The sequence below is a fragment of the Lactuca saligna genome, chromosome 4 (assembly GCF_052625555.1).
Source record: "Lactuca saligna cultivar CGN05327 chromosome 4, ASM5262555v1, whole genome shotgun sequence".
Taxonomy (NCBI): domain Eukaryota; kingdom Viridiplantae; phylum Streptophyta; class Magnoliopsida; order Asterales; family Asteraceae; genus Lactuca; species Lactuca saligna.
Window position 1 is genome coordinate 24,595,715 of NC_136420.1, and position 72,089 is coordinate 24,667,803.

A 72,089-nucleotide genomic window follows, 5' to 3' on the forward strand; every position below is an offset into this window, starting at 1 on the left:
TTATAACATCTCCAACCTAACACCAAATCTCATTTGGTTGCACCTCTTTAGTGTAAAAGAAGAATATAATATTTGAAATTGGTCACACAATTAACTTGAATATTGTAACAAAAAATATATAACACAATTTGTAACAATTCAATAAATATAAAGAATCTTTTTGAAAATCTACAAACAAAAAGAGGGAGGGAGGGAGGGAGGGAGTATATATTTTGTGATATATAAATAAAAAGAATATTTATGATGTAAAGAAATTTAATTGTTGCACAATCCTTTTATGATTTTTGGAAAGAAATTAGGCTCAATACCACATCTGTGAACTTGGGCTGTTGGTTGTTTGGGCCCTAAGTTGCAACTTGGTCTAGCGGCCCATGATTTGGGGTGTGCTTGTATTTTTATCCCTGAATAAAAATTCTTGTTCCAAACCACTACCTGCGCTTATTAGGGTTGATCGGTGTATAATTTCTTATTTAATAACAGAAAATATTTAAAGTTTTAGATCAATCTGCAAGACTGCAACACTCCTTTCAAAAAACATACATCTGATCCAAACAATTATGTAAAATTCACTTCTTGAATCAACAACTAAAACATAAAATCTTCGGAAACATTAAACCTAAAATATAAGACCGCTAAAAGAGAATATCTAGATGCAACATATTATTAGATAAGCTTTTTTAAAAAGTGATTATTGTAATAATCGACATTATAATCCAGTTATATAAGGGGGAGTTTGAGAAAATCGATTTTAGAACAAGGACTAATGTCATAAAAGTCTTAAGTTTTTAACACCTAATTGAAAAAAGCCTATTATTATTATTATTATTATTATTATTATTACAACAACTTTCTCACAGAATTATCATTCTACTCCATTTAACGGGTTTCATGATCAACTTTGATTTTTTTTTTTTTTTTTTTTTTTTGCAAAATTAGTCATAAATTTGACTTTAAAATTCAAATTTAGTCCTTGCAATTTGTAAAAAATTACACACATGATTTACTAACTTTATTTTTCGTTTTTTAAAATTATTATTATTATCATTATTATTATTATTATGATTATATATATATATATATATATATATATATATATATATATATATATATATATATACACTTTATTTATTTATTTTTTATTTATTATAATATATTCAGACATTTTACATCTTTTGTATTTTTTTTAGTTTTTTTCATATTTGCTTTGGTAATATATATATATATATATATATATATATATATATATATATATATATATATATATATATATATATATATATATATATGAAAAATTGTCAATAAAAAGTTAAGAATAGAAAAAATGAAAACAAACACGAAAAAAATTAGAAAACTAAAAATTATATATATATATATATATATATATATATATATATATATATATATATATATATATATATATATATATATATATATATATATATAATTTTTAGTTTTTTAATTTTTTTCGTATTTGTTTTCATTTTTTCATATTCTTAACTTTTTATTGACATTTTTCAAAAATTGTAAAATGTATTAATATATTATAGTATATTATAAATTTGGTAATTTATAGTTTTTGAAAGCTTTTTATTTTTATTCAAGTAAATAAAAAAATATATAAATTTATATTTGTAATTTTGGTCCAACATATTTTATTTTATTTTTTGTTCTTTAATGATAGTATATTTACGAAAAGACAAGAAATTGTTTATTGAGAATTAATGTTTCAATGTTTGATATAACTTCCGAATTAAATAATATTTATATATGCGATATCAATAGTTAATATTCAAGATAACATTTTCTAATTTTATAATAGATTAAAAGAAAGAACAAAATTAATAATAGACAGTCTCTATAAAAATACTTTTTATAATATTTTAAATACATTTAAGTTTATTTACATGAATCAAAATAAATAAAAACATTAGAAAAACCACAAATAACTAAACCTAAAAAAAATAGAAAACAAAATGTAAAAAAGTAAAAAAAAAAAAAAATCAAATTGTTGAAAAATAAAGTTAAAAGAAATTAAAATAAGTTAAGTATGAGTAAATTACATGAATGGTCCCTATGGTTTATGGTAAATTATGCGTTTGGTCCCTAACTTATTTTGTTAACTCGAAAGATCCTTAATGTTTGTTTTTGTTACACGCTTGGTCCCTTTCTTACCTAAAAAGATTATTTTGCTATTGATTTTTAAATATATTTAAATAAACACACCCTCAACCCCATCCCCCTCACCTTACCTTACCTACCCTATCATTTTTCCCTATTGAAATAATAGTCTTTTTAGGTAAGGCAGAGACCAAACGCGTAATAAAAACAAATAGTATGGACCAAGCGCATGAGAAAAACAAACAGTAAGGACCTTCCAAGTTAAAAAAAAAATTAGTTATCAAACGTGCAAATTACCTTAAACCATATGGACCATTCATGTAATTTACTCGTTAAGTATATATATAAAAAACGAATATATATATATATATATATATATATATATATATATATATATATATATATATATATATATATATATATATATATATATATATATATATATATATATAATAAGTACATATATTGCCATGTGGCTTCTCCTTAGCCCCTTTCCACCTTATTTTCCCGCCCAGTCTATCAAAGTGATATTTCGAAATTATCCTTCTAGCCTTTTATGTTCTTCAATTTCATATTTCAATAAATCACGAAAAATCAGTAAACGATCTTCTAAATCTTCAATCAACCTCAAATCTCGGTCATTTGGTTCGTTCTTATTTGGATTTCAAAATCCCTCATTCACTCCCTTCGGTTGCAAAATCAATAGAATCACTTTGTAAAATCATCCTCACATTTAAATCACAAGATTCTCAAATCTGGAGGTACAAGCTTCTTAGAATCCCCCCAAACGCTATCTTTGTGTCTGTGTTTAATGATGTGTCTCTGTGTTTTCTGTATCATCCTCACATTCCAACTTATTGCAATTTTGTATAAGCTTATTTTTTGATTGTTTAAAACCCTAGGTTTGTGTATTCCGATTCAGAAAGACATGGGATCAGAGGAATATGTTGTTGGGAGATATTTTTGTTGTCTCCATCGTCTCCTTTAGGCTTTAGTGCTCTAGGGTTTATGTGTTTCAGCCAATTGATTTCAAAATGCTTTTTTATATCAAGATATAGTTGGTCTTTATTTTAACTTTTTAATTTGACAATATCATCGAATTTTTACAAGGATAAAATGAGGGAACATGATCCTAACCAACTAAGGAAGATGGGTAACCCTCCATGACACTTCACAATGGATTCATTGCTACAGATATACTATTGAAGATTTAAGTTCTGTTTGTAGGGGTGCTAAAGTGTTGTTCTACTTTAATTCATCCCCCACTGCACGTTCTTTACATTCTCCATATCTATTGTCCTCATCAGGAAGAAGACATCATTCATGTACACCTAAGGAAGAAATTGAGCAGTTGCATACTAGGTGTTTGGTGAAATGACTAAGTGAAGTTATCCTTCATTTTTACCCATGTCTCCAAAATAATTAAATCATGGGTCAAACCTATCTCTATAGATTAGAAATCCAATCTTGCCAAGGTAAATTTTACAATTTATGTATATTTTTATTTTATTAAAGCGGTATGCGGTGAGGATGGATTAGTGAGTTAGTTTTTGTAAGAAAGAAAGCCATCACTTGGGTTGGTTAAACTAAGATTTTGTAGATCAAATCAAAATGCAACAACTTAAATTTTACATGAGCGAGGTGGATTTCGATTTCTACTTATGTTTGGATTTCTCTGTTGTAGTTTGCGTGCGTGTTTATAAGTTTTACTTGCCCGAGGTAATTTTTGACTTGCATGTTTTATGTCTTTGTTTGTATTTTTAATAATTTAACTAAAACTAAATTTAATTTCGATACTGTATTTGGAATATTATGTTTTCATCCATAATTTTTGAACTCGAGATCTACATTTAAAGCAACAAAAGAACAACATGAAGACCAAAATTTTGGTTCGTTTGCTGAAACGTCCATAGTGCATTTTCTGGAATAACATATTCCATTGTGTAACGTCCCAAATTTCAAGTCCAAAAATTTCATTTTAATTAACGGATTATAAAAACATTCATGTAAGAATATATCATTTCTTAAATCAATATATCATGTCTGAAACCTAAATCATAAAATAGTAACATGTCAGAGTACAATCCTAGAATATCTCAAGTGCGGAAAACCAATGCGTGTGTGTATGATGTGCTGCTACCGCGCCAGCTCCTTCCCCTTCGCTGAAGAGGTACCTAAAACCAAAACTATAAACTATTAGCACAAAGTCTAGTGAGTTCCCTCAACATACCACATACCATACAATCACATAGCATACATACTGCCGGGCAATTCCGGGGTGACCGACCTACCCGGTACGACCATTCTGGGGTGCCGACCTACCCATGTCAAGCCCTTCTGGGGTGCTGACCTACTCTTCGGTCCTAACAACCGAACCTCGAGGACTATTTCACCCCTACTACTAATATCACATATATCATAACATATACATACTGTCAAACATATTTGGGGTGTCTGACCTACCCTTCGGTCCTAACGACCGAATTGGGGGACTATTCCCCTCATACTACCACTATCACATATAAAATATCATGCTAGCATCTGAACATATCATCACATACTGTCAGACATATCTGGGATGCCTGACATACCCTTCGGTCCTAACAACCGAACTCTACTACTATCACATATAACATATCATGCCAGCATATAACATATCAGGTAGTAGCAAACCTAGATGATATCACAAAGACAATCATCTAACGTACAGCTCCTACTGGTGGGCCGGCATTGTTGCCGTAGACCCACCACTACTAGAAGGTAACTCACCTCGAACGAGTAGCCGCTAATAATGTGCGCGGGAAATCTTTGTCTACTACTGCTCCGGAAATCCTCCGACTATAATCCCCACAAAACAATTATTCAAAGTCTGATATCTATTCGTAGGGTAAAATTAGAATTTTAACCCAGACCAAGTCCAAGCGTAAGTCCAAGTCAAATTCAAAGTCAACTTCTAGTTGACCTGACTCGCCGAGTTGGGCCGCCAACTTGTCGAGTCCCTATCCTTTCATCAGGCCTTCTTCACGCCTCAACTCGTCGAGTTTGGCAACGACTCGGCGAGTTCTCCTCCTAAAATAACTCTGAATGAGCCTTCATCCGATTCGCCAAGTTGTATGAACAACTTGTTGAGTTCATTACCATCCTATAAACAAGTCATGCCCTTGACTCGCTGAGTTGTATGAACAACTCGTCGAGTTCATCTTCAAACGTTGGGAGATTGCCTTGGACTCGCCGAGTCGGCTCATGTACTCGCCGAGTCCTATGAAATCCAAGACTATGGCTTATCCCAATACATTTGGGTCACTCCTCTGGACCCTCTAAAACCTTTCTGATGCTCAACTGGGTCTCTTTGAACCATAACAGAAAAGGGGAGGCTAACCTCGGACTCGCCAAGTCTCAAGAACGACTCGCCGATTCGATACTGTCCAAGTCTATTCCTTCGATTTCCAGTGTACAACTCTTGTCCAAATGATAGATCTAGGTCCCTAAACTCGATCTAGCACTTAAAGTTACGAACTTTACGTGCATGCATGGGACTTTGAGCCTAAAAGGCTCTAAAAGAGACTCTTAAGTTGCATGGGGGCTTCCATGGGTGCAAAAGCAACCTTTTTCTGCCTTGTAACTCCTTCATGGACCTAGATCCGAAGCCTCAACCCCCAACCATGCTTGCAACCATGGTTGGTTACCAAGAATGGCTTATAAAAGCCCTAAATCTCTTCAAAAAGGGGATCTAGCAAATGAACAAGCAAGGTATCAACTTTATACTTTCTAGGGACTGCAAATGATGCACAAACTTGAACTCCCATGGTCTTCTCTTGATCCCTCTAGGCCCTTCCTTCTTTCCTGTGATCAAAATCACCAAAAATCACCACAAATGCCTTTAGATCTTCACACACACAATTAGGGTTTGCTATGGGGGGTTTCTGGAAGCAATAGGGATGAGGGGTGGCTGGATGAGGTGCTTAAATAGGGTGCAAACCCTTAGATTAGGGTTTTGTCCAGTCATAGTCTACTCGTCGAGTCTGGAGGCCGACTCGACGAGTCCGTCATTAAATCCCGTGTCAAATCCGCTTTTACTCGACGAGTTGGGCATTCAACTCGCCGAGTCCCAGGCAAAAATGCAAAATACTTAAATAAAATACATACCAGGAACCAGGTGCTACAGATTGTTATATTATCATTTGTAGTTACTTAATGTGGTTATTCTTTTCATTTATTCTTTTGAGGAATTTATTAACTCAAATAGATTTTGAAGTGGGAATAAATATCATTTTGCAGCCTATAGTAAAATTAAAACACCTCTTGAATGGTTGAAATGGTGGTTTTTTATTCGATACTAAATTAATTTCCATTATTTTTGTTTTATGCTTGCTTATGTTTGGCTCCAAGATGTGTTTTAATTAAGTAGAATATAAAACTAAATTAAGACCATAGGAACTGATATGATGCAGATGCTCTTAGTTTGTAACATTTTCGTAGAAATCTTAAAAATGAAAATTTCATTTTAGATATTATAAGTAGCCTTTTTCCCCGTTTCTTTTTTAGGGACCTATTGTGAGAGTTAGTTTATTAAAATTTAGTCCTAAATATTACTTATTTCACTCCTTAATTAACTCGGCGTATATGTTTTTTTTTATTTTAGATCTTTCCATATCTTTGTAACAAAAACGTGGATATGAGAGGTGCGACTTTTCTTGCTCTTGGAGCAATTATGGGCTGCTGATAGAATTGTATAATCTTGATGATGAAATTTTGAAGATGGTTGGGGACCAGACAAATTAGCATGGAATAAGTTTGATAACAAGCTTTATTTGTCTTTATAATTTAAAATTGGATTTTGGGATTAGGACAGATACAACTTTCAATTTAGTTTATAAGTTTTCTAATTCTCCAAAAACAAGGTTAACCGTTTTCTATTTATAATTTTTTTTTGTTAAAGCTCTCCATCAATGTGATTGTGGAAAGTATGAGAAAAATTAAAAATTGAAGGCTACAAGGAATTTTTTTTTTTTTTTGCTAAGAATTGATTTACTGGAGCAACTTTATAACAAGAATAAAAACAAGTTGATGGTAAAAGTACATCGAAATATGTATTTTCATTTTTTGTTTATTATTGGTCTAACTTTCTTTGACTTCATGTTCTAAATGTTTATTAGATTAGCCTTCTTTGAAAGAAAGAACAATTCATTATATTTTATTTTTTATTACATTATTGCACTTTTATTGTTTTTCTGTCAATCTATGTTGATATTAAAAATGTTAAAAAATTGTTTCTAAATAGTAGTTCGTCCAGATGCAAAAAAAATAAAATAATAAGATAGAAAGTATAGATAAATCTACATGTTTATTTGAGTAAACACCAAACGAAATTTTATTTATCAGACAACCCATCCACCGACAGAATATTATTTCAACTTACAAAATGTAAATTGGATATTAACAATAATATATATATTTATTTCAATGCAAAATTATAGACTTACAAAACTTATACCTTGTAAATTAATATTTTTTTTTTTTGTAAATATTTAATAAGAAAATTTGGTTTTGAATTTTTAATATATTTTTTTTTCCTTTTTAAACTGTGGTTTCCACGGGTTTGAACCTTATATATATATATATATATATATATATATATATATATATATATATATATATATATGGGAACGTTTAATCGAGAACATTTGAGAACAAATTTAAACCACACAACTTTTTAATTAAAATTATAAAATAATATTCATAAAAATCAAATAATAGATACAGACAATTAAAAAACCTACTAACCAAAACCGCTCACCACCCACCACCCTGACTTACCACCCCTCCGCCACTCATCACCACCACCCGCCACCATCACCAACAACCACACCCACCACCCACCACCCACAACCATGCACTACCATTCATCACTACCGACCACCACCACTCATCACCACCACCCACCCCCATCATTTCCCGCTACCACCACCCCTACCCATCACCCACTAAAACCACCACCTGCGACCAACATCACCACCTACCTCCACCACCCATCACCACCATCCCTACCCACCTCAATCATCCATCACCATCACCACCACCTCTACACACCACCCACCAAAACCACTACCCGCTACTACTATCACCCGTCACCACCATTACCACCCACCACCTACAACCACCCAACCACCACCACTCGCCACCACTACCCAACCAACACCACCCACCAACAGCTCTACCACTTATCACCAGTACCGGTCACCACCACCAACCACTACACCCACCACCATGCACCATCACTAATCAGTACCGACCACCACCACCCACATCCTTTGCTGCCTACTACCGCCGCCCCCACCCATCACCCACCAAAACCATCATCCCCACCAGCATCACCGACTACCTCCAACATCCATCACCACCACCCTCACCCACCTCAATCACCCATCACCACCACCCGCCACCACAACCAACCACCACTATCTACCACCACCACCCACCACCACCATTTGTCACCACCACCTCCACCCACCACCCGTCATAACCATCACCCGCCACGATTATCACCACCTACCACCTACCACCACCCAACCACCACCATCACGATCACCACCACCCAACCAACACCACTCACCACCTCTACCTACCACCCACCACCACCTCCACCACCCGCCACCACAACTATCCACCACACCCACCACTACTATGCATCACCACTCATCACTACCGATCACCACAACCTACCTCCACTACTGGCTGCTACCATCACCCACCAAAACCATCACCCGCCACCACTATCACCACCTATCTCCACTACCCATCACCACCAATGCCACCCACCTTAATCAACCAACACCACCACCAACCACTACCCTCCACCATCACCCACCACCACAACCACCTATCACCACCCACTACCATCACCCATCACTGGTATCTGTCACTACTACTTCCACCCACCAAAACCAAAACCACCACCTGCCACCTCCATCATTACCACCCGCCATCACCCACCTGTCAACATCACAACCACCGACCCATCTACCATCCACTATAATCCCCATCACCACTAATACCACCCCCACCTCGATGGTTGTTCTCGTGTATATAATTAAATATGATTATATGTATTTAATCGCATGTGATTTATATAGACAAGATTTGTTTTTCCAAATAAAATCACTTGTGATTAGATACTATAATCACATGTGATTAAATGTATTTAATCACATATGATTAAAACGGACAAAAACAATTATTGAATTGTGAACCTAAAAATGAATATTGTTCACATAAAAATCATATGAGATTGGATATATGTGACAACTCAAAGTTTATTTCGTTATATTACCCCGTTTCCGTTAACGGAATATTCCATTTTATAAAAGTTCCGTTAGTTTGAGGTCGGCAAATAAATAAATGTTTTGTTTAGTTATTTATACCTTATGTCGTTATCGTCGTGATAGAATAAATAAAGACAAGTAACTTACATTTCCATTTGATTGGAAAAAGTTAATTTTTATTACGACCATTTAACCCGGTTAAAAAGTTTAAACCTCGTTAAACACTAGTATCGGGTAGTCGTATACCGGGTGCAACACTTAGGACATATATTTAGGGAGTTGAACACTCCATAGAACCCTTTTACCACCTTAAACCCATATCCTCTCTCTACTCTCTCTCATCAAGCTCGATTTCGCCTCAAATCTGCGAGTTTCCGCCTCCAAAACGTAAGATCTTCTACCCTAACTTGTTCTAAACATCATTGGTTGAGGCTTTAACCCAAAAATTAAACATATAGGCTGTTAAAGAGGAGTTTACCGCCTAAGAACCTCCTTAGGCCGTAAACCCCTAAAATAAGGCCAAAATGTCCCAAATTTGTCCCTTTGAGCTTAGAAACTAATTGGGGATTTAACCTAGGAGTGTTTAATCCATAAAACAACAATTTTTGAAATGAGGTTAACCCGGCCTCCTTCGCCCCATTTACTCCCAGAGGACCCCCATAGCAAACCCTAACCGTTGTTGAAGCAAACTAGAGCTTTTGAAGTGAGTTTGGTGTTCTTGTGATCCAAGGAAGGAAGAGAAGCTTGAAGGAGCAAGAAGGGACTAAAGGGGATCCGAATTTGTGCATCATTTGCAGCTCATTCAAGGTAAAAAGTTTGTACCTTGTTCTTCCAAATGCTAGATCCCATTTTGTGTAGTTTTAGGGCTTTATGAGCCATTTTAGCTAGCCAACCATGAGTGCAAGCATGGTTGGGGATGAGGGTACGGATATAGGACCCTTGAGGGGTCACAAAGTAGAAAGAGGGTGCTCTTCCACCCAAGAAAGGCTCCATGCAACTCAAGGGCTTGTTTTAGGACCTTTTGAGCTTAAAGTCCCATGCAAGCACAAAAAGGTTGTAACTTTGCGTGCTAGAATGGTCCTAGGAGCATAGATTTATCATGTGATCAAGAGTTGTACATTAGAAATCGAAGATCTAATGAGAATATGCGACAGACTCGGTGAGTCTATCCTTGGACTCGGCGAGTACAAGATTGAGTCCCAAATCAATTGAGGGTCAAAAGGACCCAGTTGAGAGTGGAGAGGTTTTAGGGAGTCCCGGGGAGTGACACAATATTCTGGAATAAGCCATTGTTCGGGACATTCATGGGACTCGACGAGTGCATGAGCAGACTCAGCGATTCCAAGGCAATCTTCATATGGATGAAGATGAACTCGACGAGTTGTTCATACAACTCGGCGAGTCAAGGACAGAACCTGTTTATCAGTTGAAGATGAACTCGATGAGTTGTTCATACAACTCGGCGAGTCGGATGAAGATTCAGTCGATGTTCATTTGGAAGGAAAACTCATCGAGTCATCACCTAACTCGATGAGTAGAGATGGGTATAAGGACAAATGGAAGGATAGGGACTCTGTGAGTTGGCGAGCCAACTCGGCGAGTCAGGTCAACTGGTAGTTGACTTTGACTTTGACTTGGTAGGGGGTAAGGTGGTCATTTTACCCCAAGGACAGTTAGCAGTGTTTGATTGAGTGTTTTATGGGAATTACAACCGGAGGATTTCCGGAGCAGCAATAGCAGATAGTTAGTTCCCGCGTAAATCAACAGCTACTTCGAGGTGAGTTACCTTCCAGTAGCAGTGGGTCTACAACCACAATGACAGCCCATCAGTAGGAGTTGTATGATTAGATGATTGTCTATGTGATATTCATCTAGTTTTGCTACTACCGATATGTTTATGTGCTAGTATGATATGATGCTATGTGCTAGTGATAGTAGGGGAGATAGTCCCAGAGTACCGGTCGATAGGGCCGAAGGGGTAGTCATGCCTAGCCATGCTAGATAGATTATGTGATATGTGTTATGTGGTAGTAGTAGGGGTGAAATAGTCCCCAGTATCCGGTCGAGAGGACCGAAGGGGAGACCAGCACCCAGATATGCTAGTCAATATCCGGTCGACATGACCGAAGGGGAGGCCAACACCCAGATATGTTAGCCAGTATCCGGTCGAGAGGACCGAAGGGGTAGGCCGAGCACCCTGATATGCCTGACAATATATGTATGTTGTGTGATTGTATGATATGTGGTACGATGGGGGAACTCACTAAGGTTCGTGCTTACAATTTTCAGTTTTGGTTTCAGGTACCTCTTCATCGAAGGGGAAGGAGCTGGCGTGGTAGCGGCACATCATACACACACACACACACTGCTTTCCGCTTTATGAACTTGCTCTGGGATATGTATTATGATATTTGGTTGTTTTTATATTTTGGTTTCAGACACGATGTATGTTATGAAACGACTTGATCAAACAATGTTTTATTTACAAATGTTTTTTAAAGTATTGATATAAAAACGAAATTTTTGGACGTGAAATTTGGGTCGTTACACCGAGATCCACAGATATGCGCTTGCATCTCACCTAAACCTTAATTTCATGACAACCCCTTACTAGACCGAGATATAAAGGTTCCCAACCATTGCTGAGACCACCAGTCTCGCACCAGGTTCCCAAGAGTCCAAATAACAAGGCTACCCAACCTATAAACCCCTATGGTCACACACTGACCACCCACTTAATCATGCGAATCAAGATCCAAAACCTTGACCCAACGGTCTCCACCAACTCCTACCTGAATTGCTATAATCATACGGACCTCACCCAAGGATCCCACCCAACTATACCATAGAGCAGCCTCCCCTACGGGTCCCACCCATCTAGAGCTACACAGGCCCGTATCCGCCTCGGACCCTAATGGTCCTCAACCCATAATAGAAAAATACTCCTTGAAAATCATGACCGGCATGCCCACGACACAAACTGATTCCCTCTTGGTGCTCATGACCACCTCCAACGATTGTCTATCTAGGACGGGTGAATGCTATGATCCCATCGTAGTCTTACAACACTCCTAACCACCCAGGGCCATAGGGGTGTTCGCGATACGGTTCGAAACCGTGAAACCGGCCAAATCAGTCAATGGTTTGGCTTATGTTTTCTAATTTTTCTAACCGTAATGAACGGTTTGGCTTATGGTTTCTAATTTTTTAAACCGTATAAAAACCGGACCGGACCATAGGGTTTGTAATATATATTAATTAATGTTTTTTATATATATGTAATTATTATACTTATATTAATTTTTATATATAAATAATAAAATCTAAAACCGATAACTCATTTAATTACACAACTTAATTAGTTTGTTACTTTGTTTTGTGAACTGCAAAGCCCAAGTGTAAAGTCTTCGATTGGAGTCTATCCATTTTCAAAAGGTTTTGTTTTTGAAATTTTTTGAAAAATTGGACCGTGCCTTACACTGTGTGGTCAGCAGGTAAAAGAGTCAAAAGGTGTAAATGGAGTTTACAGCCAGAATCTCACTCACTTTTCCTGATTCCGGCCGTAAACACCCCTCTATTCTCTCTCAACCTCGAAATTTTTTTGTCTGATTTTGTGAAATTGCTCCGTTCATCGCGTAGGTAAGAGGATTCCGACCAAGGATATGCATTTGTTCCATGAAATCAATGAGTTTTGAGGCCAAAATCGACAAAAAACTAATTGTTGGAGTTTACGGCCCAAGCTTACGGCTAGGAGTTTACGGCGGTAAACTTAGTTTACTGCCAACAGCTTACGGCCATGGGTTATGGCCGCAAACTCAAGTTTGATCGTAAACCCTATGTTGACTGCAAAATTGTTCTTAATAAAAAAGTATTTATTATTTTGGGCTAAGTTTAAAATTAATATCATAAAAAAAATTATACTGTTCATTGCTCAAATGTCTTTCATTTCTTATTTGGTATGTTTTAGTGCAGATCAAATGACAGCTCTAAAGTTTGCAGACATACACAATCTGGCGATAGTACTGACATATCCTCCGGTAGCACATGGTGAATTTAATTCGATGATTCATGGACTAAGGGAATGTTGCCTGGCCTCCACCATCACAATGAACACAGTTGTTTATTAGAAGATTATCAGAGAGTTCTAGTAGACTGCCAAGACATCAAGAGATGATGATGGAGCACTGACAGTATATGCAGTCGTGCAAGGATGCAAAATTGTGATCGATGAGATGTTTGTGAGAAAGACATTGCTGATCAACGACCTTCCGAGCTTTCCCACGGAGATTGGTATTGAAGATGCTCAGAAGATATTAAAGTAAATGGGGTATGAAGGTGATTCTCCTCCTACTATGAAGAAGCTTCTGCCGCCTTATTGGATATTTCTAGCCCACGTCTTCGTGAGCTGCATCTCCGACAGAAGGTACGATGCAGATGAAATATCCCTGCGAAACACTGGCGCTATTGTTTCTCTTGCTGCGGGGACTGGCTTCAACTTTTCTAGGTTTATCCTGGATGAGTTTGTGGTTAACATTAATGCCACCACTCGGGATACCTTCCAAATGTACCCTCGGTTCGTTCAGCTCTTCATCAATAAACAATTTCCTAACTTGGTAAAGGAGGGAGAAACGCTCGATATGAAGTCCTTGGGCCCTCACACTATTGGTCTCATTGAACAAAACCGCAAAGGGAAGGTGATCTTTCAAAGACTGTATCTATTGGTTAAATTCGGACGATTCGCTGAGCCGAATGAAGCAACCGAGTCCCATGGATCTTTAGATAAGATATCGTCGGAGCACACTTCATCAGAAAAGGTGATCTCGGAAGGAGATGTGATCACCATATCAGATCAAGAAGGGGAAGAGACTGTTGCTCCTTCTGTATCAGTAGCTGAGGAGCATGACCTACAAACAATCCAAGTTGAAGGAGATTATAATGAAGGGTATTCCAAGAATACTGTCGAGCCTAATCAATATGAAGACCTTGATCTCACAGGTTTTGATAGAGATGAGATTCCAACTAATTTTGGAACTAATGATGACTTTCTGTCGAATGTCAACCTCAACTAGTTGCTTGATAATCTCAGTGATGTTGCTCACACGACAACGGAGAGAAGGGATACATAAGACGCTCTCGAATCAACACCCATAACTTCAAAACAAGTGGTTGTTTCTACAACTCCAATGGTGACAGTGTAAGTGATTCCTCCCCTTGACGTTGTCTCACCTACTATTGAACCACTTCAGGGTGATGATACAACAAACCAGACCTTGCAGCCTCCATGTCACACCCCCAAACCAGAATGGCGGAAACATTCGGGGGTGGGTGACTTCACGTAGTACCACAACAATTGAATATTGTAAAGAAAGTAACACAACCATCATATATATATATATATATATATATATATATATATATATATATATATATATATATATATATATATATATATATAACAAAAACTTACATTGTTGCGTAATACATGTTTCAAAAGAATATTACAAATATGATGATTTAAAATGTTTTAATAATAGACGCTTTAGCGTTCCTTCTCCAAAAGCTAGTGGTTACCTGTATTACTGATTCCCTGAGAAATACAAGTAGTTTTGAAAAAGTGTCAACAATAAAGTTAGTGAGTTCATAAGTGTTTTTGTACTGAAAGATGTATGTCTTTTAGAAGAAAATAGGTGAATGTGGTTTCCAGAAAATCCAATATTTTCTATATATAGTTTGAAAAAGTCCCAAAAGTTGGAGGGCTTTAGTATCTTTCGTGCTCAAATGATGAAGGTAAATTTATACTCAAAATAATGTAAATAATGAATGCATTCATGATTCTCATAAATCAAACTTATTTTTAATACTTCCGTGTGAGTTTTATAACCATGCTATTGACCCAGACTGCCTGTAACAACGTTCTTCAGGCGTTATGATATTTGTCACCCCAGACCTGCCGATCTAACTGTAGTTAACAGTTTAGGTGTGGGATAGTCAATCCCGTATAGATCTATACATAAGTATCACGCTCTCCCTCCAAGAGATTATGGTTTATAATACAGGACTTGAAATGCATACTTGAGAGTACGTTGAAGTTGAATATCTCACAACACTTAGTATAAATAGATTTACGAAAAACAAAGTCTATATTTCATTGCGGATGAAAGTATTTCATCTTTCACAATGTTTACGTAAGAATGTAATGAATAACCCGCAAACTATACCCATTATAGTTTTTCCGAAAGTGTGTTCCATTTGGTGATAATAACTCGATGAAATACTAACTTTTCGTGCGAAGTAAAATGTTGATATCGAAGCATTTTAATAATATAGATGTTGTATTTAAATCTATATAAAGCGATATGTTTTCTCGTATTGCACTTGTATCCCCCCCCCCCCAAAAAAAAAAAAAAAAAAACATGAAAAAGACATGAAAAAGTAGGGGTATGATCTAACTTGTTTGGTTTGAAAAGAGTGAGACTAGAGTCGAGCAGAACATCGACTGCGGAAAGCTGTGTCTTCGGATTCTTCGGGGATCTCGGTAGCGTAAAACCTTCATCGGGGCTCGGGTATGGAATCGAGGGTGTCGGGATAGTCTCTTGAGCTTAAGAGAGTGTAAGAGTGAGAGGAGAGTTGAGAAATGTGTGCCAAAACTCGGGGCTTATGCACTCTATTTTTAGTGCTGAAACACCCCGTATGTTGGGCGTACTCTAGGGGTACGATGGGTGTACTCCGGAGTCGTCATCGCTTACGACTCGAGCCTAGCTTGCCTATTAGCCGATGGGACGCGAAACTGCGTCTGAGTACGCTGGGCGTACACTAAATTACATTGGGCGTAATTTGTATTTCCAACTTCTAAATTCCGTAACTTTCGCGTACGAGCTCCATTTTTCGCGTTCTTTATATCCACGCATAGGTGAGACTATGCTCTACAACTTTCATTTAGACTCCGTCGGCTAGTTTTGAATTTATTTTTAATAGTATATTTTTAGTAGGCCGGGACTGCTAAAGTCCGTTAAAATCCATAACTTCTTTATCCGACGTCCATTTTCGTTTGTCTTTTTACAATTGTACTCCTATTGTGGAGACCTTCAACTCTCGTTTAGGTTGCGTTGGCTAAAAATCGTTCGATCTTTAATTCGAGTTTTTAGCTGTCTACCGCTGTTACGAAACTTATAAAATTCGTAACTTCTTCATACGAAGTCCAATGTGGGTGTTCTTTTTATGCATGTTCACGGTTTAACGTAATCTACGACTTTCGTTTAGATACCTAATGCTAAAATGCACTTTATTGAAATTTCACTTTTTACGTTTAGCAATGTTTTACCGGGTGTGTCGTGGATTTTCGAGTGGTCATAACTCTTTTGTTATAACTCGGATTTGAATGTTCTTTATGTTTTTGGAAACCTTGGCACGATATCTAACATTTGATGCATCCTAATTTAGATTTTATAACACTTTATTTTTGAAGTTAATTTCATTGATTCCAAATAGTTCGTTGTATTTGACTTTTGAGTGTTACATTGATTTGAAAAATATGGGGTTGTCACACTCCATCTAAAAGAAGAAGACATGATCCTAGTTTTGGGCCTTTGGATTTTGACTTGTCTCATGATGTGCTGATTACACCAACTACTACACCTGCTTTCGTATCAACCGAACCATTTCATGGAGGTCCTAACACCAATTTTGAAGCCGGTGGCTCCTCTGCTCCACCGGGATTCTCTCCTCCTAGGACAGATCTTGATGATGTATTTGTGCTATTAGCTATGCATCATGCTCAGTATGAAAATGTAGATCCTTCTTCATGTGGCAAAGGGATTTCTTTCGAAGGAGGTCGTCAAGGAGCAAACAAACCGTCAATTGATGAGCTTCAAAAGAAGATCAATATCCTGGATTTGAAGAACACCGAACTTGATATTCAAGTCAATGACTTGTTGAATGAGAATGCTAAATTGAAGTCTCAAGTATCTGATCTTCAGGATGATAGAGCAATAAAGACAAAGCAGATTTCTGATCTTTAAGACCATTTTAGTCTCCTGACCTCCAGCTATTTTGAGTTGAAGAAAAAGCTTGAAAGTGATCTTCGTGAAAAATACCAAACATCTGCAGATGAGTATAGGATCAATCTACATGCTCAAGCTTTTCCTGTTACCATGCCAACTGCTCAGACTTCGCGGGTTGTTAATCGTTTCGAAGAGGAGCACGTTCATGCTCCCCATGTTGAGGCAATCATGTGTGATAGACAAGATGAAGCTACTGAGAAAGGAAAACTCTTGTTCAAGAGGAGTTCTGACAAGAATGTACCTGTGGATCAAGCAAAAATCATTGTTACGGGTCTTGGTGCTGTTCACTTTAGAGATACGTATGGTGATAGATATGGGATTATTTCTTGGGGATTTCATGATGCTCTTAGTATGTGGATTGTTCAAAGAAAGAGTGGCAACACTGAGCTCTACAAGGACAGTCATGATTTCAATTCATGGACTAGGGTGGATTTATCAGAGCTGTCACGATCTCCTTTTTCAAATTCCTCGGATAATCCACAAGGAACTCATTTCAAACATTTTCTAGAAGACCAGGTGAAAAAGGGTTTTCCCTCAATGAAGACTGTTGAGTCTGTTATCAAGCATTACCCTGATGTCATCAATCCCAAAACTGGTCATCCTCTTCAAGTGGTGATGTGGCCTGCAACCAATCAGGTCAAACAAATCCATGTGCTTCAAAGTTACCCAGATGGATCTCTAAGCTCCATGGAGTATTGGGTTTTCGACGAGACTACAGCGTCTATTGTTATCAAGCTTAAAAATGAGTGCATTCGTCTGTATGATCGAAGGGATTTGTTCCAGTTCGGGAGGTGGGACATTCATCACCTGAGTGCTTTTCAAATAGTAGTTGCCGAGGAACTTTTTGAACAGGCAGCAAAAGAGTAAACGTCTATGGTTGCCGAGATTATCAATAAGCGCATGTGGTGGGACAGGTAGATGTGATGGTGGTCAACAAAGATTAACTTCAAGCTAGCACCAAACCAAAGGGGAGACTGAAGAGTCCAATCAATGGTTTGGTCTAGGCTTTCATTTGTAATAGGTTCTTTTGAGTCAATATGCATGTTTACTAGTTTTTGTGTAGTTTACAGTCATGTGATGAGTTTACGGCCGTAAACCCAAGGCCGGCCCAAGTCCACTATATATAGATGCTAGCTTGGTCATTTGATGGTTGTTGATGCCACAGAGTTTACAGTAGATATTCACAAGTTGTACAAGACGTCCTTTTATTAATAGAAGCATGTGCAAGTTTGTTCTGATTTCTGTTTCTATTTCTTTCTTGTTGTTATTCATTGTTTTGGTTGTTTGATCACTGGTAAGATCCGTTTCAAAACCTTACAACATTATATGCTAAAACTCTTTCCATTCCATATTAAGCATCTTTGTTAATTAATTAAATAAATAAAATGTAGTAAAAGTCTAAACTCTAAACAAAACTTATTTTATTAATTAATTTTTTCTTATAAAATTTTGATTTATTATTATTATTTTTAATTATCAATATTTTTTTTTTCTTAGCCATCGTTTCCATGTAACTTAATGTGTAATAATAACAAAAAATGTAACTATCCCTATACTCTACATTAAATAACATTTTGTATCTGGGTAACTACATATGTAAAAAAAAAAAAAATAGAAATTACATCTGTAACCGTCTAAAACAAATTTATAAAAATAGTCCATACGTAATATTAAAATTACAAAATTAGTGCCTATGTCCCTATACTCTACATTAAATAACATTTTGTATTATTTTAATCATAAAAAACCATCACCACTATTTATTATACATATATAATTGAATTAAAAATATTTTGTATTTTCCTCTAATTGTATTTTTTTTTTCTTTTTGCTTTTTTTAGTATTGAAATCATAATATAACATTTTTCAAGTATTGTGTTTATTAGTCAAGCATGAAAACGAGTTGGGTAACATAAAATAGTAGAAAGTAGCAGATGTCATAATCAGCCTAAATATACATCTAGATAAGTTTAATATAGACAGTGCTTCGACAATTCTTCTATGTTAACCATCACAATTAACCTATCACTTGAACTGTCTTTGCATTTAGTTGTACAAATATTTATCAATGTTTTATAATGAATACTAAATTTATTCAACGCACTATATGTATGGAGGATCTTAAACATTAACTATTTTTTACCTTTGTAACCTCTAAACCAATAGTTGTAAGTTGAAATGGTGAAATCAAGTTTTTTTCAGAGATGAGAAGTAGATGCACGAAAAAAAATGGAGGCATAAAGGAGAAATCGAAAATACCAGGTGAAATTGTAGATGCAGGAAAACTCATAAGCCGTTTTGCTTGATTGAGAAGATGAAGTCGATAGATGAATGAGAAATTACGTTTCCTCTTATTTGTTGAATAGCTGAAGAAATAGGGCAACGTAGAAGCATCCTTTTCATACCTTAGTGCAATTAGACCTAGGGCTTGAAAACCTGAGGAGTCTTAGTAGATGGAGTAGGGTGGAGGGGAGGTGGACCAGTGAGCCTGAGGATTCGATACTGATGTAACGATGGTGATAGATAACTTTTCGTTCTTATGTGATGAGTATGAGAGTGATTAATAGACAAGTGTCTAGTACCCGATGTCGTAGCCTGAGGAGTTGCAGCACCAGTACGATGGAGGAGTCTTAGTTGCCGAACGACGCTGTAATCGAGAGTGAAGCAACTGGGTTGTAAGGTATCCGATCAAAAAAGCCCTAGTTTTACCTATAACAATCATGGTGTCTTCCTTCTTTTAAAGCCACTCTCGCTGTCTTCTTCCTTCCCTTAAGCCACCATCTCGAACCTGAGAGAGAGAGAGATAGATAGATAGAGAGAGAGAGAGAGAGAGAGAGATGGAGAGAGATCTTTGAAAAAAGCCCTAGTCTTGATTTTGTGCTTTGGGACTCATAGACGCGCTTCTCCCTTCTCCTTTCATCAAATCGGTCCCGCACCAGAGGTGCTTCCCCTTTCTCGATTGATTGCCATCATCGAGCCACCATGGCTTCTTGCGTTCCCATCTTCCTTGCTCGATAGATAAACCACAACCACCGGACCAAAACTCCCACTACCTTCATCATTCTAATTCCCCTTTTTCGATTTATCTATAGGGAATAAGAAATAAACGATAATCAAGATTTGCATTCTTAATATTGAGACTTGAGAGTATAATACTGAATTAGGGCTTTTTTCTGACAATTTCAACATCGAGTGGGAGATATGGTGGTTCCAGTGGGTAGAAGTAAATGAGCGTTGATCGATGTCAACGAACGGGGAAGAATCGAAGGCGGCGGTTGGAGTGCAAGGGAAAGAATCAAGTAACACTCGATGTAGGGAGGCGGAGGAAGGCCGAAGAAGATTTTTGTGGTCAAAGAACACACCCAGAGCTAAAGAGGGGAAACAAGGAAGGAAGCGGGTTTTCTAATTTTTTTTTATTTCCTTTTTCCCACTGCTAGTTCCTGAAGAGTGCATTTGTAGAATTATAAAGCGACATTTCTAGACGACACACCTTTAACATAAGCACCTTTCGTGGGTTTTTTTTTTTTTTTTTTTTTTTTTTTTTTTTTTTTGTGAGACACTAATTCTAGGGCACGCAAGAATGCACGTCCAAAATTCTTTAAATTTCTAAAGATCTGACATTATTTTTAGGGCACACATTTTTGCGTATCATTAATCAGTGCATGTCGTAAAAAGCATATCATTAAAGGTCTGTTAGTGTGAGGTTACAAAGGTAAAAATAGCTAATACATGTGATCCTTCGTACATAAAGTTAAAAATAAAAATATTATCAATCCTTAGGCAGTGTACATTTCAAACGGTTTCTTTTTAAACCAAAAGAAAAAAATTGAATTGGTTTGTTGAGAATCCATTAGGTTAAACCGAACCTCCGTAACAGGTTTTAATAAATATATGAAATCGGTTTTTTTCCCAATTTTCTACTATAATCGAACCAAAGCTAAACTGGTTTTTTTAACCAACAAAACCAATTCTTTTAATACAAATTCATTTAAAAAAAACTAAAAAACCTAAACACTTGTAATTGAAACCAGTCTAGACAAAATAGTTTTTTTAAAAAATGATTTCATCCTCATAATACCAGGATTCTATTTCATCATTTCTTACTATGTTTATGCTCTTAGCTTAATAAAGATTCTATTTTAGGGGATCCAATATGGTGTACAAGAAAATGAATAAGAAGCAAGAACGTGACCTAGGGTTTTGTAATCGATTGTTTTTTTTGGTGATCGATGCTTAGGGTACATGTGAGAAAGGGGATGGGGTTATCTGTTCATAACCCACTCTAATAAGTTAAAGTTGGTTTGTTTTGATAAAACAAATAGGCCTAAAACGAAAAAGAAAAAAAAAACAAAATATAAGATTTTTTATGGAACAAACTCAATTTATCTGTTGGTAACCGGATCGGATGCTGAAATAATATATATATATATATATATATATATATATATATATATATATATATATATATATATATATATATATATATATATATATATATATATATATATATGGTGATCTTTTGGAAAGAAAAAAAAATTAGGTCTAAAAAAAATTTGTAAGGTTTTTTATGAAAAAATTTAAAATGTATTTGTGTAATTTATGATGGTGTTTATATTGATTTTTGAACTACAAAAATAATTTTGAAAAAAATACTTATTGACTTTGAATTAGTTTTTTTGAAAAAAGTTTTGGATTAGTTATTATGGTGGAAAAACAAATAAATTTAAAAATGTTTCACTTAAGATCTTCTTTTTGTAGCTATTACAATTAAAAAAAGCTAAATAAGATTTCAAAAAGTCAAACTTTTACATAATTTTCATAAAAAAAAACTAATAAAAAACTATTTTAAAAAGTAATTTTGAGTTTACCAAAAAAAAAATTTAACTTATTGATTTAAAAAAAAAAAAAAAAACAATAAATATATATTTTGAAAAACAATCCCAAATATCCCTGTAAATCTAATTTAAATATTAAAAAAAAAAAAAAAAAAAAAAAAAAACAAAGCCATCGACCGGCCCCTTTCCCAACACAGTGAAGGTCATCTCCATGCCCTAGCACAATCGCCGGTGATTTCATTTCCGATTTTATCAGCTTAGAGTGACTTCATGTTACAAGTTTGAGGGTCTCTTTTGTCAATTATAATTAGTATAAGGATTACATAGTAAAATAACATAACACTCATGTGAGTTCGTTACGTAGTGGTGATTACATGTGTGCTCCTCCATGATATGATTCATATATATGTATAGCCTCTGATGGCAATATGATTTATGAAACCTAAATATGAAAACCCTCTTCTCCTCTGTTCTCTTTTGATTCATCAGTTAGCTAATCGATTCACAGGACTATTCTCTATTTAGTCCCAAGGGTTGATTGCAACTCACCATTGGCTGATTATCTAATCAGATCGCATAACTTCAGTGATATCCGTTCCGATTTCAGTTTTACTAGTTCCGAATTCAACAGCTTAGAGTGATTTCATTCCGATTTCAACATACTGGAGTGAACACGTTCGAAAAACGATCAGAAAAAACCAACAAATCAAGGCAAGTCTACTCGCTTTTCATCGTTTTCGGATTTACTGGATAAACTTCTGTCGGCCATTCTCCTACCAAATCAAGCCAACATTGTTTTGGGTTCGATTCAATTACAGAAACGAACGCAATGTGACAAACAATCACATTGTTTTGGGTTCGATTCTTATTATAATATTCAGTGGAATACATATGATTAATAAATCGACTCAAACCACAAACAATCACACTCGTAAATATTAAAGATGGCAAATCGACTTCACTAGTCTTTTCCTTTCGTTTTTCCTCCTCCTGTCTTGATTTTCCACTTTCTGCACCTCTTGTGTTAGATATGTATTAAATTAAGAAAGAAAATCTATTTGGTTTTGCAGCCTTAGACAAAGAGTCATCAAGAGAAGACATGAAAGGTAAAGGTAAAAGTAAAGGCAAGAGTCGGGATAGAATCAGCACTCTTCCTCAAGACACAATTGAAAAAATTCTTACTCATATGCCAATCCGAGATGCAGTGAGGACAAGCATCCTGTCAAGAAAATGGAGGTATTATTGGACAAGCATGCCGAAACTTGTATTTGATGTCAATGTGAATCGGGATGCTATGGTTACATCATCTATGGTTGTATTATCTGGTGACGAAGAAGTCGATATATATAAGTTTGTCAATGCCATCTTCCACATTTTGTTGCTACGCAGGGCTCCAATATTGGAATTCAGTTTCCTTCTTGTTATAGAAACTGAAATCTATAGTGAGATTGATCAGATAATACTTCACCTTTCAAAGGACAATAATATCAAGAAGTTCGTCTTCAAGATTTTGGGAATTGACAACTACTTGATACCCCGTTCCTTCTTTTCATTGCAAGGATTAGAGCACCTAGATCTCTCGTATTGTAGTTTTCAGTTTCCATTAATGAATAAGGGATTTAGTAGGTTGAAGAGCTTACGCTTTTGTGAGGTTGATATCACTCACACGATGCTTTTTCGATTCCTTACCAATTGCCCCCTCCTTGAGGAATTTACTTGGGTAAGTAATTGAAGTGCATCAATGCGTATAACTACTTATTATGAATTAAGTTTTTTCAATTAAATAACATACCTTATTATTTAAATGCAGGCTAGAGACTATAGAAACACAGTGCTTACCGAGTGTGATTTGGTTAAGCTTTTTAAGTGTTTACCTTTAGTTCAGGTTCTGAAAATCCACAAGTTGTATATCAAGGTAAAACCCAACCTATTGTTTTGTCCCATGCAAAAAAAAAAAAAAAAATCGTGTTTTAAACTTTTAATCTTAGTTTTAGTATTTGGTTAAAGGACTTGGGTGCAGGTAGTTATAGTATGCCACATAAGCTCCCCATTTCACTACCCCACTTGAGAATACTTGTTCTTGGTGTGTGTTTCCTTGAGCTTTCGCCTGTTCTATGTGTGATCAACAGCTCTCCAAATGTGGAGAAGATCAAAGTGGAGGTAAATATCAACAACTACATACTATCACACATGGTTTTAAACGATATTTATGATTCTACTTACAATTTTAACATGTTTTTCTGATTAGATGTGTTGGGACCATTATCGGCAGTGTAGTCTACAAACTTTCAATAACTTGCCTGATATTCAAGAAGACTACTCGGGCCTCAATTTGGATCATCTTAAAGAGCTGGAGATAACAAACTTCCATAACCATGGTCTTGAGATGGAGTTTGTGAAGCTCATCATGGGTAAGTCACCTGTGCTAAAGAAAGCACGAATAAAGCTTAATTCTCATGTTTCTGTTGATGAAGAAGTAAAGATGCTTCGAGGTTTGCTGCACATGCCATTACCACGTGCATCACCAGCTGTGAGCTTCACCATTGAACGCCGTAAATATTGATTAACTGTAGATGCAAAAAAAGCTTAAGTGATGTTAGGTTAATTGTGTTGGTTAAAATAGGATTGTCAAAGCAGAGTTCTTCTGAGTTACTGTCCAAGTGTCTATTAAACTTATTTATATGTTTTTTTTAGGTTGATTATGAGAAGTGAGAACTGCTACCTTTTACTCTTTTATATTCTCCAACTCATCTATCCATGTATTTTGATGATTTACCATTAAACACAAGACTTGTACAATGTAAATGTTATATTATGTTTTCAATTCTAAAAGATGCAAAAAAGAAAAATTCAATTAGAGGAAAACACAAAATACTTTTAATACTTTGCTGCTTTACCATTAAATACAAGACTTGTAATATGTAAATGTTATATGATGTTTTCAATTCTAAAAAATGCAAAAAAGAAAAATACAATTAGAGGAAAACACAAAATATTTTTAATATTTTGATGCTTTACCATTAAACACGAGACTTGTACGATGTAAATGTTATATGATGTTTTCAATTCTAAAAAATGCAAAAAAGAAAAATACAATTAGAAGAAAACACAAAATACTTTTAACCATGCTTAATATTTTCTTCTAGCGATCCCTATAGATAGGCTTGGCCAGCATATATCTCCCATTGAGTATCGTAGTATCCTCAAATATCAACTCACGATTCTTATATTTTCCAGCTGACGATATATGTCTGGTGTGTCGCAAGACATGTTTGGACTCTTTTAGAAAGCATCAAGTTCACTATAAAGAACTCCTCGGGTTCAAATACAGGCACGATATGGTTAAGGATGTTTTGTTTGATATATTTAAGCGTGTCGGAGTTTCCGCTAAGAAAAAGACACTTGTTAATTTCTTGACTGACCCGACAGAAGGAATGTCAACCCACAGACCGACTAACATTTTGATTTTTGGATGGGTCGGTGGGAGAAACGTATGTGTGGATGTTACAGGGATATCCCTTTTCGTGGACTTAAGGGCTGTGAGTTTCATGACGGGACAAACTGCTTTAAAAGTGTAGAACATGTGTTCATACCATTTGCATTTGATACATTTGGTTTCCTCGTGCCGGATGCAGTAGAACTTCTTAATAGAGTACAACGGATCACACATAGTAATGTTATATCTCCTAGATCTTCGGATGTAGTCTTTAAATAAATTAGTTTTACCATACAAAAAGGCTTGGCGTTGCAGTTTGTTGTCCGTTTGTTATCTCATTCATTTTACGGTGATAGTTAAATGAACAATGAATGTTATAACTTCCATGCAATATTATTTATATATGTATAATAAATATTGGCGATGGCCTGTGTGTTGCGGTGATCTTAAATTTTTTGTGAATAAACTAAAACACCATATTATTTAATGCAAAGTATAATGACATAAGGACCATTTTTGTAATTTTAATATTACATATGGACTATTTTTTTACACTATTACACATGGACAATTTCTATAGTTTTATTATTACATAGAGACAACCTTTTTATAATTTTTACATTTTTTGTTATTATTATATAAGGCTACTTTCTACATATTTACCCCTTCTAATTGCTGTATTCTTTCATGAGTTTTTATGTGAATAAGACGTACATACATATAATTACATTCTTATTTAATTTTGTCTTAGTTTTGCAAAATATAAAAGACACATAATTACATTCTTATTTAATTTTGTCTTAGTTTTGCAAAATATAAAAGACACAGAGAGCCACAAACTTTTTTATTATTTTATTATTTTATAAGGACTATTTTTGCAATGTTTTCTCAAGTTAATTATACAGGAACCATTTCCATAATTATTGTATCCTCTTATGTATTATGTAACATATCATTTTGTGGTAAATTTAAATAAAATTATATAGATGTATCATTTTATATTTTTTTTTCATTTTGTTAAATTTCATATAATACTTAAATATAATAATAAATGTATCTCCAATTCATTAATACAACTTTTCTAATAATTTCTAAATTTTTAAACTGAATCTAATTTATTATTATTATTATTATTATTATTATTATTATTATTATTAATCAAAGCTAATTACAATTACAATTCTTAATCCAAAAATAAACACACACTAACTAATACACACACAGCCATACCGTGGCGGCAGGCGGTGGCGCTTGGCAGCAGCCACCACCTCACGGTGGTGGCGGTGAGGTTTTCCGGCCGAAAATCATACTTCCAACATAACGCCACCATCACCCGTCTAAAACACAGTAAACATACATACACATCCACCCATATACGGCGACTAAGGGGGTGGCAGAACGAAAATGGCGGCGACAACCACCATGGTTGGCTGCCATGGTGGTTCGCCTCACCTCCAGCCTACATGCTTGACAAGTCTCTAGCAGCACACACGAACAAATGTGACACGCGATCACAACTCCCATCCATAGTCTAGGCGGAAAACGGAGCTGGAACAAGAAAAACGGCGACCGAGGGCCACCCAATAGTAACAACGTTCCCGACGTCGTGTTCACAGAAAAGAACGGATGTGAGATGATGTGAGTGGCGGTTGGGTCTTACCGACAACTTCTCATTCATTCACGCCCAGTAAAATGACGAACACAGCTCCAATAGTCGATCTTCACCGGTTATCCAGGTTGTTCATGGCGTCTCTGGCAGGGCTGTTATGGCACCCATTGGCGAGGCAGCAGCGACGGTCTTGAAGCTTTTCACGATGGCGGCTGTAGATGCTACACATGATGGTGGCGGCTGGTGGTTTAGTAACTTAGGGTTAGGGTTCTTTGTCTGCACCCATTTGACGAGAGGATGAAGGGATCGGATAAACCCCGTAAATCCAAACTAAACTACAATGCCGGAAATACACTTTTGGTCCCTACTCCCCATATAATTTTCAGCATCAATCCAAAATTTAACTTTTAACCCTAACCCCATAAATTCCTTTCATAATAGATCCTTATATTACCAATAAGCCCCCTAAGCCTTCAAATATTTTCAATTTAATTCGTTTATTACCAAACGGACGCTGGCTTCTGAAATCCTTTTCAATTAAGTCCATGACTTGCACTCTTTAACCCGTGACTTCTAAAATTCTAACAATTAACCCTCGAGACCAACACCTTGCTATAATATTACAGATTTTGGGGCTTCTATCCGTTTATTTATTTATTTAATAAACAGGGTGTTACAACTCTCCCTCACTTAAATTAGATTTCGTCCTCGAAATCATTCTTTACCATTCCTTGAATGCCTAACCACTCTAGTAACATGGTCACCATCCTGAGTACACCTTAGGCTTCCCAGGGTAGCCGTGACCAATCTTCTTAAAGCCCTTAAATCCTCAGGTGAACGAATACCTCGCAAAAAGATTACATGTACTCTTTCCGAAATTTGCTGTCTCTAGATGATATGAATCCCTAACAGACCACTCATACTAATTCATTATAGATGAACCTCGCGGTGGGTGACTTAGCATTACTTGGCAATCTATTACGCTTACCATACCTAAGATCCTCAATTGCCATTACCGTTCGAGACCCAAAACTGCTGAAACATTGATCTGCCTGAAAACACTAAACTGCCTGAAACACTGACTGCCTGAAAGACTGAGCTGCCTGAAACACTGAACTGCCTGAACATTGTACTGCTTGAATCATTGTACTGCCTGAAACATTGTACTGCCTGAAACACTGAACTGTCTAAACACTGAAGTGCCTGAAACACTTAGCTGCCTGAAACAGCATGCTGCTACATGGCTGCTTTCCAACATCTATCGATACCTTCCTGGTCTCAATTCATTTCTCAGTCGTCTGAAATGCTGAGTTCCAGCCTGACTGCAGAGCCAAAGGACTCCCTATTTAGTTGCCTCGCATGACTTCTGAACAAAATCCTTCTCTGGAGCTAGTTGCCACTAGTTATCATGTCACTGAGGCTCTAACAACCTCCTGATCCAACCGATCGGGTCCATATGTCGAATCTTGATGTCACCAAACTCAAGGCTAAAAGTGATTGCTACATGACCATTGGTAGCCTTATGTCATAAACGACCTTAAGCAGTCCACTGTTTCCTTGCTCTCATAGTTGTAGTGGTGCTTCTATAGTCTTATTACCGGCTTAACCAGATCTAATCCATCCAGATAATTCTGAAATCCAATCCATGGATTTCCATATCCTTACTGCTACACCCGAACTAGTGAGTACTACTATTCCTTCCGCATCCTAACAACGTGTTCATGCTATCTACCAACCAAGTGAATGCTATGGCTTCACCCGTAGACTCACAACACTCTATCACTATCTGGTTACTAGTGAATGCTACGGCTACACCCACAGACTTACCACACTCTCTCACACTATCTGACTGCTAGTGAATGCTACAGCTACACCCGCAGACTTACAATAGACACTATCTGACTGCTAGTGAATGCTACGGCTACAACCGCAAACTTACAACACTTCTCACAATATCTCATTCGTTGATTGCTAAACTGAACACATCCGACATCGAGCATATACGCAGACTAACATCCAAAACTGAACCCATGTCCTGTCTGGGATCCCCAAACTGATTCCCTAAGGTTTGCTAGCAACATTCCGAGAACGCGATCTCCTTACTGGCAAGTTTTTCCAAACTTCCATCTCACACTATTCTCAAACCATACAACTGCCTAGGCTGTCTTCCTTCCTGAAAAGGATGCGAAACTTATCTTAGTATCTAAATTGCTCCTGCTTTTGAATCCTTGGGCGATTCTCCCCCACTTTGATTCTGCTAATGCCTTACAGCACACAAAGCTAGAAGAATTCTCAATCCTTTTTACCCTTCTATGCCCAATCTGTTGAAAACCACACTTACCGTTGCTAATGATTCAATACTAGCCAATCCAAAAGATCACACTACCTCCAAGAACCCGAATAAATTTTCGGTAATAACCCGCTAGACCCCCGGAAACTCCGAATCTCAATTGGAGACCTCGGAATCTTCCACTGCATCACGACCTCTATCTTGGCCAAATTGACTAGAATACCCTTTTGATTGACAATGTGCCCAAGAAATTGCACCTCACACAACTAGAACTCACATTTGGAGTAGCTTGCAAAAAGTCTATCCCTCCTCAAAGTCTCTAGCTCCTTCCTTAGGTACTTCTTGTGCTACTTCTCAGTCTTGGAAAAAAAACCAAGATGATGGTGTCCTCTCCCAATCCCGCGATTTGGGAATTGATCTTTCGCTATCCGCTGATAATTCTCGGTATGCAATTAGCATATGCCATTTCTTGAAAGTATAGTTCAAATGCAACCGAGGATAACCCAGAGTTACACTTGCTCACACCCCTGGAACGTAAAGACTTTATCATGCAGTTTCCCGCATGTGCTGTACTGAATCTAACTCTACTGGTCTCTCAAAAGCTAATCCAAAATCTAGGGTCTCCTCCCGAGACCCTTCAATATAAGCAACTGATCTAATTCCCTCTTACTAATGTGCTCCAAGTCCATATCTCATTCTCAAGCTCTAGTAGTCATATCATTTAGGGTCTTGCACCCTGAGATACTCACGATCTCCCTGCTACCATTCTATAGTATGTTTTGATAACTTACCTTCTTCATTTCCTTATCTACTGTGTACTGTGGTACCATATAAGCTCTTTCCCGAGACTTGGTAGTGAGCTCTACCACAGTCTCAGTCGTCAAGTGGAGATCTAACAACTCTTGCGCCTCAATCTCCTGGGCACACTCTGCCCAGAATCTGGTCTAAAAGTTATTCCATGACATAGCATCAATTGCACCATCACTCAACCTTGTACCAACCTCTTCCTATCAATCTCGTGCTCTGTCCCTCAGGAGACAGGAAGTAAGTCAGATCTTGTCTCCTTTGAGACAATGTCTGGTACGAAAAGTGTTGGCGACATCTGCCAACCATCTGCTGCTAACAATGGGGTCCCTAACCCCCCTAACAATCTGAAGCTTCATAAACTCTGAATTCCCGAAACATCAACGTACGGTTCCTTATCATGACTGCTATCTTAGTGCAAAATGTACTCATCCTCTCATCACAATCTCTATAATGCCCTACTTGATCATACTGAAGAACACAAGAATCTGGTCAATGATACTTCGCATAATTCTCAGATGGAATGAACTCCCTCATCTGATCATCAATCTACCCGGCTCCAGAGTCCAAGCCAGATCCCTCGTCGATGCCAGAACTACCATCTGGTCTACCACGTAGCGTCACTATACTCGGTAATATACCACCACTAACATCACAATGCTCATCAAAACTCGAGGGATCTCACACACTACAAATTTCTTGGATTCATCTCAACCTTCCTTGATTCGAGTACGGATCCTCTGCTTTCAGTAGTACGGGCCCATACTACCTTCCACATCTATCTGTACTTTCCTCAAGTACTGCCTCGACTCCACCAATTCACTTCCACATCTATCATCACCACCAATTTGTTTTTTAGTTTTCTTCTTAGGTGTTGAACACTTCTTTTGTCCTTCTCTTCTAATCTGAGGTTGTACTAGTTCGTTTCCTTCATTGTTTTCATCTTCAATATCAATAAGCAATGGATTGGATTCTTCATTAGTGAATTTGTTGAATGCCATCTTTAGTAATATCCTCTCGCTTTTCTTTCTACCTAATAGTAGAATTAAAATACCTTAATCATTTATAACTCAGAATTGAATCATTAACAACTTAAATAATCATAAATTATACATACTAAACACAAACATAATTAAACACATACCCAAAAAACAGAGGAATGTTTACAATAATCATCAATAAACAAACAATGTAATTAACTTACTCACATAAAACAATTGGGACTCCTACACAATTATTCTTTACATACAAAATCATGTACATGATCAAAACCACATACATACTCAATAAAGTACCCATTCACAAATGAATATGTATTTAACAATATACAAAACAGACAACCAACAACAAGGATTAATACTAGAAAAAGTACTTATGTCTTAAAAACAATCGGATTTTACAAGTAATCATTAGTAATAAATGACATTTATACCCTTTGTTATTATTTTTCTACTAAACACCATTCACAATCGAATACTAACATCAATTACTCCTCTTGTCCCCAAAATCAGTGGAATGTTTACAATAATCATCAACAAACAAATAGTGTAATTAACTTACTCACATAAAACAGTTGAGACTCCTACAACATTATTCTTTACATACAAAATCATGTACAGGATCAAAACTACATACATACTCAATAAAGTACCCATTCACAATTGAATATGACTTTAACAATATACAAAACATACAACCAAAAACAAGGATTAATACTAGAAAAGTACTTCTGTCGCACAAACAATCGGATTTTACAAGTAATCGTTAGTAATGAATGACATTTATACCCTTCGTTATTATTTTTCAACTAAAAAACATTCACAATCGAATACTAACATCAATTACTCCTCTTGTGCTACTTATAATGTAAAAAGAAAAAAAGCCCTAATTTTTGGGTTTACGTAACCTTACTTCAGTTCAAAGTAGTCGACTACGATTACACATGTATATGCATCTTAGAACTATCAAACACAATCATAAACTATTGATTTTTAAGCACATTTAATATCAGAATACCGTAAATTCGAAACTCATCTATAATTACCATTTTCATTTAAACAATCAAATACACCAACGTGTTATTTGTAAAACACAACATTTAAATCAACAATCATCAAAGATGAAGAATCACTACAGTTCATAATCGATGATATAAAGAAAAAACGAAAAACCCAACTTCTAGGGTTTTAAGAATCGTTAAATGTACACATTAACAAAAACTAAACACACTAATACACCCGTTTTCCAGTCAATCGATATTCAATAAAGATTAGCAAGCTTACTTCTTCCACTTCGATTGATCAACGACGACATTCCTCCACCTTCAACGACTCACAGAGTTCTGAATGCAAAACACCTCTTCACGGATGAACAATATTAATCGCCTTTCGTATAATTGTTTAGCTGTGACACTATTTTTCATTCAAGATATGATCGAATCACCCAAAAGATTAGAAGTTAACTGTGATTACTAAAACATAGGAACAGTTTCTTTTAATTTTCAAACTTACCTGATATATTCAAATTGGATGACATCATAAAATTACTTGAATACCCTTTTATATTTTTTTTTAATTAAAAAAACAATTAAATTCATTTATTATTTTCTTTAAATTAATGATCAATGAGATCCTTAGATTATAAATATTTAATGTACCAGATTTGTTCTCGCATTTTCAACCTTTTAGACGTTCTCATTTGATCCTTTCCCTATATATATATATATATATATATATATATATATATATATATATATATATATATATATATATATATATATATATATATATATATATATATATATAGAGAGAGAGAGAGAGAGAGAGAGAGAGAGAGAGTCAAGATCAAATAAGAAGGAAACTTTTGGTAGGAATGTAAGAAATTTTTTTTCTACATATTGTTTTCGCAAACAAACAAAATGAATCATTAGATGATTCATTTGAAACATGATTCACAAGAAAAAATTTTCAAAAAAACATCTCGATGATTCATTTATATAATGATTTTGTTGTTATTCACTAATATTGTCATAAAAGTGGATTTTTTTTTAATTTATTTAAAAATGAATCATATAGATGTTTTTTTGAGAATTTTTTCTTGTGAAGTATCTTACAAATGAATCATTTAGTGATTCATTTTTTTTGTTCGTCAAAAAAATATGTAGAAAAAAAACTTCTTACCTTCCTACCAAATTTTTTTTACCGGATCTATATCATATATATATATATATATATATATATATATATATATCTATATATATAATTATATATATATATATATATATATATATATATATATATATATATATATATATATATATATAATCATGTGATTCAAAATAATCAATATATTATATCAATTTAGTATACAAATTATTATATCAAATTTAACAACACCGTTATTATTATATTTTAAAAAAATCAAATATCTATAAAAAACTTTAACTATATAGGTGTTTCAGCGTATTACATAGTCAACTAAAATATAAATTTCAGTTTCACTTAAAAAATCAAATAATATTTTTGTAAATAGTTAAAAGTGACAAATTGTAGTGATAAATGCAAAAATCAAATTGTAATCTCAATTTAACTAAAATATTTCTTAAAGATATTTCTATAAGCGTTAAAATATTCCAAATAAGTAGCTTAAAATAACTTATAATAACAATAATTAAAAATAAATCTATATAAATGATTATATTATTACTTTTAAAATAAAAAAAAATAATATTTGATGTTTTAAATAATTATAATGATAAAAATTAAAACATTAAACAAATAAATTTAAAAAAAATAATAATTAAATGTATTGATGTTTTTGCGCAATGCGCGGACATTCACCTAGTATTTTATAAGACACGCAAAACCGGAAGCCGTAATGGCAAAACAAGGAATTGACACGTGCTTTTATGTTATGCCATATTTGTAAATTTAAGATCAAAATTGAAATAACTTTGTGTTTACTTATTCAAAGCAACACAGGTATTATATATACTGAATATCAAACTCGTCAAAATCATGACATGCAACTATATACCCAAAGCGACGTGATCAAAGAAAACTTCAAACAAGTTGCATTTCCATATTCCCAGTCAGTGTCTTAAAATAAAATTAACAGATACACAAGTATAAAAGGGATTATAATCACAGGTCGTGCAAAAGCTTTTGATTTTGAGGTAAGATGCTAAAAGAAAATTTGCAAATAAATGTACCTGTGGTACTGTTCTTTTGATCTTCTTCGAGAACAGACCAAGAGGATTTGCAATAAGAATGAAAGGGTTTCTGGTATTGCATTTGCACTTAAATTTCAGTCTTCTATTTTTTAAGATTGTCATTGTATGTGCATCATTACAAAAAACAGTTTGATAAACATATATATATGTAAATTATTTAACATGTATTTTCCTTTGTGACTCTATCTATATTTTGTATTTTAATCATGATGTAGCATATACATTTTATAACACTTGTGCTTATTGGTCTCAAGCATCGAAATAGATGATTAGGATGAATTTAGGAATATAAGACTAGAAAGTAGCACTTGTCATAATACTCATAATCAAACCCAAAGAGACATCTAAACAGGTTCAAAATTGACAAAAAGGGTGCTTTAACAAATTATACTTTAACTAAATATTACAATTAAACTGGCATCACTAAAACTTAATTTACCTTCGGACTTTATTTTTTAGGGCGTTCGATAATGAACTTTGCTGCCGGTGATGCACGTGGTATTGGCAGAAATATCAAATCTCGAAGCATCTTATTTTCTTCATGCACAGTAACCAATCTATTGAGCTCTATTCGTGCTTTTTGAAGCAGAGGGGACTTAGCCATGATGAGTTTCACAATCTCCATCTCTAGAGTATAGTTATGGAAACTTATTATCTCCAGTTCTTTAAGATGAGCCAAGTTGAGATCCGAATACTCTTGAGGATCAAGCACAGTGTATTGCCTATCAGGACGAATCATCTAATCAGCAAAACATGTCAAAATTGTCAATAAAATTAATATCTATTACCCACATGTGATAACATGTAGTTTATATTTACCTTCAATTTAATGTACTCCAAATTTGGGGAGCTGTTGATCACACAGAGAATGGAGGAGCGCTCATCTTGGTTATGAAAACACACATGATCAAGAATAAGTATCCTCAAGTACACTAGTGACGTGGGGAGCTTCTGTGACATACCACCTGCAGCGAAGTGCTTTAACCAGATTCCAAAACAACGATTAAAACAAATTAAATATTCATTGCATGAGATAAAACTAACAATTTAAGTATTACCTTCATATAAACCCTCGAGAAGTTCACAGCCTGAATTAAAGGTAAACACTTGAACAACTCAACAAATGTAAACTTGTTTCCTCCTGTAAAGTCTGCTTGATGATTTCCAATCTGCATGGATCAAAAATAATTGTAAGAAGGTATTTAGTTGACGAAGCTACATATATAAGTAGTTATATGGACCTTACCAAGGTAATTTCCACAAGTAATGGGCAAGCAGTAAGAAATTGCTGAAGCATCTTGGCAGTGATGTTAACATAATAGAATCCTAGGCACTTCAACATACTAAATCCATTAAACATTAATGGAATCTCAATTTTACAATATAAAAGCTCTAGGCATTCTAATCCTTGCAATGAAAAGAATGAACACGGTAGCTTGTAAAATTTAAAACTTCTAAAAATGAAATTCTTGATATTCTTGCTCCATGAAAGATGAAGTATTATCTGGTCGATCTCATCAGCAATTTCTGCATTACTGATATACATACAGAGTTCCGATATCGGACCCTTGTGTAGTAACAAAACATGGAAGATGGCAATGACAAGCTTATATTTTTCGATTTCTTCTTCCATATTAGATGATAGTTTAACCATGTTGTCATCGAATACAAGATTCGGCATGCCTGTCCAGCAATACCTCCATTTCTTTGACAGAATGCTTGTCCTCAATGCATCTCGAATTGTCCTCAATAAAAAAGGGATGAAATGACATCCGGTGAACAAAACTTCTAACCAGAAGTGATAAAGAAACCATGTAGATGAAAAAAAAAATCAACTGCGAGTATGACTTCGCTATATCGATACTTAAAAAACCCCTCAAGTAATATTAAACATGAAAAATGGAAGCATATAAAAACTAGATTCAAGCTTCAAATGAACCGAATTTAAGCAAGTTGTACGATCAAAAAAATCATTAAAACAATATTTAATTTGTTTAGCTCCAAGGTTCCGGTGGGTGGGAGTTGAAGAGACCGCCGATGACAAGAAGCAATGGAAGTGAAGAGACGGTTTATGCCCTCCGTTTGACGATACAGTACTACAAAGGTCTCTCTCTCTCTCTCTCTCTCTCTCTCTCTCTCTCTCTCTCTCTCTCTCTCTCTCTCTCTCTCTCTCTCTCTCTCTCTCTCTCTCTCTCTCTCTCTCTCTCTCTCTCTCTCTCTCTCTCTCTCTCTCTCTCTCTCTCTCTCTCTCTCTCTCTCTCTCTCTCTCTCTCTCTCTATATATATATATATATATATATATATATATATATATATATATATATATATATATATATATATATATATATATAAAGTGTCGTTTACCTTTGCTAGGTACAAATATTGTTTTTTCAAAATTTAGTTTCTAGAGGCTTAGTGTTTTTGCACAAATACTCTACATCTAAATAATTATCGATAAGAGTCGTTGTTTTAAAATTTTCCTTAATTTTTATAATTTAACTTATTTCTTTTAGTTTGTTTAAGATTAATTTTTTTTAATTGGATGACATCTATTTTTTTAATAATTGTTTTAGGACTTAAATATTTTTGTTTTGGCATATGTTTTTATAAAGAAAAAAAACATTTTACAAATTGACATCCTACTTCTTGGTGGTAATTTTGAAAGAAGAGTTCTTTAGAGCAACACAAGGGTATCAACCCTAGTAATTAAATAAGCCATAATTAAAAAAAATTGAATAAGTTTCTACACATCGATATTTAATTTTCTTTTTAAACAAATATCTAACTAGGGGTGACAATTGATGACACGACACGACAAAAATACACGACACGAAACGAAATTGAAATTCGAATTCGAATTCGTGTTCGCGTCGTGTTCATGTCAGGTGCAAAAACACGACGTCGTGTCGTATCGTGTTCGTGTTCAAAATTTTACACGAAATTGACACGATTTAAGATTTTTTGTCATGTTTTTCGTGTTTGTCGTGTTTTTCGTGTTATGTATGAATAAATATTAATTAAATACATTAACTGTTATTTCATGTTATCCTTGTCATGTTGTGTCGTGTTTGTCATTTTTTAATCGGTTCGTTTTCGTGTTTGTTCAAAAAAACCCGAGATCGTGTTGTGTCGTATTCGTGTTACATAAAACATTGTCGTGTCGTGTCGTGTCAGACAAAAACACGACACGATGACTCGATTTGCCACCCCTATATCTAACAGGTTTAAAGATTGTTTCCGGTAATAAAAATTATGCAATTGATATATGTATTTTAATTATAGTTTTTAAGCTAACATTATCTATTCTTATATATAATTATTTTATTTCTAATTTGTTCATATGTTCTATTTTATTATCTTTTTACTTTTAATTTTTATAAGTGTAGTTAAAAGAAATTATATAACCTCAACTCAAATTTTAAAGAATAATTACAAAACAAAGAATGATAGATTCACCTTAAATAATTACAAACCACATTAAAATCATGTTCAATATAAAAATTCATATGATAAATAGTTACTTATGAATTTGAATTAAAATTATTTTTTATAGTGTTAGAAATCTTTTAACATGATATCACTTTAATATTTGAGATGTTAAAATACATTTTTAATAAGTAATTATAATTCCAACTAAAATCATGACACAAATAACAATTATTCTACTATACAAAACAGACATCTAGATAATAATTAAATCTAATTATCTTATTAATAAAGTTTTACTGAAAAAAAAAGTATATGATAACAGTCAACCAAATTTCACAACAATTTGCAAATATATGATAATACTAAATACAAAATTTATAACACATATGTTATCACCCATTAGACTAAAACATATATGTAAATTTCAGGATTTTCATTAAAATACACAATGGTTATTTTTATTGTGTCCCATAATATTTGCATGTCATTTATACTGACTGACCTGCAACAATGTATTAATAATAATGTTTAAATTTCTTATTTTCTTCATAAGATTTAAAAAAAAAAAATCAAGAGCCCTTTGTTTACAATCTGATCTTTTCACAAAATCACTAATAGACTCTAAATCCTCTACTTGAGCCACCTCAACAATTCACCTACAAATCAAAGAGTAATTTAGACATTTCATTTATAGTCAAACAACTTAACCATTACCTTGTCATTTTTAGCAGAAACCAATCCAAGAGAATCATTGAACTAATTCATCATGTATTTTGTTTTACAAGTTCCCAAAGCTCCAAATCATTATAAGTTTCATGAAGATACATCTCACTAATCACCTTTTAATGTATATCCCAAAGAGATGTAAACTTCTTATAAAAGAATATTCCAATTCTTTGCTATTGTATCTATTACCCATGTTTTATAGCCTACATATAAAATATTTACCACTATAAAAACCAAAATATTATAAAAGCATGATTACAAATCAAATAAAAATTACATATTTCCCTATGATTCTATTTATGTCCATCTTCTAAAAAATAAGCCAAAATGATTTAAGATAGTATATATATATATATATATATATATATATATATATATATATATATATATATATATATATATATATATATATATATATATATATATATATATATATTACAAACTATAAAACTAAAGTATAATGATAAAGGCAATAAAAGTCTAAAATCTAAATGTTAAAACTATAATACGAAACATTTACAAATAAAAGGCTATAAATAAAAATATTATTATATAACTTTTGATATTCTAATTACCAGTAAGTCGATCAAAGTTTGTTGAAAAAAATCGATAAAAAATAGCATATTTCATCAAAACCCCATCAGAAAAAATAACATCAACATTAGGGGTAAAATCATCTATATACAGGCCAAAATATCATATTATCCTCTATCCAAACAGATAGAGAATACATCAAATATGAAGTAATGGTAGTTTTGTCCAAAACTTGAAATCATCATCAAATAGCATAAAAATCAACTACAAGGGCAAATCTGTCTAGTTTGATAAATGGGGAAACTTAAATTTAAACCTTGTGAAGAAAAAGAATACCCCCACGGTGAAATTGTAAAATTGTGCATTTTGCATTGACAAAAAAGATCGTCAAGAAAAGAGAAAAGAACCAAAACCAATATATTGCAATCAGTCAAAACATGCAAGGTGAAGGGTATAAAAGGAATTGTTTTTAAATATAATTATATTGATCCATATGAAAAACGGCACCCATAATTGATATCACTGAAAAGAAATATGATAACATAAAGGAAAGATAAAAGATGGAAGCGAAGATGTAGTAACTTTGTTGTGATTGTGTATAATAATCACTACCAGATCAAGACGGTTAGTGGAACCCAGGACAACATGTACATTGGGTTGAGCTTCACCATCCCAAATTAGAACCTGGTTTAAATATTGATTAATTAAAAATACATCTAAATGATAAAACTAAGAAATAAAGTAACTGGTAAATTTGTGACCTATGTGCTTTTTGTGTCTTTTGAGTTGTTACACAATCAGGTAATCTAGGAACATAAGGAACAACAAAATTATAAAAAAAAAAACCATTCACAATATTAAATAAACACTTAATATGAAACAACAGAACCTGAAATGAACCACTTAATATATAGTTGGGTAACTAAACTGCAATCAAACATCCAAAACTGAAAAGGAGATGCACACAAAACTTGATCCAAGCCTTATCTGTTCCAAGCATTACATAATATCCGAAGAATTCAAAGCTTAAAAATAATATGAAAACAAAAATGGATCCAAACATAATCTAGTCCAAGCATTACATAATTTCCAAGTAATTCCAAGCATGAACTAAAGCATAACATGTTCAAAATAAAATATTTAAGAAATCAAAAGATTCTTACCACTTAGAATTATGGGATGGCGTTAGTCTTCACCTGCAAGTGAGAAATCGATGTAACTACCAAATATGTAATGCTTGTAACAAAAAACCAAGGTTGCAAAAAACGCTCGATGTTAGTTAGTCGGTGGATTGGGGTCAATGGATTAATCGGCTAGGCAGAGATTAATCGAGGGATTTATCGGGTACCATTAATTGCTAATTTGTTGAATTTAAAAAAAATATGACTAATATCATACCAACGCTCGTAAATACCACTAATATGATAACAAAATAGATTAGTATGATTTATACAATACTAATCATGCCTCAAATAGTTTCCATTGAGATAAAACATATTCAAAATATTAAAATTTTATCATTTTATAATGTTTCACTCATTATGTATGCAGGCTAGGCGCCCTCTAATCGGTTGAGTAGCGCCTAGGGATTAATCGGGACCTAGTCGGGATTTTTACAACAGTGTAAAAAACAAACTCAACTTCATACTAATCTTTGGGCGGAATCGGATTATTGAAGATGAAGTTATGAGGCGACGTGAGAAAGCATGGATTCGATTTGTCTATACCTTGAACCGAGAAACCGATTTTAAATTCTTAACATGATCAAACTAAGAAACGAGAAATTATATACCCATCTTTTTTTTAATTAAGTCGATTACTTTGTACAAATGAGAGAAATCGGCATGGGTAAACTGATCGAACACTTTGCCAATTTTAGAACAAAGTGAAATTGATTGGCCCATTGTCTAGATTATGAAGGCGGTGAGGGTAGAAATACCAAGGTTCAACATAAATTGATCGGTGATAAAAGGGTAGTGGGTGTGTTTTAAACTGATTGGGTGGATAAATGGAAAAAGGCTAGGTCAACAGAGGTATACTGGGTGGGCTTTAATCTAAACTCAAATCGAAACCATCTCCAGATTGATTGCAGGAATTTAAGGAGGAATTTAAGGTGACGGCTTCAACTTTGAATCTAACTAAAACTCCTTAAATTATGGGATGAATCGGTCAAGTACAATTGAATACTCCAGATTCTTGCTTTGACTTTTTCATTTCACCGGATAAGATTTTCATTACTTCATAAAGTTAAAATAGACAAGAACACTTGGATTGGGGTTAAGGATAGGGCCCTTTGGAAAGGCTTGGGCCCAATTTGTTAAATTAGGCCATAGATGGGCCATAATTGGGCCTTGATGATTATGAGATATTGGTGTTAGATTAGGTGTCTAAGTTCATAACTATTTCTGGGATGCACTTGACCCGGTTTGCATGGTCCATTTGGGTTGCATGGCATTACAAGACTTGGATAGACTGAATGAGAGAAATGACAATTAATGTTTATTAATATAGTATAAGTTTTAATATATTAATAATATTATATAATTATTATTGATCAAGAATTAATTTAGAATTAATTTGGTGATCAAAAGGAGACTAATTAAATATATGAGGTTGATTGTGTAAATCATCAATTCTTTTATAGTGGGCTAATGATCCATGGTTTATTGAATTGGACTAAAAATCATAAGGTGCTCCATGGATAGTCCATGGAGGTTATAACCCCATGGATCATGGAATATGAAAAGCCATGTCAATTGGGGTTTACATGTTGTAACCCTACTCGTGATACAACTATAAAAGGACCCCATGAGCGACCAAAATCGGCACTATGTGTAGAACAAGAGGGCTAGCCGATTTTGAGTGATAGTGAACTTCTCTCAAAGTTATTCCAAGAGTTGTGGTGTTGTGTGAAACATTTGAGGCATCACATTTGAGGTTCTAGGCTCACAAGGTTCTCAAGGAATCTAAGCAACAAAAAGGTCTGTTCTTCTACTAGCTTTTATGTTTCAAAGTTCCCCATGCCATGCTAGTTAGGTTAAGAACCTTGGAAAATCAAATTTGCATGTATCTTAGGAAAACATAGATCTAAGGTTTCTAGGGTTGCATGTACATCTTAGGAGTGTTAGATTGCTCAAAACCCTTCGGTGGTATCAGAGCCTGAGATTGTTTTCTTGATATATACTTGATGCAAATTGTTGAAAAAACTCAAGATTTCTGCATTCGGCTGAGTGAACTCGTCGAGCCCATGGGGGGGGGGGACTCGACAATTCGATGTGTCTATTCATCCTACTCGTCGAGTAGGTTCTTGCACTCGACGAGTAGGAGGCCTTGAATGCAAATTTTCGAGTTTTGTTGTTGGAAATGGAATAGAAACATTACCCTAAACGGTTTTGGTCTTATAAAACTTGTTTTATATGGTGTAATGGTTATGCTAATCCATTTACAATGACTATTATCAAAATTTCAAGTTTTGTATGTGTTGTTTATGATTCTTGAAATTGTTGATATGAATGTTCATGAACTTATAAGTTTGATAGATCATAAGAATTATTTTGTTAGTTTAATTCTTGATCTTGATGTGTTTTAATGGAATCCATAATTTGTCCTCAACTTATGGATTACCAAAAGTCTTTCTTTTAAAGTCCATTAATAAACACATATGTTACATAAAATGAAGAGTCTCTCATTTTAATAAACCATTAACTCATAAGTTATGAAAGATGAAAAGTTTTGAAAGTTACAAAACCTGCCCTTAAGTTTTGGAACATGCAAAGTCACCTTAAAAACTTTAGTTTCAACCCCTAGAATTTTAAAAGTTAAAATTAAACCTTTATACTTTATAATATATATATATATATATATATATATATATATATATATATATATATATATATATATATATATATATATATATATATATGAGCAAGCCATTTTACAGCTAGTAGGCCTCATACATGAAGCCGATTTATAAGGGGGTATAAGATTGTTGCCTATAAAATGACAAATTAATGGTTGTCCACTCTCACCCACCGCTTCCTTGACTGGTGGAGAGTCGTTAGCCGAACAGGTAGGACAATGAATTTAATCCTCATTAAAAATATGATGGTTATGTTTTTATAAATTCTGAGTCTTAGTTACTTTAGGAAAATGTGAATATGGTGCTAACCCATAAAATTACACTTTGCACTTTGCTTAAGTCGTTATGGAGCGTGTGTGGTTAACCGGCACACTAACCTGGACTTAACAAGGTAGGCAAAGGGTGGCTTAAGGTTTATCATAGATCGGTGGAGCGTGTGTGGTTAACCGGCACACCGGTTAGGTGATTAACATTAAGAGTACCAAGTAATTTGCATGGTTAATTCTCGCCTTGTTTTATGATCCTCGGCATCCTAGTCACAAAACTTGAAGGGCACATTCGAGATTGAAACATGCCATCGAAAGGTTCAATGAATCTCAAAAAGAATCTAGGAGTTTCAAAACAAATTAAAACCTAATAATTTATTTCATTTTTCACGGTGGGAATTGGTGAATCGTCATTCACCTACCTTCACACATTTAATTGCTTGGATTACGACATCCCTCTTTTAAGTTATAAAATATTGTATTAGGTCGTAGCCTTAATATTACATTTGAGTGTCTTATTAAGGACTATCTTTATATCTAATCTAAACTTGTCGTTCTTCCTTTTCAGATGTCTTCCAACAATGCTGCTTCTGGTTCAAACCCTACCGGCTCCTTCTCTCTCATGAACCTTTTTGGGAGAGTCATCTTCGATGGATCCAACTTTAATGATTAGATTAGAAACATCATGATGGTCACGTGCTATGAGGATAAGGAATATGTCATTGACAAGGAGCTAAAGGATCTTGATGAGTCTACCGCTACTCCCGAGGAGATCGTTGAGTTTAGGGAACATGAGAGAGATGCTACCAAAGTGGCATGTATCATGTTGGCCACGATGACAGCCGAGCTCCAAAAGTCCTATGAGGATTTTTACCCTTTGAGATGCACCAGGACTTGATGGACCGCTACCGTCAAAGTGATCGTCAAGAGAGGTATGAAATCATCTCCTCCATGATAAAAACCAAAATGAAGGATGGTGAACCCATCACGGCCCACATGCAGAAAATGCAAAGATTCGTGGACTATTTGATGAAATTGAATGTGAACTTTCCCGAGGAGTTGACAATTGACATCATTTTGCACTTCTTACTTTCATGTTATGATCAAATATTTTATAGCTTGGAAGTTACACTCAACAAACTTCAAGGACGTTTGAAGACTGCCGAAAGTGTTCTTAAAAGTAAATCGGTTGTTAGTACTGCTACTCCTACCGCCGCCCTTGTTCTGGCTATCAAGCAAGGTAAAGGGAAGAAGAGGAAGAGCCCTTCGAAGGGTACCATGGGAAAGTCCCTTGATGTCTCCTCTTCAAGTAGAACCAAAAGAGGTTATGTCACTCCCTCTGCCAACCCTAAAGAATCTGAATGCTTCTATTGCCATGAAAAGGCGCATTGGAAGCGAAACTACCCAAAGTACCTGCAAAATGTTAAGGATGGGAAAGTAAAACCCAACCATGCAGGTATATACACTATATTGTCTAATAACTCACCCCATTCTAATTCTTGGGTCCTTGATACTGGTTGTGGTATTCACATATGTTCTAATTTGCAGGGACTCAGAAGAAGTGAAAATGTAGATCATAGGAAGATAAACTTAATCATGGGGAATAGGAAAGCTTCACTTGTCACCAAGATTGGAGTTTATTCTTTGTTGCTAAGTAGTGGGTTAACATTAGATTTGAATAAATGTTGTTACTCATCTAAAATGTCGAGAAATATTATTTCCTTTCATGGTTTGTACAAATAAGGGTTTACTTTTTCGTTTGATAATAAATGTTGTGGTATTCATGCGTTCTTTAATAATTTTCTTTATATTAAAGCATTACCTTGTGATGGTGTGTATGAAACTGTGTCAGTTGTTGATAACCAAGGAAATAACATGTTGTATATTGATTCTTCCCCTAGCTTGGATAAAGCATCATTATGGCATTGTCGTCTTGGACATGTAAGCAAGAAAATACATAGGCCAACTCCAAAAGGATGGAGTCTTGGTGTCATTTACCTAAAGCCAAATGATAGTTGTTAATCTTGTTTACTTGGGAAAATGACAAAGTCATCCTTCACTGGTACTTTTTCTAGGGGTGAGGGTTTGTTGGACCTCATACATACTGATGTGTGTGGACCCTTAAGAACTGCCACAAGGGATGCTAACCGCTTCTATGTGAATTTTACTGATGGTTATAGCAAATATGGATATGTCTACTTAATCAAGCATAAGTTAGAAAACCTTTGAAAACTTCAACGAGTTTAAACAGGAAGTGGAGAATCAGTTGGGTAGGAACATTAAGATGATTCGATCCGATCGAGGTGGTGAGTATCTTAGTACAAAGTTCCTTCACTATCTTAAGGAATGTGGGATTGTCTCACAATTGACACCTCCCATAACACCACAGCTTAATGGTATGGCTGATAGGCACAATCAAACATTGTGGGATATGGTTCGTTCCATGATGAGTCAAGCTTCGCTACCAATCTCATTTTGGGGGTATGCCTTATAGATTGCTGCCCATATCCTTAATCTAGTCCTTAGTAAAAAGGTTGCCAAAACACCTCATGAGATGTGAACTGGAAAAGTTCCCAATCTAAACCACATCAAGGTTTGGGGTTGCGAGGCTTTCGTGAGGCGCGAGACTCACGATAAACTCGAACCTCGAAGTAAGAGGTGTATTTTCATCGGCTACCCACAAAAATCCTTTGGTTACCTCTTCTACAGACCCAATGATAATGGGGTCTTTATAGCAAGAAGAGGAGTCTTTTGATAGAGAGAGAGAGAGAGAGAGAAAGAGAGAGAGAGAGAGAGAGAGAGAGAGAGAGAGAGATCATAAGCCAATGAAACAGTTGGAAGCAAATTGACCTTGAAGAAATTCAAGAGTCAAGTGGTGAAGGAACCTCAAAACCTAGCAATCAACTTGAGGGGGAAACTCCTGTTGATTCAACTGATGAATCCGTACCTCTGAGGCGTTCCACGAGAGTTAGGAATGCACCTAAGCATTACTATGATTTCCATATTACTGCGGAAGGTGATAAACTTATCAGTGATAATACACTGGTAAGTTTGGATGAACCTAATAGCTACACGGAAGACATAGCAGGCCCTGATGGTGCTAAATGGAAAGAGGCTATGGACAGCGAGATACAGTCCATGTATGACAATCAAGTTTGGAAATTGGTTGACAATGTACCAGGTCGTAAGACAGTTGGGTGAAAATGGATCTTCAAGAAAAAGATCAACATGGATGGTAATGTACACACTTATAAGGTGATTATGATGAGACCTTTTCGCCACTAGCAAAGATTAAGTCTATCAGGGTTATGTTAGCCATTGTTGCATTTCATGATTATGAAATATGGCAAATAGATGTCAAAACTGCTTTCCTTAATGGAAGGTTGGCTGAGGATGTTTACATGAGTCAGCCAGAGGGTTTTGTCAGTACAAAGTACCCTAATAGAGTGTGTAAGCTTGAGAAAACCATCTATGGATTGAAACAAGCACCTCGCAGATGTAATATTTATTTCAACGAGAAAGTCAAAGAGTTTGGATTTTCGAGGAGTGAAGATGAATCATGTGTATATGTCAAGGCTAGTGGGAGTATAGTTAGTTTTTTGGTATTGTATGTGGATGACATACTACTCATAGGAAATGACATCCCAACTCTGCAAGAAGTGAAGTCCTGGCTTGGGAAGTGTTTCTTTATGAAGGACCTTGGAGAAGTTGCCTATATCCTAGGGATAAGGATTTTGAGAAACAAGAGTAAGAGACTAATTGGACTTAGTCAGAGAACCTACTTGGATAAGGTGCTTAATAGGTTCAGCATGCAAAATTCCAAGAAAAGAGAGCTACCAATCCAGAGTAATGCCAAATTGAGTAAGACTCAGAGCCTGAGTACAAAGGTTGAGATAGCTGAGATGAGTCGAGTACCATATGCTTCCGCTATGGGCTCGATCATGTATGTTATGACTTGTACTCATCCTGATATGGCCTTTGTGTTGAGCATGGTCAGCAGATATTAGGGGAACCCTGGCAAGGCTCACTAGACTACGGTAAAGAACATTATCAAGTACCTGTAGAGGACTAAGGACTGGGTCCTTACCCTCGGTGGGAGTGATGACTTGAGAGTGGTAGGGTATAGTGATACTAGCTTCTAGACTGATAGGGATAATTTCCGCTCTTAATCAGGCTGGGTCTTTACCTTAAATGGAGGAGAAATTACTTGGAAAAGTTCCAAGCAGGAGACAGTGCCTGATTCAACTTGCGAATCAGAGTATATAGCGGCAAGCAAGGTAGCAAAGGAGGCTATATGGATAAAGAACTTCATTGGAGACCTTGGAGTTGTACCAGCTATAAAAGGAACCTATGGAGATTTTCCAGTGATAGTGAATGTGCAGTTGCCTTAGCCAGGGAACCAAGGGATCACAGAAGATCCATACACATCGACGGAAAATAACATTTCATCAGACATAGAATAAAAGAAGGACTCTTTGTGGCAAAGAGGGTATCATCGGATGAGAACCCAGTAGATCCCCTCACGAAGAGACTGGGTAGGGTTAAGCATCTTCAGCATGCGAGGCGAATAGGGCTAAAGGAAGTTATTAGTTTTAGAAATTAGATAGCGTTTGAAATTTGTAAAGTGTAATTGACATTTGATGATAAATAAAAGTTGTCGTTTATTTATAAGTAAAGTGTTTCTATCTTCTGTCGATCATTTACTATCATTTCATTTTTCATGTTTTCACTTCTAAAATAATTATGTTATGGCATATCATATTATTCAAATTCTCCACAGTCGGTCATATGTTGGAAGTAGATATGAATCAAGACTGTCATGAAGTTGGCTTGTAGATGTTTAAGGTGTTGGACATAGAAAGAGGTGCTACAACACTCATGAAAGCTCATAAGTTCTGAGTATTGGATTCAACCCACGCTCACTTGTATCACTTCATGGAATTTGTCACGAGTGATCGTGAGATGGTAATATCATATAAGTCTTCAAACCTAGAGATATAAGTTGTTGACTATGAGTTGGTTATACATTGATTGTACGAAAACACATTGGTAACTCGATGTTATAAAACGTGCCTTTGTGTATGATTCAACAAGTAGTAGAACAAGCATATGAGTCGAAGTTTATATGTTCCTTCTTGGATTAGAAGTGATATCTGGGCCCCTCGATGATTCTGTTTTGACCTATGTACCGGGCCCCGTCAGAACTAAATTGATGTGTTCAATTAAGTTCTATGTTAAACAAATCGGAAATCGGGAAACAAACTGTTGGACAATAAGGAAGACATTGATCCATGTATTTTTCTAGATGATATCTAGAACAGAGGATTATATAATCACTTATCTTAAATGGCATATCATCATCATCTCAGTTCCGTGAGACTTTGGAAGAGCTACGATTGTTGATCGGTTCCTGAAGTGATTCTTACAGTTATAGTTATTAGAATTATCCAAGTGAGAGACTGTCGGATCAGGTGTCTAAGTTCATACCTATTTTCTGGGATGTACTTGACCTGGTTGGCATGGTCCATTTGGGTTGCATGACATTGCAACACTTGGATAGACTGAATGAGAGAAAGGACACTCAAGGTTTAATAATATTTTATAAGTTCTAATATATTAATAATATTATTTAATTCGTATTGATCAATAATTAATTTAGAATTAATTTGGTGATCAAAAGGAGACTAATTAAATATATGGGGTTGATTGTGTAAATCATCCATTTTTTATAGTGGGCTAATGATCCATGGTTTATTGAATTGGGCTAAAACCCATAAGGTGCTCCATGGATAGTCCATGGAGGTTATAAACCCATGGATCATGGAATATGAAAAGCCATGTCAATTAGAGTTTACATGTTGTAACCCTACTTGTGACACAACTATAAAAGGACCCCATGAGCTACCAAAATCGGCACTATGTGTAGAACAAGAGGGCTAGCCGATTTTGAGTGATATTGAACTTCTCTCAAAGTTATTCCAAGAGTTATGGTGTTGTGTGAAACATTTGAGGCATCACATTTGAGGTTCTAGGCTCACAAGGTTCTCAAGGAATCCAAGAAACAAAAAGGTATGTTCTTTTACTAGCTTTTATGTTTCAAAGTTCCCTATGCAATGCTATTTAGGTTAAGAACCTTGGAAAATCAAATTTGCATGTATCTTAGTAAAACATAGATCCAAGGTTTCTAGGGTTTCATGTACACCTTAGGAATGTTAGATTGCTCAAATCCCTTCAACTGGACCATCAAAATGTCAAATGGTGGACCAAGAATAAATAGTTGGGCCTCAAGGTAAGACCATGTGAGGAGTTTGAGCCTAATTTGGAAAATTGGGCCATATGTTGGGCCTTGGTTAACTATTTGACTTTTGGGCCTTCAAAGTATGAGTCTAGGCCTTGATTTTGGACCAAGCTAGGTTAGGGGTAAAATGGTCCCTTTACCCTAAGAGGGGATTATAGGGTTATGCATAGGAATTATTTTGTGATCATTTTAATTATATATGTCTGCATGTTCTTGCAAAAGTGGAACCATAAGCGGTTGAAGGAGTCAAGGTCAGACCTCAGAAAGAGATCTTAATACATACTTTTCTTATTTATATTTTCTTATAGTTGGATATAATTGCAGTCGGCTAAACGCCATCTTTTCCATAATGAGGCAGTCCTATATTTCTTCAGAGGATTAGCCTGTTCACTTGATGGTTCAATTCTTCATGTGCTTGCTGGTAAGAGAAATTAACCATTTAATTTGACTATTTCCCTTGCCAATAGTTTGACCATTTTCCCTTGCCAACAGTTGTATCTTTTTATGCTTTGTGTTTGAGTTAAAGAGTGTATCTATATATTTGATAAATGTAAGAATTTGACGAAGAAGAAGCTTATGCTAACTAAGCAATCTACATGTCAAGTAAGATGCAAAATCAACCATTAAGTAGAACCCTCGGTTACCACAAGGTAAGATAAGAAAAAAATGTGAAGTTAGATGGTAATGTATAACAAAACCCTTCTACCATGATGTTTCCGGTACATGAATCTTTATTTATTTATCTATTCATAATGGGTTCCGTTATGTTGATATTTTATTTTCATCCTGTGGATGTAGGTGGGGTTTTGGTCGACAAATGGAATAAGTAATCGATTTTGAAAGAATTTGGTGAAGAGTTGCTGGGTGTCAGGACTTGCTCACTGGTAACCATTAATGACATGCGATGATCTACCTAAGAGTCATGTGGGGAACAAATGGAATCATGTACGTACTATCACTCAATTTTAATAACACACACAAAAAAAAAAAGAATTGTACACATTGCTTATGCCTAATAATGTCCTTTCAGCCATCACCATAATTTAGGTCTCATGTTCAAGCAAGAAATCAATAGTGGAGGGTTGCTATGCTTTATTGTGTTTTTTTATAGTCTCATGTGCAAGCAAGAAATCAACAGTGGAGGTTGCTATGTTTTATTGTTTTTTTTATAGTAGTAGCCGTCCAACAAGAATGGAATGAAGGAAGGAATGAAATTATTCATTCTGTTGCCAAATGACATGGAATGGACCATTCCGTTCTTCGTATTTTGTGTTCAAAAAATTATTTACAGCTTTTTATCTGCTAACATTGTTCAAACCATCGCCAACGTTGCAACCAAATTCCTTCTATTATCATAATATCATAACATTGTTGTTCCACAAAATTTGATTTGCTTAGATGGCAGGCCTAGCCCACAAACAATAGTCCGACTCTGACAATCTCATACACTTATAACATGGATGCCTACTTATTTAAATTCAGGAAAATTGGCCATCTGTTTTACTTTCAATTCATCGAGGCCACGTTGGCCATAGGGGATGAAGAAAATTCAATATGTTTTTGATACAAAAAAGTCATTATCTTATATTTGATTTTTTAGAAAACCATTTATATTTTGAACTATTCGCATAAACAATCTTTTCTTGCCTTCAAGCACCTTGTTTTTCCAAATATATATCCAAATATAATGTAGTGTTTGCTATGTAACTGGCACAGACAAACCTTCCATATATAATATCCTTTCGCAAAAGTTACAATATGTTTTCCTATTTACTACATCTTAAAATAACAAAAAAAAAAAGGCGCCAAAGGGCAGCTTAATTCCATATAGTTCTTATGAAACCTTAAAAACCATGGCTTTTACCTCCTTCTCATCTTATTCTTAAGAAACCTTAAAATCATGATTTCCATCGAAGTTCATGATGTGCTTCGCTTTATGGATGACACACTCGCACTGCCTCCTGAGGTTCCCTCTTGTAGAATCGAAAGTAAACCCATGACGCTTTCTTAAACTTGTGCTGATGGCAGAATGAAATGAACTTCTAGCTTGGCTTTCTCTCATGGAATCGTGTTTGGCTTGTTGTAAAGACTGATTCTGACTGACATATTCGTCTCTCATGATTCTAGATTGTTGGCGGAGGTCTGACTCGCTTCTCCGATGATGAATTTTGGTTCTGCCGGCCGCCACATGATGCAAATCATTATGGTGTATTTGTATTCGATATCGTCTTCCCCATTTCAATTTTCACTTCACTTTGATTAAAACCATGTCGGGTTTTGCAGTCGATGATGTTGGGTTTTGTAGCCTTCAACCTGCAACCGCTTTCAATCAAAGGACTTCGTCTGTTGTGTTATGTAGTCGGCTACATTCATATGGATTGCTTGCTTTTGGGTTTTGTTCTATGATTCATATGCGGGGTGTGGTCACTTGGATCGACGTCCTTGACTACTCCAGTGGGTCACTCTGATTGACGTCGTTCGACATCGTTCCCTCTTCCATCTACAAATTAACTCATCAGGTGGCGGCAACCGGCGAGTTTCATTTTTGTCGTGACTCAGTAACCTGCTTCGTTCTCACTCACTTTCTCCCTCCAACTCTTTCTATCTCACTCACTGTGGAAGAATAGGGACTTTGCAGGGAGGTTTGAGTTCGTATGAAGGGGGGAACGAGAGATGGAGGTTGCGATAGATCTAGAAAGAAGAGGGTGTTTACCGTTTATCATCACTACCTTGAAGGCTCCTACAATCTGATTTCAAGAGGAGCTGCTATTTTTCATTGCCTGTTAGGCCTTGTTTGGTAGCCTCTTAATTGGAAAATTAAGAGGCAATCTCTTAATTTTTAAGATCCAGACTCTTTGGCAACATCTGAATTTATGGCTCTTAATTTGTAAAATGCCTCTTAATTTTTCAGATTTTGGGACGTATCTAAATTAAAAAAAGGAACGTGCATTCCTCATGTGCCCTCGTACAACCCTCCTTTCCATCTTCCCTTTCATTAACAAACGTCGACCCATTCTTCCGCTATCACCTGAACATCACCGGACTTCCGCTGCAATCATCGCACACAATACTATCGCAGGCCCCGTCTCCCTCCCACCCCCACTCCGATCGGCAACCTCCGTATGCCTACCACTTCGAATAAAATTATTTTGCTCTTGCCCCTTTTGCCCTAAAATCGACGTCCCTTCAACTACGACTCCCTCTTTAAACCGATTCCATCTTTCAGCCATCGTCGTTTTCGTCTGCAGCGCTATTGCCGCCTCTGTTTGCCAACGCCATCGACGCCTCTGCCCGCTACTGTCGTCGCTGTCACCATCCGCTAGTGTTGGCTCCATCCAAATCATGCATCTCCCCATCCCCGATCATTTTGCTCTAGCAACGACGACTAAATTGTGGAATTCTCCCATCGTCTTCCCATAGTGAAACGAGGATTCAATTTGATTTCCCATCTCCAAAACATATCAGGTATATTTTGCTTGATTTTCATGTAGTTGCTTAATTCTAATTTGATGATTTTTGCTTCAATTCGATTTTCAATCAGTAACATGAATCCTTCGATTTTCAGTCAAAACCAATATTTTGTTCAAACTATCTTCACTTTCTTTGACAATATATGATTTGATTTTGAAAAAATTAAAACTCGTGGCAAATTTTTACATCTTCAATATTTGGTTTAAATTGTAATCTGTATGAAGTTTATATGAATCCTGATTATATTTGTTGTTAATAAAGTTGTATGAAGTTCTTATACAAGGTGGATGGCTTTGTAGGTGAAAGGTCTTGAATTTCATCCATCAACTGGGGTGATGTTATTCACCCAACATGAATCTCATCTTCACAGAGAAACAATAACGGCAAGTAATGGCACAAAATCCCCGATTGATCTGCCTTTACATTGCAACACCTATGGTGGAGGGTAATACATAAATAGAAGAAGAAAACCACATTTTATGGAGATTAGAGAATGGAGTTGTAGAAGGGTGCCCTTTGAAACACAAATGCGGATGCAAATTTGATTGTTGAGATTGAATGTTTTATTTGACAAGCAAATGCAATTGTTAAGATTGAATTTTTTATTTGAAAAGTCAAAATGCAAATGCAATCTTTGTTTATTTTCATTGTTTCCTGTTTAACTTCTTATGTTTACGGATAAAGTTGTTGTAACATATGGAGCAATCTTGGTGTTTATTTTTTGTGAAAAAATGTTGGTTGTTATTATTGAGAATTATTGGTAAAGTTGGTTGCTATTATGTGGGTTTAGTTATTTTATAAAACAAAAATGCTGAATTCAGGAAAAAAAAATAATACATAAGGGTAAAATTGTCATTTTTACCATTCAGCACAACAATTCAGATGTTCCAACCAAACAACATGTTAAAATTCAGATCTTAAAAATTCATATTCTCTTAAAAATTCAGACCTCTTAAAAATTCAAATCCAACCAAACAATCCCTTAGTTTATTACGAAGACGCAAAGAACGCATGTCTGATTCAAGAATAAGCTAATGATCTCCTTTGTGGGCTGTGAGTGTGAGTTTTGAGCTCCATGTCTATATGAGAGTTTGGCCCAAAAAATATAGACGAATTTGATTTAATAAGAGAAGTTAACAAGGAAAACTTAACTCTAATGATATATTACGCAATTATAATAAGGGTAAATGGCACAAAAAAGACTCTTTTTACACAGAAATTTGATTTTGACTCCGTGTTTTTTTTGTGTCAATTTTGACACTGTGTTTTCCAATTTGTTGTAATTCTGACCACTTGACCGGTTAACCAGGTTGCATGCTAACGTGGCATGATGACGTATCAGTTTTGATGACATGACATGCTGACATCATATGGTGACATGTAAAAATTGATTTTTTTTCTCACAAAAAACACGAAGTTTTCATTTTTTTTTTTCGATTTTGACACTAAGTTTAATTTTTTCTTTCAACTTTGACACTATTTTTTTTTGTTCCAAATAGAACATCATTTTTTCCAATTTTGTTCAATGTTGACAATTTTCTATTTGAAACCGTATAAATATTTTTTTTAATACATTTCAACTGTATAAATATGTTTTTTTTTCATTTAAAAACTATAGTTTTATATAAATACATTTTTTTAAACTCAAACCATATTTTTATGTATAAATATGTACTAGTTATATAAAAATTGTACTTTATATTAAATATGCAACTTTAAAATGTGTTTGGAGGTTTGAAGGTGTGTAGTCGATAAAAAATCGGATATCAAGTTTGCAACCCATCAAATTTTTGCATCTTATTAGAAGCTTATGGTTAGCTTGATTCTCATGATATAACTAATGCTTTGAATGTAAAAAAAAAACACCTTGTGTTTAAATAAAAATGTGGTTTTCAAATGAAAAAAATATATTTATACGGTTTAAAATGTAATAAAAAAATATATTTATACGGTTTCAAATGAAAAATAAATAAAATTGAACAAAATTTGATAAATGATGTTCGATTGGACCAAAGAAAACATAGTGTCAAAATTGAAATAAAAAATTAAACTTAGTGTCAAAATCGAAAAAAGTGAAAACTTAGTGTTTTTTGTGGGAAAAAAATCAATTTTGACACGTCATCATATCATGTCAGCATGTCATCTCATCAAAACTGTCACGTCAGCATGTAACCTGGTTAACCGGTCAAGTGGTCAGAATTGTAACAAATTGAAAAACACAGTGTCAAAATTGACAAAAAAAAAAAAACACGGTGTCAAAATCGAATTCTTGTGTAAAAGAAGTGTTTTTTTATGCCAATTACCCTTATAATAAAAATAAAATCAAATAAAAAAGTTAAGTCACTATATGAATAAATTTGTCAAAACTTCATTGTGTTACATAGTATTTTCCCTAAATTGAATATCAAACTCTCCTTTTCCAAAAAAAAAAAAAAAAAAAAAAAAAAAAAAAAAAAAAACTCGACAAGATCATGACATCCAACAAAACAATTCAATCGTGATCAAAGAAAACAGTCAATGTTTTAAAATCAAATTAAGAGATATATTATAAGTATAAAAGGGATTATAATCACATGTAGTTTATGGAGGTTTTTAATTTTGATGTAAATATGATGCTAAAAGAAAATTTGCAAATAAATTTACCTCTTGTATTCTTTTGATCTTCTTTGGGAATAGACCAAAAGGACTTGAAATAAGAATGAAAAGGTTTCTGGTTGGTTTATGTAAATGGCTAATTTATAATTTTTGTTCCATCATTTCAAGTTTAGATTGCATTTACACTTAAATACAGCTGTTGATTTTATATGAAAATAATATTTTTTATTTGTGTATCACATTACAAGGAGCTTGATATACATACGTAAATGCGTAACACGTATTTTGTGACTGTATTTACATTCTGTATTTTGATCTTGAAATTATAATTAACATCTACTTTTGTTTATTGGCAAGCATCAAAATAGATGGATACGTTTGAAAGAATAGAAAGTAGCGCTTGTCATAATAATCCAAAAAGACATCTAAATACGCTCAAAATAGACAAAAAAAAAAAAAAAAGTAATGTGCTTTAACAATCCTTATATAATTAAAATAACTTAATTTGCGTTCTTTTAGGGCGTTCAATAATGAGCTTGGCTGTTGGTGATGCCCGTGGAAATGGCAGTAGTACCAAATCTTGAAACATGCATCTTAACTTCTTCATCAACAGAAACAAAAGTATCATCCAGCTCTATTCGTGCTTTCTTAAGTATAGGTGACTTAGCCATGATGAGTTTCACAAACTCCATTTCAGGAGCATAGTTATGGAAACTAGTACTATCGGGCTCTTCAACATACTAAATCCATTAAACATTAATGGAAGCTCAATTGTACAATATTTGAGAGATAGGTATTCTAATCCTTGCGTTGAAAAGAATGAACACGGTAACTTGTAAAATTCATCATTGATCGAACAAATTTCAAAAATGAATTTCTTGATAGTTTTGCTCCATGAAAGATGAAGTATTTATTATCTGGTCAATCTCATTAAAAATGTCTTCATCTGAGATACGAATATAGAGTTCCGATATGGGACCCCTGTGTAGCAACAAAACATGGAATATGGTAATGACTAGATTATGTTTTTTGACTACTCCCCTATCAAATGATACATTAATGAGACTGTCATCAAATACAAGTTTAGGCATGCCCTTCCAGGAATGTCTCCATTTCTTTGACAAAATGCTTGTCCTCAATGCATCTCTGATTGGCATAAAAGTCAGAATTTTTTCAATTATATCTTCAGGGAGAGAGCCGATTCTATCCAAACTATGTTGTTGAGCTTTCATCTCTTAATAAGGTTGGATACTTCACATGGCTGTAAAGTAGAATGAAATATGAATATTTGCTTCAAACGTATATGAACTGGTAAGATACAACTAATAGAAAGAGAAGACAAATATACAAATGAAAAACAAACATGCACATACTATATCTTAATTCTTAAATATATTTTGTCTAACAACTAGAGTTTTAATAAGTGAGTGTTTTTTATTTGGAACGATCCAACTTGTTTTTATCCAAAGTTTCTATCAATCTTCGAAAGCTAAAAACAACAGTTTCCCTTCAATTTCTATCACAAAATCTCTATCGAGCTTTAAACCAAATAAAACAGGATCTGCCTCCAAATTCAAGAGTCGTTGCATCCAAATATCCAATTAGAATTGAGACTCAAATCCAATTAGTTAATTTGATCTATAAGCGTAGATGAAACTCACCTACTAACAAAAAGAAAAAATAGGTTTTATTGTTTTAAGGCCATCTCCAATGCATTAAACCCTGAAGAGTTGAATAGAGTGCCAACTAGGAGAGAGACTATATATATTCAATTAAATTCTTAAAAAAACTCACAACTTTTCACTACAGATTCTATTCAACCGTTCAATGGTGATTCAACTCCACATTTTCTCTCCTCTATATTTTATTCAAATTTATTCTATTAAACTCTCATTGTGGATGGCCTAAGAATAAGCTAAATAAATTAATTTTAATAAGTTATTTATCTTATTCTTATCACAAATAAACTAATAAACAATAACCTATAAGATAATTCAAACAACATTTTTTTTAATTTAAAAAAATCAAAAAATAAAAATAAAAAGATGTATTTGGATGTCCATGAATAACAATGTCACTTATTTGATTATTATTATTATTATTATTATTATTATTATTATTATTATTATTATATATTTGAACATTTAATTATTTGTTTTATTGTCTACATTCACATGATGTTTCGGGGTTCAATTTAAGAAGAGAAAAAAAAGGAAGTTGGTGAAAATGAGAAGAAAGTAAAAAGAATTGGTCTCCCCAGTTTCATTAAAGAGGGAAGTGAGGAAATGAAAATATCACGTTCCCTCCTAAATTTCCTTCCGATTTGGAAGGATTTTGAAAGAAAAAACAAAATGTTTAATTTTCCTTCCACTTCTCTCCAACTCGGAAACACAAAAGACAAAAAAAAAAAAAAATTACTTTCTTTTCTCTCCTTATTTTTTTTTCCTCTTCTCTTCTTTTCCTTGCTACAACTCGGGAACGAGGTGTCAGTTTTTATAACCGACAATTTCAGGTTAAGCCAGAAAAATTATCCTGTTAAGTCAACTTCCAACTTAACATTGAATAGCCGATTATAAGGATTGAACGCAGGCAAAAAAAATAAGTTAAATTGTTAAATATAGATAATAATAAAAAAATTCAGTCACCAAATGTGTACATTCAAAAAGTTTATTACATTTTTAGTCATTATCCATTCTTCTTATTCACAGTGGTAAATTGGGAAAAAGTCAAAGGGAAATTGAGTAATCTAACCATTTATTATATTTTTTTAAATATAACACTTTTTTGCAAAATAACCACATATTCCGGAATTGGTCGTTTCAGAACGAATTCTAGATTATTTTTCGGATGGTCCTGCCCATTTCATTGGATCCGGAATGCCTATTTCGAATCAACCGCATATGTTTCGGATTGGGATTATGAATTTCAAAATCTGGAATATAATTTGAGGCGGCGATATCATTCTAGAAATGTGCATTCTGATTCTGATGATTTGACTCGATTTTAATGTTTTAGGAGGTGGTTCGACATTCTTGATGCAAATGGGGATCTTTTGCTTCTACATTACGTCTTTTGCCACGAAGTTGTCACTAACCCTCGAAACCAAGAAGAGGAAATGGTTTTTGAGGTTGGGGGTTACGAGCTATCTTTCAGGAAGAAAGAATTTTTTTTTTCTTATTATCGGCTTCCGGTTTGGTGTCTATTTTCCTGCTTCTGCATCCGGCGCTGCCTTCTGTTCTCATGCCTCTCATATGGTCCAGACGAATATCTCGGTCAAATTACACTATGTTATGAATGTGTTTCAACATTAACTTAATGAGTTATCAAATGAGCATGTGGTTCTTGTATGTATTCTATACCTGTTAGAGAATGGTTTCAATGTGTGGTTGGCTAAACAACCTGTTACAGAAGAGTATTTCGCTATGCTATCCAACCTTGATGAATTCAACATGTATAATGTCGTCTATTTTATAATTATTGATTAATTAAATTACCTATCGTTACTAATATTTTTTAGAAATTTGATTGTTAACTAACTTTTTATGTGGCAGATATCCATAGGGGAGGATAATTTGGGATCAATTATACAAACAGCTATATATTGTATTCAATAAGGTTGACAGACTTATATTGTTGGCTTTTCTACGCATCAAAAACACTCTAAACTAGGTAGCAGAAAAATCGAAACTACGATATACCTAAGTGTACATCCAACCTATGGATATATGGTTTCATGCTAATTAGATCTATCCTATGAAAACATAAACCATTAAGAAGAAAAATATACCTCTTATATAGCCCTTGATCTCCATGCTTGAGATCTTGATCCTCCATGAAGTTGCTTGGATGAGAGGACCCAAACCATAATCTCTCTAATGATATCACACCAAATGACACCAAATAGTGGAATAAAAATAACTAGGGGAAAGGTTAATTTCACAAACCCAAAGAGGGTTAGAAATCATCCCTAAGAGGGCGAGGAAGAAGGGTTGATGAAACTTCAAGCCAATGTGCAAGGAAGAATGGAATCCCTAAGGCCCTATTTTTAGCCTTGGATGTCTTCTTAGGTTTTGCATTCCTTCCCATGTGGGATGGGAGGACAACAAGGAATTTCACTCCTTTTACCATGTGGAATGGAGTATTTTTGTCCAACCCTAATTCCATAAGGGTTCTGAAATATTCATGATCAACCAACTAATGATTAATTTAATATTCAACCTGTTGATAATTAAACTGTTAATTAATTCCCAAACTATGTTTCCAATTAGTTTCTAATTAATTATTAACCATAATAATTAATAAACAAATTTCTACTTTATTTATTCTAATCAATTTGGGTATTGAGGGAAACCCAAAGGGTCTTGTTATTATTAGAAATATTACCAATATTTAATGAACTTTGATATTATTTCCAACAGTCTCCCACTTGGATAAGTCATCAACTATACGAGGTCCAATACTTCTCCAATAATGAACAGAGAGTTATCCATCCAATGCAACTACCGAACTCTTGATCTAATCAAGTTTCAACCCTTAGATAAGTGATCAACTATCTATTCGTTCTATGATATCTGTATGAATTTGAGACATGGATAATGGTCAACCTCAGAATTCAAGATTATGTTTCTCAATATACATCTGACTACTAAATTGAACACATCAATTCCAGTCAGGGCTCGGCCAAACAGTTTAGATGCAGCACCAAATCATCGAGGGGCCCATAGATATTGCTTCTCCTGTTAAGGAAGAAGGAACAAATAAACTTTGACTACATAGTTTTTGTCTACTTCATCATGTTACACATGGACATATCCTTTATAACTACCAGTTACAGATAGCTTTGGAGTAGACCAATGCATAACATAATCATAGAGAAAAATCTCACATATATCTAGGTTTGAAGAATAGAAGATATTATCATCTTAGAATTACTCGTGAATAAATCCATGAAGTAATCTCTAAGCATGGGTTGGTACAATACTTAAATCTCTATTAAGTACGCATGAGTGTTAGCGTAATCTCTATGTTATGCCCAAACTATGGACAATTCATTAATACTCACGATTATCTTGAATCACTGCTTACTTCCAAGAGTATGACCCGACTGTGGACATTTAAGTAAATTATTACTCGGGAAGTGGGTTCCAAACATTCAAAAGGAGAACACAGCAATAAGATAATTGAAATGTTGATCTCCATCAAATATGGAGATCTCCACTCAATAATCTCCAAATCAAATTAACACTTATATTGCTTTAAGTTCTCGGGTTTAAAACAAACTAAAACAAGAGTGTTTAAGCCAATTCATTTACAAATCTAATGCCTCTGGAATTTGCCTGACTGTCAACTCGGTCAGTGACATTGGCTTAAGGAATAGATCGACAAGATATTATTTTGATATGATTCTATTAACTATGATGTCTTTACATTTGAACAACTATCAAATGTAATGCTACTTACCGAGTATGTGTATTATGAGCTTGTGTGACTTGAGATCCATACTCGAGGTAAGTTCACCGTTACAGTCACAAGAAACTTGACCATCAATGATTGAATATCAACAAGGATGTCACTAATGAATCTCTTTTATTCACGTTATTTTCTTTGTAATTTAACCAATTGCAACATACTCTAAGTTTGTTAAATCCACTATGGTGTATTTCCTGGTACACTTCTAGGCTAAAACTTCACTATTCAGATTAGAACGAATTTTGACTGCGAACAGAATCGTCTTTATCAGTGTGGAACTTAGCATAAATGTAACTCTTACAATGATCTCTTCCATTCTATCAAGATCATTTCCTCTATCCTCCTAGGACACTTAGGAATGTTCTTGATCTTGATTCGTTGATTATTGCCAAATTTATCTAATCCAACTTGTCATGCTCAATGCATACAAGTCATTAGATCTAGTACACATCACAACATATATGATCGATCCCATAGCAAAAGCATGTGGGACACGACTCATAACCTCTAGTAGAACAAAGACATTAGAATCACTTAATGTTATGATATGTCTAATTAAGCACAAACTCCTTTTTGAGTTCTGCATGTCGAGTTTCCTCAAGATTCCATATACTTTTGCTTAATCAAACAAATTACTTTCATCTATCCATAACATCCTAAAAATCATGACCAAAAATTTCATTTTTAATTTAATATATAACCCATAGTTTATCCAAACATTCCATTCATAACAAAAAAGTTATATCAAGACATAGTATCAACTTAAAACATGTTCTTTTTATCAGATTAAACATCCCAGGCTAAAACTTCTTGGTGTGTGCCATGCAGTCATCCAAGGCTCTTCCCTCCACTACTAGAAGTACCTGAAACCAAAACTGAAAACTGTAAGCACGAAGCTTAGTGAGTTCCTTAATCTACTTCATACCATACATAATCACATACTACAAGCATTGGGCCTAGCCCGCTACATCGGGCCCCGCCCAACATTGGATGAATTCGGCATCGGGCCCTGCTTGGAATCAGGCCCCACTCGGTATACATATCTGTTTCTCTTAGGCCTCACCTGTTTCTGGGCCCCGCCCGCTAAACATACACAAACATATACATAACACATAACACATAATCTAAACATGTTCTACTACAATCCTATTCTAAGGCCTCGCCAGTCTTGGGCCTCCCCCTATCCTAATATTGGTGAGTCATGGAACCCCATCCACGCTCCTGCTGATAGTGAGATGTGGGTCCCCGTCCACACTCATCTCTCTCCTATCTCGGGCCTCACCCTTGTCCGCTAATGAGATACGGAACCCCGTCCATACTCTGCTAGTGATGAGATACGGGACCTTGCCCACACTCACCTCCCTACCAAGAACATACAAGTATTACACAGATAACAACTATAAACTAACATTCCTCGGGCTTATCCCGAAATCGGACCTTGGTCCGGAATAACACACTCATAACAACCTTTCTCGGGCACCCGCCCGACATCGAACCCTGATCCGGAATAACATACTAGCATACATTACCTAGGAATAACCCCCAAGTATTCCTACTCATAAGCTACATGGGCCGACATTGTGGCCTTAGACCCATTCACACAGTGAGGAGACTTACCTCGCACGGCTGAAGACTGGCTGAAACACCTCTGGCTGCTATCTGAAAATTTCCCGACCTACTGCTCCCATAGCTCCCCGAGCTACCAGTACCAACATAACACTTAGTACCAAAATGCCCTCCGAAAGTCAAACTAAGTCAAATTTGGATAGAGTCAAAGTCAACGGTCCATGGTCAAAGTCAACACTTACAGGTTGACTTGACTCACCGAGTTTCTCTACCAACTCGTCAAGTCCTAACACTTAGGATCCTGAAATCGCAAACCAACTTATCGAGTCAGCCCCTGATTCGCCGAGTCCCTGGCTATACAGAATCGTGCGAACCCAAGTCAACTCGCCGAGTCATTCGCCTAACTCGCTGAGTTCTTCCATAACAGAAAATAGGACAACTCACTTAGACTCGGGAAGTCTTCCTTGAGCTCGTCGAGTTCACCCTCAAAAACATCGAGACCCTTATTCAACTGACTCGCTGAGTTCACCTTTGAACTCGTCGAGTCAGTCTTCATCATATGAATATGTCCAGTCTATGACTCACCGAGTTATATGAACAACTCGTCGAGTCTGTCTTCATGGGTTGTGAGATTGACTTGGACTCGTCGAGTTTGCTCATACACTTGGCGAGTCCCATGATTTCTAGGTCCTTAATCATGACCATGTTGTTGAGTCCTCCTTCTAGACTCAACCAGGTTCCTCAGAAACAGAAGAGGTTGTGGAACCAATACCCGACTCGCCGAGTCCCAAGAATGAATCGTCGAGTCCCCTAGAGTCCAAGTCCATAAACTCGATTTCTATTGAGCTCATCTCATCTAAAGGGTAGATCTAACCTCTGAGGGTCGATATAACATGTAAATTGATGAGCTTTGCATCCATGCATAGGTCCTTAAGCTCAAAAGACCCAAAAATGAGGTCTACTAGATGCATAAGGCTTTCTAAGGGCATAAAACTTGCATCTTTATGTCTCAACCACTCTTAGGGACTCCCGATCCGAAAGGATCTATGCTTGGGACATCCATTCCTCCCATGCTATGGTTCTTGGACCACCCCCCCCCAAAAAAAAAAAAAGTGACCAAGATGAGATCTAAGTGCATAATGGTCAGGGTTGAAGCTTTCATACCAGAAAATGGAGAAGGGTGCAAGTTGTTTCTGGATCTACTTGTCTCTTTTTGTATCCCCAAGGTTTCACCTTATTATTCATGCTCCAAAGTGCTCAAGAATGCAAAAAAAATGGATCATAAACTCATGGAAGGCACTAGGGTTTCGAGGTGTATGCTCTAACTAGTGGAGGCTGATAACGAGGCTGGTGGAATAAGAACGAGATGCTTAAATAGGGAACCAATTGGGAATTTAGGGTTTCCCAACCCAGACCAACTCGTCGAGTAGATCACTTAACCCACGACCCAATCTGTGCTCCTACTCGCCGAGTTCCTCCCTGGACTCGACGAGTAGACCTCTTGACTTGGGGTTTTCTTTCCTTTCTTGGCCTTCTAGATTCGAGGTGTTACAAATCTCCCCCACTTAAACTAGACTTCATCCTCAAAGTCCGCTACGACCAACTACCCCGCAACCTCTGACGACATTCTGATATGAGGCATACTCTATTTGTTCGACCCAATCCTCGAAGGGCACCCTTCTATTGGCTTTCTGGCTGATCACTTGGCCAAAATAAACCTCGAAGATAACAATATCGAGAGCACTCTAATGACCAATAATCCTGAGAACACAACTCTTAGCTGACTTACAATCCCTTCGGTACTCCCCGAGTACTTATGTCGGACATCCTAGGGGTTTACCCCTTTCCCTTATGTGTTCATTGGCCTTCCCAAGGCAATTCTCCCAAAAAAATAACCTTTCCTTTCTCTGTGCAGGACATACCCTTCATCGAACCTGCATTCCTAGTCATTCCCAGTGCTGGCCAATTTGCTGATACCTACTAAATGCTTCCTCTTACTTCATCACAGTGCTGAAAACCACCCCAACCAATAGATCAGATAATCCTTCGAGTAAAATACTCATCCCTGCAATGGTTAGACTCATACAAAAGCTGCACAACAGAGTCAAATCACTCACTCTAAGTTTATTTAATCCTACTGTGAGCGACATAATACCTCTTGGTCAACTAACTGCTCCTGGCGTAAAATTTCTTATATGAGAAACCCCGAGGCACACAAAATCACCCCCTATGAGTTTCTAAGAGAACCCTAGCCAATTTTGAGGCTCCATCCTCTCTATTGTTCTTCCTTGTTGTTAGTGGTGTTTGTGACTCCATTAGAGCTGCAACATTTGAGGCACTAGGCTCTTGAAGGTCAAGATCAAATCAACAACAAGAAAAGTATTCTTCTAACCCTAAGTTTAATTACAATTTCATTCTTATGTATGCTAGATTAGGGTTCTTGCTTTGAAGTTTGAATTGTATGTATAACTTGAGAAAAACCTAGATCCAAAGCATTAGGGTTGCATGTACACCATAGGAATGTTGTAGTGCTCAAAACGCATCAAAAAATGCCCTCAAAGTCAAACTTGGTCAACCATGGTCAAAGTGAATGTCAACAATCCATGTTGACCCAACTCTTTGAGTGCACATAACCCAGTTGTCGAGTTACTATAGTACTCAGAGAAACGGGGAAAACCTGAGCCAACTCGCCGAGTTGTCAAGACAACTCGTCGAGTTCCTACAATATCAAGAAATCGGGAAAACCCGAGCCAACTTGCTGATTTCTCAGGACAACTAGTTGATTTTTCCCAGTCTACACATATCCAACCCCTTCTAAGTGAATCTAAAGCCTCAAACTATAGATCTGGTCCCTTAAAGCTGAAATACCACGTAAAGTTGCTAACTTTACGTCCATGCATGACACGAGGAAGCTAAATCACTCCAAGAAGGATTCATAAGGGACCTGAAGCATGAAGGATGCCTAGAAATTAATAAATCTTGCAACTTTAAGTCTAGTGAGGCCATGAGATGCCCAGATCTGAAGTAGTAACTTCATGCAATGCCCAAACCCAAGAATGATCCCAAAAGGTGAGCAAATTTCCGACTTTTACCTCAAAAGAGCAGCCAAACTCAAGAAGATTCTGGATCTAAAGCTCCCCCTTCAAGCTAAGCACAACCAACTTTAAACTCTTCAAAACAACACCAAGAAAACACTCCTTGAGCTCACACACACACACACACACACACTCAAATATGGGAGCGAAAGCACGAGACTAGGGTTTTCCTAAACAAAGAAGGCGATTAAGGTGGCCAACAATGGGATTTAAGGCCTTTAAAAAGGGTGTAACACCCTAAAAATTAGGGTTTCATATCTAGCCACCAACTCGTCGAGTTTTCCCCCTCCAACTCATTTAGATGGTCCAAAAATATCTACGACCCAAAGACTTTCTACATGTCGAGTTGAGCCCATAAACTCGACGAGTTCCAAGGGAAAATTTTCCTTTTTATGTTGAATTCTCATACCTGGGAATCAGGACGTTACAAATCATCCCCACTTGAATTAGGCTTCGTCCTCGAAGCTTGCTGCGGCGAAAAAAAATTGTGTAATGCTCCCGCATCTCGGCCTCCAGCTCCCAGGTCAACTCAGATCCCTTCTGATACTGCCACTTTACCTTTACCAAAGGTACCTCCTTGTTATGCAGAACATTTACCTTCCATTCTAGAACATCCAACGGCCTCTCAACATAGTTCAGGCACTCATCAACCTAAACGTTATCTAATGATACCACTGCATCCTCGTCCAGTACACACTTTCGCAACTGCGAAATGTGGAAGGTTCTATGAATCTGACTAAGCTCCTCCAGAAGATCTGAAAGACCCCAAATTTCGTATTTTTGAAAGACCCAAACTGTCATACTTCACAATATTATTACTCCAAAACATGCTACTTGCATATTCATAAAAGCAATATTTTACATTGATAAAGGGATTACAAACTACTAGATACAAACCGACTATTACAAAGTGTTATATATTACATAACTACCTAGGATATTGTAATTTATACAAATATAAACTGGAGTACAAAAGTACTATTACAAACTTTTTTAAATCTTTCAACAATATGTGATCATACTAGTTACTTATCACCTGCAATTGTTAAACATTGATAGGGTAAGCGGTGATGCTTAGTGAGTTCAATAATAGATACAATATAACGTTATGCCATATATATACTTCAATGTGGCAAAAGCAAAGAGGAACAACAAGACATGTGTGAAATCATGTGACAAGCATTCATATCAATCAAAGACTTTATTCAAAGATATACTTTTCAATGCTTGATATACATCAATAAAACTTTGACCCAAATGGCATAGAAGACATGCAATTTCTGATTAACATCTTGTTAGATTTCAGGCATATAGTCCTGTCTAACCATTTTCTAATGCCATAGAATAGAAGTCATTCTCTTACGAAGACATACTCTACATGGACAGAGGCTACGTACCAGTACCAATGTGAATCTAAGTCCTTTCACTGATCACATGGTCAAAGGTATTACATTTGCTATAAACATAGCGAATAAAATAACACGGAAAAATAATTTAGAATAATAACAATGAAAAGCACATAGCACATATAACACATAACATACAATTGTTCCTATATATTGAACTTACCTTAAATTAACCGGGGGTTAAAATAGTAATTTTGATAGCACTTCGGCTTTAAATATGACTTTCTATGTTGAAAACCGGGAACTTAATTGAAAACCGGGCTCTGCGAAGGTAGGGCTTCAAAACCGAAAAGATAATTTTTTCGGGCTTCTCGGGAGCTTCGGGACGTGTTTCGGGTGCTAAAATTGATACCGGGGCTTCAGGGAAAGTCAAAATAGTGAATATATGGAATTAGGGTGAAAAGTGTCAAAATTTCAAAGTTACCCGGGAAGGCTCGCAGCATCCCTTTATATAGGGCTGAGGGTTCGGTCTTTGTGGCTAAGAGTCCACGTCGCAGCTGCGAGGTTCGGTCAGGAGGGAGAAGACGTGGCTCATGCGAACTTCGGACATGCGGCAGGAAATGCGAAGGCTATGAGGCCGCTGGAGGCTCGGACGTGGCATCAGGAGAACGAAGCACGTGGCTCGCATGCGAGAGGGGGTGGCAGTGGTGAAGTGAGGTTGGGACACGCGTGTGACACGCATCGCTCTTGACAAGCACCAATTCTACTTATTTATTCCGTCCCCGAAATTACATCGATTAAAATAAATGGGGATATTTTTCTTTTATCTCATTCTAATTCTCCCAAGTATAGTTTGGGCCTCGATGGTGTTTCCACATGACAAGCACCAATTCTACTTCTTTATTGTGTAGCTTAGTTGTTCTTTCATTCACGATTTCTTCAGGCTCTTCAACATATCTTAACTTATTATCCAATTTCACCTCGGATAATGGAACTATCTCATCGTAGATGCTCAACCATTTGCGCAGATAACTCACATGAAACACATCATGAATACCTGCCAAATCTTCAGGCAATTCTAAGCAGTATGCTTGCTTTCCAATTCTCTGGATGATTTTGAAAGGACCAACAAATCTAGGACTCAACTTTCCTTTCTTCCCAAATCGCATAAGGCCTTTCCATGGGGATACCTTCAGCATCATGAAATCACCCACTTGGAATTCTATAGGTCGTCTTCTCTTTTCTATATAGGACTTCTGTCGATCCTGGGCCACTTTCATTCTTTCTCGTACGATTTGAATATTGACGGTGGTGTCTTGAATCATTTCAGGGCCTCCAAGGATCTTCTGTCCTACATCACGCCAACATAACGGCGTACGGCATTTGCAACCATATAATGCTTCATATGGTGGCATTTTGGTAACTGTTATTATATGAAAATTCAACAAGCGGTAAATATTTATCCCAGTTACCACCGAACTCCAAGACACATGCACGAAGCATATCTTCTACTGTTTGGATTGTTCTCTCCATCTGACCATCTGTTTGGGGATGATAAGTGGTGCTGAGATCAACTCGAGATCCTAATTCACGTTGCATACTCTCCCAAAAGTGAGAAGTGAAGCGAGTATCGCGATCGGAAATGATCTTTAGTGGCACACCATTTCTTGCAAAAATTTCATCCAAGTATATTTGTGCATATTTCTCCATTGGAGCCGTTTCACGCATGGCGAGAAAATGTGCACTCTTAGTCAGGTAGTCGACGATTACCCAAATGCTATCATGTTGTCTAGCGGTCTTTGGCAGTTTGGTAATAAAATCCATGGACAGCTCTCCCCACTTCCATACAGGAACACTAAGACTTTCCGGGGTTCCATAAGGCTTTTGGTGCTCTGTATTGACTTGTAAGCATACTAAGCATTCATGTACATATCTTCCAATGTCTCTCTTTAATCCAGGCCACCAATAATCAACTCTTACATCATAGTACATTTTACTTGTACCAGGATGTATTGACAGCTTAGACTTACGAGCTTCATCTAAAATTTTCTGTCTTAATCCACCAATCTTTGGAATCCATAGCCGATTCTTAAATACTTTTTATCCTTGTGGATCATCAAGTAAACATCAGCATAATGTACCATTCCTTCCTTCTTCACATTTTCTGGCTTTAAGGCCTCAACTTGCCACTTTTCTAGTTCATCCAGAATAGTGAACTTCACCGTAGTGTGAGTAATAGTATAACACATACTATTACGATAAACCTTCCTGCTAAGTGCATTTGCAACGACATTAGCCTTTCCAAGATGGTACATGATTTCACAGTCATAGTCTTTGATTAACTCCATGGCTCGTTGCTGTCTCATATTCAGAGTTTGCTGACTGAATATATACTTGAGACTCTTGTGGTCGGTAAACAATTGGCATTTCGTACCAAAAAGGTAATGTCTCCAAAGTTTTTGGGCAAATACCACTGCAGCGAGTTCAAGATCATGGGTGGGATAATTCTTTTCATAATCTTTCAGTTGTCTTGAGGCATAGGTTATCACTTTACCACGCTGCATCAACACACAACCGAGTCCCAATCTTGAAGCATCGCTATACACGGAGAAATCACCATCACCTTCTGGGAGTGATAAGATTGGAGCATGAGCCAAAAGATCTTTTAGAGTTGAGAAAGCTTTTTCTTGAGCTTCACCCCATTCGAACTTCACTTCCTTCAGTGTAAGACTTGTGAGAGGTACGGCTATACGAGAAAAGTCTTTAATGAATCTCCAGTAATATCCCGCGAGACCTAAGAAACTTCGAATTTCGGAAGTATTACGGGGCACTTCCCAATTTTGTATAGCTTCGATTTTGATAGGATCTCCGGATACACCATTATTAGAAATAACATGACCGAGAAATTAAACTTGACGAAGCCAAAATTCACATTTCGAAAATTTAGCATAAAGTTTCTCCTTTCGAAGAACTTCTAAGATTTCACAAATATGAACGGCATGATCGGCTTCAGACTTGGAAATGATTAGAATATCATCAATGAATACGATGACAGACTTATCGAGCATTGGGCAGCATACTCGATTCATCATATCCATGAATAGAGCAGGAGCATTTGTCAAACTGAATGGCATGATAAGGAATTCGAAATGCCTATAACGAGTACGGAAAACAGTCTTCGGTACATCTTGCTCTTGTACTTTCAACTGATGATAGCCAGATCTCAAATCAATCTTTAAGAAATAGCTAACACCCTGAAGTTGATCGAACAAATCGTCGATGCGAGGTAGCGGATACTTGTTCTTGTTAGTCACCTTATTCAGCTCACAATAATCAATGCACATTCGTATCGATCCGTCCTTCTTCTTGACAAATAATACCGGAGCATCCCAGGGAGAGGTACTCGGCTGAATAAAGCCTTTGTCAAGTAATTCCTGCAGTTGGATCATCATTTCTTTCATCTCGGCTGGCGCAAGACGATAAGCAGTCTTTGCAATCGGAGCAGCACCAGGAACAAGGTCAATTCAGAATTCTACTTGTCTGTCTGAAGGAAGTTCAGGCAGATCATCGAGGAAAACATCAGGATATTCGTTAACAATGGGAATATCATTTACAATTTTATTCGCCTTTCTTGAGATGTTAACTGTATAGGCCAGATAGATAGGACAACCTTTCGATATGAATTTACGAGCTTTGAGGAAAGAGATTATTTTTAAGATCCTTTGTTCACCGTAGACATGAATAGGATCTTCCCCTTCAATAGGAATGCGTACCATCTTTTCGTAACAGAAAAGCTCTGCGTGGTTCTTTGACAACCAATCCATGCCAAGAATAATATCGAAGTTGGGCAAGGAGATAGGGATTAGATTAGCAAGAAAATTATAGCCTTCAATTTCTATGACACAATCCCTATAGATTTTATCAGGAAGTAATGATATACTTCCTGCGGTATCTACGTGAAATGGTTGCGCAAGTGCATAGCAAGCAGTTTGAAAAGAATGCGCAAATGCATAAGATACGAAAGAATCTGAGGCACCAGAATCATATAAGATGTGAGCAGGTCTAGAGTTGACAAGAAATGTACCCGTCACAATATTCGGGTCCTCACATGCTTCCTCTATGGTAATCTGGAATGCACAACCCTTAGCTTTTGGCACCTCCTCCTTTTTAGCTGGAGTACTATTTGGTTGTTGGATAGGGATTTGACTTCTCGCCGGTTGTTGAACAGAAGCTTGACTTCCCGTCAATCGGCTGGTAAGAGTAGGGCAAAAACGTTTCTTGTGGCCAGTAATACCACATGCATAGCAAGTCACATCCTTCCTTGGGCAAGCTGGCTTTATATGACCCGTTTCTCCACACCTATAACAGACAATGGATTCCTTGTCTATTTTGCATTAACCCAGATGATTCCTTCCACAAACACAACATGAAGACGATTGAATAGAAAAAGATTGTGACCTACCGCGGCCACGAAAAGCACTTTGAGATTGCGCTTGCTTGCTAGGATCAGTTCGAACAGATTGAGCTGGTGGAATAGTGGAAACAGGAGTAGTTCTTTTAGTACGTGGATACTTTGGAACAGTAAGAGTGGCACCACACATCTCTAAGTCATGCTCACGCCTTCGAGCATACTCAATAGCTTTATCAAATGATAGAACATCCCGATTGACAACGAAATCATGGATTTCGTGTCGTAGTCCCTCCATGAATAACTGAATTTTCTCGTCTTC

General features: G+C 35.7%; 2 protein-coding genes across 2 annotated transcripts; one reads left to right on the forward strand and one right to left on the reverse strand.

Moving 5' to 3' along the window:
* The first annotated feature begins 23,431 nt into the window (after nt 1–23,431).
* On the forward strand, nt 23,432–24,966 carry LOC145039386 (F-box/FBD/LRR-repeat protein At1g13570-like). Its single transcript, XM_078987449.1, has 4 exons — nt 23,432–24,055; nt 24,146–24,250; nt 24,343–24,495; nt 24,584–24,966. Exons 1-4 carry the CDS (start codon nt 23,435–23,437, stop codon nt 24,896–24,898), a joined length of 1,194 nt encoding a protein of 397 aa, XP_078843575.1. The 5' UTR covers nt 23,432–23,434; the 3' UTR covers nt 24,899–24,966.
* A 10,187-nt stretch (nt 24,967–35,153) lies between these two features.
* On the reverse strand, nt 35,154–36,386 carry LOC145039387 (F-box/FBD/LRR-repeat protein At1g13570-like). The gene is made up of 4 exons (XM_078987451.1): nt 35,952–36,386; nt 35,764–35,874; nt 35,525–35,683; nt 35,154–35,444 (listed from the first exon to the last, which is right to left on the reverse strand). Exons 1-4 carry the CDS (start codon nt 36,384–36,386, stop codon nt 35,154–35,156), a joined length of 996 nt encoding a protein of 331 aa, XP_078843577.1.
* Between the last annotated feature and the right edge of the window lie 35,703 nt (nt 36,387–72,089).

Coding starts and splice junctions, on each gene's coding strand:
- LOC145039386 (XM_078987449.1), top strand. CDS start 23,435: ATGAAAGGTAAAGGTAAAAGTAAAGGCAAGAGTCGGGATAGAATCAGC. Junction 24,056..24,145: donor TCCTTGAGGAATTTACTTGG/GTAAGTAATTGA, acceptor ATTTAAATGCAG/GCTAGAGACTATAGAAACAC. Junction 24,251..24,342: donor TCCACAAGTTGTATATCAAG/GTAAAACCCAAC, acceptor ATTTGGTTAAAG/GACTTGGGTGCAGGTAGTTA.
- LOC145039387 (XM_078987451.1), bottom strand. CDS start 36,386: ATGCCGAATCTTGTATTCGATGACAACATGGTTAAACTATCATCTAAT. Junction 35,875..35,951: donor TACTTGTGGAAATTACCTTG/GTAAGGTCCATA, acceptor TGATCCATGCAG/ATTGGAAATCATCAAGCAGA. Junction 35,684..35,763: donor TCTCGAGGGTTTATATGAAG/GTAATACTTAAA, acceptor ATCTGGTTAAAG/CACTTCGCTGCAGGTGGTAT.